General features: G+C 39.4%; 2 protein-coding genes across 2 annotated transcripts in view; one reads left to right on the top strand and one right to left on the bottom strand.

Moving 5' to 3' along the window:
• Positions 1–737: 737 nt before the first annotated feature.
• Positions 738–27160, bottom strand: LOC124971577 (nuclear RNA export factor 2-like). Its single transcript, XM_047535278.1, has 23 exons — positions 26940–27160; positions 26382–26520; positions 23378–23504; positions 11115–11298; positions 10708–10840; positions 9433–9516; positions 9218–9322; positions 9023–9103; positions 8836–8905; positions 8591–8679; positions 8367–8474; positions 8073–8182; positions 6566–6602; positions 6114–6182; positions 5978–6033; positions 5731–5838; positions 5571–5629; positions 5343–5458; positions 5197–5239; positions 4262–4334; positions 3568–3747; positions 915–979; positions 738–782 (listed from the first exon to the last, which is right to left on the bottom strand). The coding sequence occupies exons 1-22, from the start codon at positions 27158–27160 to the stop codon at positions 952–954; spliced, it is 2220 nt and encodes a 739-aa protein (XP_047391234.1). The 3' UTR covers positions 738–782; positions 915–951.
• Positions 27161–66139: 38979 nt separating this feature from the next.
• LOC124971578 (T-complex protein 11 X-linked protein 2-like) overlaps positions 66140–72089 on the top strand; it is a 23335-nt gene continuing 17385 nt past the window's right edge. Inside the window, exons 1-3 of the mRNA XM_047535279.1 lie at positions 66140–66237; positions 69105–69225; positions 70302–70522. Of these exons, the coding sequence (XP_047391235.1) occupies positions 66209–66237; positions 69105–69225; positions 70302–70522 (371 nt within the window). The 5' untranslated portion in view covers positions 66140–66208. The remainder of the gene's footprint in view (positions 66238–69104; positions 69226–70301; positions 70523–72089) is intronic.

Raw genomic sequence — 72089 nt, forward strand, 5'->3', positions numbered from 1 at the left:
CTGACTCTCCTTCCCTCTGCAGGTGACAATGGGAGTCTCCTCCCAGAGCACCATCAGGAAGGGGAGGGGGTGGGAAGATGGGTGGGGAGACAGATGGAAGTATGGGGAAAGCTGTGGTAAGGCAGATTTCCCATTCACCTATGCACAAATCACAAAGCTGAGCATGGTGTGGTTTACAAAAATCCTCAAATGACTAGGAATGAGAAGTAAAATATGTGAGACCTCACCTCCCTATCTATTTTCCATCCTTCTCTCAATCCTTTCCTTCTGCAGCCTCCAATAGCCAGGAGGCATCCCTTGAGAAGAACCTGTTGTGCCAGGGTACATGCCTGCTTCTGTGGGCCTCCTCAAAGAGCATCTCCAAGAGCCTCAATGTCTCCAAAAGCCAATCACTAAAGTAGCATGTGTCCTTTCTCATGAGAATTAAAAACAGCCAGGGATGAACTGGGTGGGATGGTGGTACACATGGCCTTTCAGTCCTGACTCCATTGGCTCATGGCTAGGGGAGGGGGAAAGCAACCCAGGATGCACAAATACAACACGCAGTATCACTCTTTATTGTGATAATAAACAGCCATATTCAGTGGGAAAAAATACTTTGGATAGTTATGTTACCTGGCCTACAAGTTAACTTTGGCTTCTTGATTAGCCAGGCTGCCAACCTCAGCCATAGGCATGGCCCTAAGTTAGTGACAGAGACACAATGATTTGGATAAAAATGAGAATGACATTCAAAGGCTCCTTTCAGGGCATCTGTTTGAAGGCCTCCTCTGGAATCTTGACTTGGAAGGAAGGAAGGAGTTGGGATGTTAGAAGAACCAGGTGCCCTGAGTTCCAGTGCCATCCCCATTCCCAGACCAATACCTTCCCAAAGGTTCAGAGACATCCATTTTTCACCCAATTGATCCCCGCACCTCATCTGCAGCACAGTGAAGACCTGACCACCTCTGGTTAGTCCTCCTTCTTGTCTTCAAGGCACCTGAAAAATAGGCAATCTCTACAACTTCACAGGACATGCACACTGGTCACAAAATGCCACCTCTTAATGCACCTCTTACACTGGGACACACAAGCCAGAATGAACACCATTGTAATGATGAATAAACACCTTGTGAAAACTAAAATATCTGTGACTAACATTCATGCTCATCAGAATTCAAAGCAGAAAATCAGGAGTGTTCAGAAGAATGAAGAATTTTAACACATAATGATATCAAAGATGCTCAAAAAAATAACAAACTGAAATTCAAAAATAAAAACGTTCCAATCACTTTTAAATTCAGGTATATATTATAGTATTTGCCATCTTAAGGTGTATAATTTAGTGGTTTTCTACTCTATTTACAAGGTTGTACAATTATCCAATGCCAAAACATTTTCATCATCTTAACAAAACCAAACACAACTCCTTACCTGTTGGCAGTCACTCCTCATTTCTACCTTTCTCCAGACCTGGGTAACCTTATTCTGCTTTGTGTCCTTATGGATCTGTTCATTTGGGGATTTTTTAATAAATGGACTGATATGATAATTGTAGTCTATCATGACTGGCTATTTCACTTAAGCATAATATTTTCAAGGTTCAACCATGTTATAGAGTATATTATAATTTAATTCTATTGTATTGCTTAATAATATCTCATTATATATATGTGTGTGTGCCTGTGTGTGTGTGTGTGTGTGTAGCTCACATTTATCCATTCATAAACTGATGAACATTTGGGTTGTTTCCACTTTGGGGCTATTACTGATAATGTTGCTATGAACATTTGTGTACAAGTTTTCATGTTAACCTAAGTGTTCATCTGTCTTGGTATAATTGTTTGTTTATATGGCAACCCCATGTTTAACCTTGTGAGGAACTGCCAACCCACACAAGCCTACCATTTTCCATTCTCATTAGCCATGTACGAAGGTTCCAATTAATCCGTATCTTTGCCAACACTTGTTATTTCCATTTAAAAAAAATCACAGTCATTCTGGTGTGAATCAAGTGGTAACTCAGTTTATTTCTGATTTGCATTTCCCAGATGACTAATGATGCTTAGTATATTTCCAAGTACTTTATGTGTATTTGTGTGTCTTTTTTTTGACAAATGTCTATTTAGATCTCTACCCATATTAATTGGGTTACATGTCTTTTTATTATTGTGTTTGAAGAGTTTTTTAAATAGATTCTGGATACAGGTCCCTTATCAGACACAAAATATACAAATACTTTCTCTTATTTTTGGATTGCATTTTCACTTTATAGTGACCTTTAATGCAAAAAAAAAGTTAGAAATTCTGATGAAGTCCACTAAATTTTTCCTTTTTTGCCTGCACTTTTGCTGTCATATGTCAGGTATCATTGTCTAAGTGAACGTTGCAAAGATTTACTCCTGTGATTTCTTCCAAAAATTTTAATGTTTTGGCTTTAACATTTAGGGTTTTGACCCCTTTTTGATTTGCTTTTGTTTCTGGCATGAGAGTGTGGAACAGATTCATTTGTAAGTGGATACCCAGTTGTTCCTAAACCAATTTTTATAAAGGTTATTCTTTACCTCATAACTATTTTGGCACTCTGGTTGAAAAACAACTCACTGTAATGGTTGTTTTTTGTACTTGGACCCTTATTTTATTCTATTCATATACATGTCTATTCTTAGGCCTATACTATCCAGTACAAATTGATTACTCTAAGTTTACAGCAACTTTTTAGTGAATCCTCCAACTTTGTTCTTTTTCAAGATTATTTTACTATTTTAGGTTTCTTGTATTTTCTTGTGAATTTTAGGATTAATTTGTAAATTTCTATAAAGAAGGAAGCTAAATTTTGATATAGGTTGCATTTACACTGAATATGCAATATAAATTTGGGAAGTATTGCCATCTGAACAATATTAAGTCTTCCAGTCCAGGAACATCCATTTATTTAAGTCTTTAATTCATTTCTACAACGTTTTGTTCATTTCAGAGTACATGTTTTATACTTTTTGTTAAATATATTCCTAAATGTGTTACTTTTTTATACTGGGGATTGAACCCAGAGGTGCTTAACCACTGAGATAAATCCTCAGTCCTTTTTATTTTGAGACAAGGTCTCACTTAATTTGCTGAGGCTGGTCTCAAACTCACAATCCTCCTGCCTCACCCTCCTGAAGTGCTGAGATTACAGGCATGTGCCACCATGCCTGGCCTAATATGCTACTTTTCGATGCTATTGGAAATTGAATTTTTTTCTTTATTTTCTGATTGTTCATTACTAGTATATGGCGATATGGTTGAGTTTTGTATATTGATTGTATACCCTGAAACAATGCTAACCTTAACCTTACATATTAATTTTAAGTTTTCAGTGGTTTCCTTAGAATTTGATATATATGAGATCATGCTACCTGATTTAAACATTGCATTGTTTTAAGTTACTTACATTATCACAATAAAATCAATATATATTTTTCCATGAGCCCAACTTTGGAAGCAAAACATAACAAAAATTATTTTTACAAATTAAATGAAAATTTCCATTATTAAATTCCCACTTCTTCCAACTCAAATCTATCCCCAGAGACTCCCAGCACTCACTTCTGAGTGTACTTGAGATTCTGCTCCTCAGACTGGGTGGAGAAAGGCTGTGCTGTTCCCTGCTGCTCTTGGTCAGGCACATAACTGGAGGAAGGTGGGAGCATGGGAATGGAGAAGGCACTCTGGGTCTCTTTGGGGCTGGCATTCCTCACAATCATCTCATCATTCACGATGCACAGACTAGAGGAAAGGTGAGTCCTCAGATAATCAAACAAATGGACAACCACACCCTCACAATGGTGATCCTGTTTCCACTGCTACTTAGCAACCAGATTCCTTTCAAACCCCTACACTGCCCACCTCCTAGCTCCCTTGGCTGGTGCCCTTTCTTTACCCCTGCCACAGAGCCTACTTTGGAGAGATTGTTTACTTCCTTCATTAGATTGTAGATTTAACTCCAATCCATTTACCCTTTATTTAAAAGTGGGCCCTCTTCCCCATTTACAGAGGAAGTCAACTAGCCACAGAAAAGTCTTATAATTTGACAAAGGTCACACAGCTAAGTAATAAGTATGGGGTAAAGAAGAGAATTTATTCTGACTTTAGATTCTATGCTCTTAACTACCATTCTAGACTTCTTGAATCTACCTGTTGGCTTTCCCCAGTGTTGAGAAGACCCCAGGACTACATTAATCACACCATTGGATGGAAGCTTGGATGGTGTTACCACTGCCATCCACAACATAGCGCTTACCTGGAATTGCTGCCAGAAGTTAAGATGAAGGTCCGGGTGAAGGCACGAACAGAACCCTGAGACTTTCCTTCCACTTCAATGACAATAAACAATGATACCCCCTTAGACCTGCATATTCATGTTTACATACTCACAGTGTTCCCCAGTAAAGGTCTTTCCTGATACTCTTGTGCACCCTGAAGGAAGCCAGACTCTAAAAACTTTTTACTGGGAATCAGGAGATTTCAGGGTCTGAGGCAGTTACAGTAGAAATAAATCAACTCCCACTGAAAAGACCCCTAACATGAATTCCTTGAAAAACACAAGCTCGCTTGATTCATTTTTCACAGCTTCCCCAGATGGGTATTATTAGCCCAATTTTTCTTTGTTCTATTTAAAAAAAAATTGTAGATGGAAAGCATGCATTTATTTTATTTTATTTTTTTATTTTTAAGTGGTGCTAAGATCAAACCAAGTGCCTCACAAGTGCTAGGTAAGTGCTCTACCACTGAGCTACAGCCCCAGCCCCCATTTTTCAAACGAGGAAAATGAAGGGTTAAGTAACAGGCTAGAGTTAACACATTAAGAACCTGGAATGAGAGCCATCAAACTCCACAGCCTGTGTTCCTAATGCCTGAGTTGTGCAGGGAAGACAGGCACGGATGTAGAACAGATCAGTATCTTTCATGGGAAAAATAGGTTGGGAAAAAGTGAGTAATGAGGGAAGGGAAAAGAAAGGAAGGAAAGAGGCTGGGGATAGAGCTCAATGGTAAAGTACTTGCCTAGCATGTGTGAGGCCCTGGGTCTGGTCCCCAATAGCAGTAGGGAAAAAAAGAAGGGAAGAAAAAGCAAAAGAAAAGAAGGAAAAGTAAGTAGGCTCAGAGAATCCTGGGGGGGAACCCAGTCAGGAGAAGGGAGTCATGGGGAATCTGGTGAGAGACACTTTAGATACTCACCCTCCTTGAACAACCCATTGACAGAAAAACAGAGCATCATTTCCTGAAAGGGAAGAACAAAACTCTAGGGCTTTCATGATCCTTTGGAAATTTACTACTTACATCGAGAATTCTAGGCCTGCCTGAGGGAGGAAGTAGGTACTCACTGTTTGGACGCATAGGTCTACCACATAGGAGTTAAAGTCATGCTGAGTTTTTGGTAATATACTGATGCAGTTTACAATGTCATATTTTGTGTGCTTCAGCAGCTGCATACGCAGAACTGTATGGGGAAAAAGCAAAGATGGGGACTGCCATACCCTTGCCCCTGTGGTCAGTTATTGAGTCCTTCATACCACTTTTCTCATGCCAAGTTTCTCTAATCACAGACTTACAAGGGTCCTTGTGCTTCTTTATATTTCTATTATCCTTGAAATACTCTTCCAAGCTGTTCCTAAAGAAAAAGAGGAATAGAAGGTGGTGGTCCAACCACTACAGGTATTTCCAGGAGAGAGCTACATGGTCCCAGGTCAGAGTCTGAATTGCAATACTCACGGGTCTGGGTCCTCAGGGTTGAAGGGAATGGTCAGGGAGAAGCAGGCCTCATCGTGGTAAGCATCAAGGAGGCCCTGTCTGTCTCCATAGTCATAGATGAGGTAATACCTGTGGAGAAGCAAAGAGGACAGGCTATCTCTGTGGTCTAGCCCTCAAATGATAGCTCGAAACTCTATGAGCAGACCTGTGCTAAGTTAGCCCAGCCTGTCCCAGCCCTCACCTTCCTCAAGATCCCAGGTAAACTTACTGAAGTAGGAATTGCAATAGTAGACTCTTTAGGTTATCAGATCCTTTATAGCTTTCCTGAAATGAAGACACCTTGAAACTCTGTGATTGACAAAAACTTCCTTTCAACAACTCAAATCTTGATGATCCCTCCTCACCTTACAAGGTCTTATTATTTCAGGTGCTTCGCTGTCAATTACGATTGATACTGGTAAATCCTGGCCATCCTTGAGAAGGGAAGAGGAAGTCAGCAGTGCAGCTCAGGGTGGTGGCACTGCATGGCCAAGGAGATGAATAGGCTCAAGGGGGAACAAGGGCCAGAGGCCAGGTATACAATGGCCCTGGAAATTCCACGGGTGTGACTGCACTGGGTGTCTGCATCATGAGCTCCTGGGAAACTCGACCATTACATGCATCCCGTGGGCGGGTGTGCGTGTGCATGCGCGTGTGTTCTTCCCGGGGAAAATGTCCATGCCAGGGAGAATCCATGTCCTCTACGATGGAGGATTACGTGGTGCACACGTAATCTAGGCGAGACCCACAAGGCTTGGGGGCAGTGGGGGGTCGCGTAAGTGAGGAAGAGGGGACGAGAACAGAGGTAAGCACTTACCAGGCGTAGCAACTTGGGGAAACAATCCTGGATGGCGCTGTGCAAACAAAAAATCTAATGAAGTGATGCGACGGTTGGTTGTGCAGACTCTCTCTCCCTGTTGCTCTCCTCCCTCTCCTTCCCCTGGGTAGCTCCTGCCTACACTGCCTGACCCCCTTGTCCAGGGCCCACGGAAGGCTCTGCAGGGAGCAGGGGATGGGGTGGGGGCCCCGGGCTCTGCTACCATGCTGGGTGTCCAGCATTCTGAGGGGCACGGCCTGGCCAGACCAAGACCAGGTCATCCCCCGCCCCCCAGGATAGGATGCTGGGGCGGGGTGGGGGTTTGGTGAGTGAGGCAGGGAGGGGAAGGCAGGGGTATGGCGACTGAAAGGGAGTCAGGGCAGGGGCGGGAGAGATGGGGAAAGAGGAATCAAAGCAGAGGGAAGGGGAAGATGCTCTACCCTGGTGCGGGAGGTCAAGGCGGCAGTGAGAAGAAACCGGCTCCCCCACCGCAGCCCACTCCTTCACCTGCCCCTGGCTGGCCCTGGGGCCCGAGGCAGGAATGAAAACATGCACCTGCTGGGCTGGGGCCCACTGGATGCGGGTCCAGCCTTTGCCTCCAGTGTGAACACGCCCAGAGCCGGCCAGATATGGGAATAGGAGCCGCCCCCGGGGCAAGAGTCATTCTCAGAACCAGGAGTGAAGGGTCAGGCCCCAGCTCAGCAAGGGAGGGAGGGTCTGTGGCCCCCTCTTATGGTCACCGGGTTCCCTCCTGATGGTCCCTGTGCACCTGTGCCTGTCTGAGTCGGTGCCTTGCCCGAGGAACCATCTTGACTTGGGCTACCCAGGTTCCTCTGAGGGCCCAGGTAGGAAGGTGTGATGTGGAGCGAGGGAGGGAGCCGCAGTGTCCCCGAGAGGCCTGCCCTCCTGCCGCTGCCTCCTCCTCCTCCTCCTCCTCCTCCCCATCCTCCCCCTCCTCCTCTTCTGCCCTGTGCCTTCCCCTCCTGTCTTGGGAAGCCCTCTGCTCGCTGGCAGTGGCCCACTTCTGGCTCCTTGACTCAGGGACCCACATTTCTCCCCAAGGAGAAGACAGTTCCCACCAGTGGCCTAGAGGATCAGATGTCAGGATGGTAGCCACCCAGGGCCTCAGTCCTCAGCACGGGGCATGAAAATCTCCACGTCAGCCTGGGACAGGTGGGGGGACTCCTTGGTGCAAGGGCAGAAGGGCCACTCCTAGGCGAGGGGAGGGAAGCCCAGCCCCATCTTGGGAGGGCTTGCTGAAGGAGGCCAGTGCAGAGGGGCAGGAAACACAGCGCAGTCCAGGAGAAAACGGGGAGCAGATCGGAGGAAGGAAAGCAGACCTGTGGGCAAAGCTGAGGGACAGAGACAGAGGAGAGGGCACGGCCTGTGGTCCTTCCAGAGGACCGGGGCTGCATCCTCCTGCAGACGGGGACATCAGGGGCAGCTCAGGCCCCCGGGGGAAACAGGTACCCTGGAAGGGTGACGGGTGTCACCAGGCATTATCTACCTTACATAGGCAGACTGGTCTGGGAAGGCACTGCACAAGGGGTTCCCTTCTAGCCACAGCTCTTCCAGCTTCAGCCCTTTCAGCTTGTCCAACTCCGTGGAGGTCCTCAGCTGAGAAGATGGGGAGGGAACCAGGTAAGGAGACCCAGGGAGAGAGGGACACCTGGGACCCTGCACCCCAGCCCCTGGGACCTTCACCCACACCCACAGCTGCCTTTGTCTGCCTCTTGCCATCGCCCTGCTGTGCGCTACCAGCCGCCCTCAACCCACATTTCATCTGGCTCTCTCTTCTCACCTCATTTTTAGATAGATTCAGTCTCTTGACTTGGGGGGCTTTCTCTACAATGTCAGACAGTCCATCCAGCCAGTATAGTTTGTTGTTGCACAAGTTCAAGGACAACAGCTTTTGGGAAGGAATGGTTAGACTGATGATTACTATCAAGAGTCTGGAATATAAATCTACTATGCCATCCCTTCAATCCGTTTACCTAAATACCTGTCCTCAGTCTATGGTCTCACCTCAGGGAAATTCCTTTCAATGATCTGCAGGGTGGCAGCCATACACTGTCTTCGGTTTAGGATCATGTCAATGTCATGATCCCTTAACTCTTCAGGAAGCCAAGAGAAGGGAATCAGAAAACTCATAGGGGCCTGTGTGGAGCAGCAGTAGCATGAACCGCTCCCCAATTTTTCATCTCTATGTGCCCCTGCCAGGTAGACCCCTCTGCCCTCACCTGCCCTAGGATTACTGTTGTCAGTCATACCTGGGTCAAAGCGGAGCTTCTGGAGGTCGAGAGCTTGCTGGGAGACATCATATCGTTTGTTCATTGTCAGCTGCAGAGACAGATGGAGAAAGTGGCTCTGAGGCTATGGAAGCTGGTGGTGACAGCGTGGTGGTACAAGATGTGGGTCAGGAAATTTTTCACACAATGTGCCTTAGGTCTATATTACCATTAGCTTCTCCATTTTTTCTGGTGTGAACTTATTCTGCAAAGTATTTGGTTCAGCACAAGGATTGACAAAGATCGATATCTGTGGGAATGAGAGGCAGGGTAAGCACCAGGTCCTCTAATCCCAAAGGTAACCAGCCCCTGTCCAGTCTCCTCCCCAACCCCAACAGAACTAAGGAATGTTCTCATCCCATACCTTTTGTTTTTCCTCATCACAAATCTTATTATTGACATCCTTCAGTGCAGAGGCAATACTAGAATCCTGGACAAAGAACTGGGCCCGATTTCTGATGTAGTGGAACTACAGGGAGTAAAGGCAGAAGCAATGATTTCAGATGCCAATGGTCCCTGCTGAGCCAGACCTCTTCCCCTCCCCTGTGCCCATCAGCTGGCTTCACCATACTCTCTTACATCAATTGGTGTGAAGGGGACACTGCAATGGCTCTGGACTGAATTCATGAGCCAAGTCTTATTATACTTCACCCCATAAGGAATCTAAAGGTAAAAGAAGGGATGAAAGAGAAGAAAGACAACATGGAATTAAAGACAGCTGTCAGACCCAATCAGGTGTTTTATTGTGATGTTCTACTGACTTTTAAGAGTTCTAGCTGGGTTAGGCACAGTGCCACACATCTGTAATCCCAGCAGCTCAGGAGGCTGTGGCAGGAGGAGCCCAGGTTTGAAGCCAGCCTCAGCAATTTAGCAAGGCTGTAAGCAACCTATTGAGACTCTGTCTCAAAATAAAAAAATAAAAGGGCTGGGGATGTGACTCAGTGGCTAATTGCCCCTGGGTTCAGTCCCTGGTACCAAAAAAAAAAAAAAGTTCTAGCTGGACACAGTAGCATATGCCTATGATCCTAGCAGCTCGGGAGGCTGAGGCAGGAGGATCAGAAAGTTGAGGTCAGCCTCAGGAATTTAGTGAGACCCTAAGCAACTTAGTGAGACTTTGTCTTAAAATAAAAAATAAAAGCCAGGGGTGGTAGTGCTGTAATCCCAGCAGCTAGGGAGGCTGAGGTAGGAGGATCCAGAGTTCAAAGCCAGTGTCAGCAAAAGCAAGGTACTAAGCAACTCAGTGAGACCCTGTCTCTAAATAAAATACAAAATAGGGCTGGGGATGTGGCTCAGTGGTCAAGTGCCCCTGAGTTCAATCCCTTGTACCTAAATAAATAAGTAAATAAATAGAAAAAATTAAAAAAGGACTGGGGATGTATCTCAGTAGTAAAGTGACTCTGGGTTAAATCCCTAGTAACCCCCTCAAGAAAAAAAAAAGACTTCTTTTGCTGGAACAATTGGCGTGATACATTTTTTGGTTTTCTTTCTTTTTGTTTTGGTTGCAATACATGGATTTCTTAATTGTACTTTCTCTGTGTTATAATATTGACCTTCCAAATAATAAAATTTGTTTTTCAAAATGGCCTTAATTTATAATATTCCAGGAGATTCTACCTGACCCTCTGACAAATATTTCAGAGACTCACAATCCTACAAAGTAAGGCATCTGGTGGGAATGTATTCCATCTTCCTGGCAGTAGTCCACCTTTGCCTTTAGACAACCTCCCATGCCCTTCCTGAAGTTAGGCTGCTCCCTTTTAATTCATTTTCTGAACCTGTCCTTAGATGGGATCAACCCAATTCCCTCTGACCTACCTCTCCTGTACCTTACCTACATATTAGCAAGACACTCACTGTGATCTTGAACCAGTTCCCCACCGCTTTGTCCTGTGTGTTCCTTTTCATTTCTTTTTCTGGAGGAATTTTATCTTGGCACTCCTTAAGCCATTTTATATTCCCATTGTTAACTTGGAAGGTAGAGGAGTTACTGGGGGAAATCAACAGAAGAAAGTACCCATAAATGTATAGAAATGCAATTTAAAAAGTAAAAAGATTGAAATTTTAAAAATGCATAGAAATGCTACAAATTCTCTTATAAAATCTCAACTCCCTGATTACATGACCTATCATTATGACTGCTCTATATTCTACTCTTATCACTCTTCACTTTTTCAGTGAGAGAAGAAAAAGATAACAGAGAATGAAAGAGTTGCACAGTTCTATGGATTGCTAAATGACAAGCAGGTTGCCTGGTAACTTACTGTCTTACTTCAGGGTCCTCATGGACACCCACCATCTGCCTGTTTCCATCATTCTTCTGGAGGTTGGAAGGTGGAAGCTCTTTTTTATCATCTTCATCATGAAAGTTTCCCTTGTCAGAATTCCCTTGCAAAGAATTCTCATCTTTCTCTTTTCCTTGCAGAGAGCTTTCGTCATCATTGTATTCTGAAATTGGGAACAAAAATACAAGTTTAAAGACACATAAATGGTCCACTTACCATACACTACATCAAGGGCTAACAGTGTGGTAGGGCAAGCAAAATGTCAGTCTACTCCAAGGACCAATCACACAAACCCCCAAATAAACTCCTCTGTCTGTTCAGAAATGAACCCTTTTCTCACTGCTGGTACATTCAGGGGAGGAATCTTGGAAGAGGAAGAAATTAATGATGAAACATTAAAATGTGAAGCAGTATTTATAAAGAACTGAAGGTATAAGAATTCATGGGCTGGAGTGAACATCAGCCATATACCAGAAAGACATCCAAATATTGTCTTCTCTGATGTTTTTGTAACCCAACAACCCTGATAAAACCTCATAGATAATCTCTCTCACACATCTGAAATCTAATCAGCCATCAAACTGATTGCATTAATAATCAGCAGCTGGGTGCAGTGGTGCATGCCTGTAATCCCAGCAACAGAAGGATTGTGAGTTCAAAGCCAGCCTCAGCAACTTATCAAGTCCCTAAGCAATTTAGCAAGACCTTGTCTCCAAATTAAAAAAAAAAAAAAAAAAGGTTGGGGATGTGGCTCAGTGGTTAAGCCAACAACAACAAAAACCACAAAAAACCCTAACATCATACTAAAGAAAGAGAGGTTTTCCTCCAAGATTAGAAACAATACAAAGATACCAGCTTTGACCACATTAATTAAAATCTATACTGGAAATTCTAGCCAGACGATTAGGCGAGAATGGATTAAATGCATAGAAATTGGAAAGATGTGAAACCATTTTTATTCACTGACAACATGATCTAATCTATTAAGGATCCACAAGAACCAGCAGTGGTGGTGCACGCCTGTAATCCCAGTGGCTCAGGAGGCTGACTCACAAGGATCGTGAGTTCAAAGCCAGACTCAGCAAAAGTGAGGTGCTAAAAAAGCAATTCAGTGAGACCCTGTTTCTAAATAAAATACAAAATAGAGCAGGGGATGTGGCTCAGTGATCGAGTGGCCCTGAGTTCAATCCCAGGTACCCCTCCCCCCCAAAAAAATCAGCAAGTTGATCTCCTTTTCCAGTACAAATTTTAATGAAAGAATGGGCTAGTGTGACAACTCCCTAAACTCTCTACGTGCCTGCAGCTTTCCCCTCAATAATATTTTGTTTGAAATACTTGGGGAGAGCTTTCATTTTGTTCAGATTGAAAATGCCTTTCAGTTCAGGAGGCAATACTTCAAACCCTATTCTTCTATAACAATGAAATAATGTATGATAGGAAGTTACATGAAATGATAGTTGTCAACTATAATTTCCAGATATTTAAATATATTTTTCTATGGCAAGACGATACACTGCTTATGATTTCAGTTCTTTTAAATTTCTACAGGTTGGTTTGATGGTCTATAAGTTGGTCTATCTTTGCGAATGTTATAAGACACTTGAAATAAGTATACTCTTATTGCTGAGCAAAATGTTCTGTATTTGTCATGTAGATCTGGTTATTGTCTTAATTATATTATTCAGATTGTCTATATTCCTGTAGATTTCATGTGTAACAATTCTATCAATTTCTGAGAGTAAGATGTCGAGGGCCCCAACTATAAACTGTGGTTTCTCCTTTTAGCTCTATAAATTTTTGTCTCATATATTTTGAGGTTATGTTGTTTGGGTAGTGTAATAGTCAGCTTTGCATCACTGTAACAAAATACCTGAGATAAATGAAATTTTAAGGAAGAAAGTTTTATTTTGGCTCATACTTTCAGAGGTTTCAGTCCATGATCACTTGGCCATGTTTCTTTGGGTCTGTGGTGGCATAGTACATTATGGGCAAACACATGGTGGAGGAGCTTTTCAACACATGGCAGCCAGGAAGCAAAGAAAGAAACAGGAAGGAGGCAGGGTCCCACTCTTCAAGGATATGACCCTAGTGCTAACTTCCAGTAGGCTCCACCTCTTAAAGGTTCCATCACCTCCCAATAGTGTCATCTGCTGAGGACTAAGCCTTTAAAAACACATGGGACTCTGGAGGATCCTTATCCAATTCATACCAAGTGTGTACACACTTAGGATTCTTACATCTTCCTGCTGGACTAATTCTTTTATTATTATGCAATACCTTCTTTGTCTCTACTAATTTTTTTTTAAAAATTTAACTCCAAAGACTACTTTATCTGATATTGCAGCTTCAGGTATACATGTAAAGTGTTTTGCTTGTATATCTGATCATATGCAATCCTAGAAATTTCCTTTTATGTCATGTACACTCTCTTCCAACACACTTCACTATGTGGTTTAAGACCCAGAAGTTTTATTTCTGTCTACAAAAAGATAGCACCAATTGTTTCCCATGACTGTATTCACTAAAGGCATTTTATTTTTGTCACATTCAACTGAAACAATGTTCCAGTAGGTGGTAATAACAGTGTTTTTTTTTTTTTTTTTTTTTTTTTTTTGGAGATAGGGTTTAACACAATTAGATTGTTAGAAACCAGCTTCCTTTTGACCTCTAATGTCTCAGGACACACTTATGCATAATAGTTCATTGACCTGCAGTTAGAGAAGTCCTGTTATTCACAACCTTTGGAACTTTCCCTGTGTGGAGGAAGGCATTGGAAATGAAATTAAATGTGGGCAGAACATTTGATCTATACATTTCACTTGCTCAGCATCAAAAGTGTGGAAATGGCCTGGAGCATGCTTTTTCTCACACTCTACCTCCAACTGATCAGAAAATTCTCTTAGCTCTACTTCAAAATAAACCCAGAGTCTAGCCACTTCTTCTGTCCTCCATTGCTACCACCTTAGGTAGGTCACTAACACCTATCTCCTAGATTAGACTGCTTTCAAAATGGTACTCCTGCTTTTACACTTGCTCCCTTACCATCTACGTTCCACACAGCAGGCAGAGTGATTTTTTTAAGAGCACAAGGCAAATTTTATCACTTTGGCTCAGAATCCTGTTATGGGGTTAAAATCCATCAATGTTTGCAAAGCTAGGAGTATTTAAGGACATCCCAACACAATAACAAAAAGGAACCTTAGTGGAGACATCTGTAGAATGCAAGGAAAACAACTTATTCTTATGAAAATTGAAAACAAAGGGGAAGAATCAAATATTTATTCTGCCTTTGCTATAAAAGCTATAAAGACAGACAAAAATGTTGATGAGAGTTTCTCTTTACAAGAACATTTCAGCTAATACATAAAGAAAACAAGGTAGAATTTTACTATGATCATTTAAAAACTGCTAATTAAAAGATCTCTGTAACTGCCATCAATAACAGGTGAAAATCACATCAGAAAATAGGAAATAACCAAACATCACATGCTTTGTTATATAGGACACGATCTATGAAGTAGTCTCTCCCCCAAATTTAAACCTGCATGTTACTAAGCTTCAGCAGCAATTTAGGTATCATCATCATGGTACTGCACAGAATCAAATGCATGAAAATGATTCCATTTTCACAAATAAATTGAAAGACAAAGGCAGAAGGATGATATACAAATATATTTAGTATTGTATTCTTGCATGCTATTGGATACATTATGCATACATAGAGATATTTTCAAAATGAAATTATACAGTAAAATATGACTTACTGTTTTCATTTAAAATTTTTTATATATTACATGTTCACAAATAATATTTAATTGAGTTTTATCATTTACTAAATTAATATGCTTTTCCTTTAAAGATACTGTGGAAATTAAAGCTAAAATCACTTGTTTACCAGAGCAAGAACTAAAGGTTGACTAACAGTAACCTGGAATCTCAGGAAAGGATAAATATTAATCCAAAATACATACTTTTCCAAATGTCTAAATAACAATTTGACATTAATATAATATATATGTTAGATTATTATTTTAGTTAAAATTTTAGCCAGGTGCGGTGGCACCTGCCTGTAATCCCAGCAACTCAGGAGACTGAGTCAGGAAGATTGAAAGTCAGCCTCAGTACTCTAGGGAGGCTCTAAGCAACTTAGCAAAACCCTGTCTCAAAATAAAAAGGGGTTGGGGATATGACTAAGTGGTTAAATGCCCCTGGGTCAATTTCTGGTACCAAATAATAATAATGATACTAATAATGGTTTCAAACTTTACTAATAAAATTTCAAAGTTTAATAAATCTTTCCAAGTGTTTGTTACTATTAGCAATGCTACTAAGCCCAGGATTATACACACAATCTCTGCACATATTCACAGGTTTCATGCAATACTTCTTTTTTTCCATGTAATACTTCTGTAACTGTATTACTTAAATCAAAACATGCTTTCCATTTTGAGACTTTTTTATAACACTTAAAAAATACATCATACTTATGTGATAATCAAGAGTGAGTGAATATATCTTCAGTGTGTTAATGATTTAAAAGGTCATATAACTCGGAACAATTGTCATTTTTCAAATTCATCTTTTTGAAAAATATCTCTACTGAATGCACACATATATATACATACATATATAACACATATACACTCAATAGAAGCAATATTTTTACGTTTATATAAGTCTGGAGGACTGTAGGGTGAGGAGGATTCATTATCTATTGTTAGGTGGGTGACTAGGATCTATTGTTATGCAGGTGACTGAAATCTCAGAATGGTTGAAGGCTGGAAGAAATGAGTGCCTCATACCAAGAGGCAAATAGTCAAGGGCAGGGGCATAAATGAGAATGAACAACGGAAATGCAATTAAATGAGGAAAAAAAAATCTGTAGTACTAAATCTATGCTAGCCAAATATGTCCATCTGGAAAGTTCCATAGAAGGTTTATTACATCTGTTCTCCGTTTAGAAGACACAATGAATATAGCAAGAATATAACAATTCAGATAATAAAGGGCTATACCAAACTAAGCATTTGAAAAAATAAATTTAGTTTTGCTTCCAGAACAAAACACTAGCTAAGTTAGATCAAATGTTGTGGAATACATCTAGAAAAGTAGAAAAATCATTTGAAATAAAAATTTATTTACACGGGGAGGGAATAGTGGAGGTAAAGGAGATGTATTGGGGAAAAACGACTGACCAAATTATACTGATATTTTGTGCATGTACAAATATGCAACAATGAATCCCACCATTATGTATAATTATAATGCATCAATAAAAAATGGAAAAAATGGGGCAAAGATGGGACGGGAGAAACCTCAAAGTTAATCTCAACAGTTGGGGCTGCTTTTTTTCTAGCAGCTGGTAATTTTTCCTGAGGAGGCTTGTAAAGTGCTAAAATGCTGTGGACTCATGCCAAATTTCCACAGTCATGGGACTAAGAGCATAAAATATGAATTTGGACCTGCCCAGGAGAAGACCCTGGCAAACCATTCTGGCTTAAACAGGAACCTTTAAGAGCTACGTCTTAAAAGTAAATTGGGGTGGGGGGCTGGGGTTGTGGCTCAGTGGTAGAGCACTTGCCTAGCATGTGTGAGGCACTGGGTTCAATTCTCAGCACCACGTACAAATAAATAAATGAATAAAGGTTCATCAACATCTAATAAAATATTTTAAAAAAAAGTAAATTGGGAATAGACCAGCCCTTCAAGGGACAGAAATCCTGATTAGTCATCTCAATCACCAATGACATTAAAGTGATTTTTTCAAATATTCTTATTGGTGCATTAAAATTAGACATAATACTGGGATTCAGAATGCTGTATTTGTACACGCACATAATTTGATCAATCTTATTTCCCAGTACCTTCCGTTTCCCGCCCCTCTTCCCTCCCCCATCTTCTTGTTCTACTCTACAGATCTCTCTTCTATTTTAATTTTAATTAGTACATTATAATTACATATACATATGGGGATTTAAGAAAACAACCTTGATTGTTAAGGAATAAATGTTCAACCTCCTTAGCTGTCAAGATTTTTTGTTTGTTTGTGTGTGTGTTTCTTTTTTTAAAAAATATTTTCAGTCCCAGCCACTGCCCCATCCGCCCGCCCTCTGAGTGTCGGTAGCCACAGAAGCAAAGGCACAGCAAACTAGGTCTAGTGCAGCGCCACTCACGTGGGCCTGGGACGCAGGCTTCCAGGGACCGCGGCATCTCTTGCTGGCTGATTGCAAAGCTTGATCAGGTCCCCCCTCCCCCCGAACGCCTCCAACCCCACCCCCCAACTCCCAGCCGCACCAGCAGAGGCGGAGGTTGCGGCAAGGGCGGGGAGGTTTTTGTTACACTTTAGGAGATTTACAAGAAAAATAAATTTCTTCTCCAGAAAAAGATAAATTCATTCTAGGATCAAAAGAATCTACAGTTAATTATATCATAATTTCCTGAAAAAAATTGTGAAAAAGAGATAAGATGGCATGATTGAAATTAGAAAATAAAAACTAAGCAAAATTGAGATAATTCAGATGACACAATTTTCAACAATATAAAAGATTTAAAAATTCAGCCAAGAATCGCAAAATATGATCAAAGAACAGAATCACTAGAATTAAAAAATTCAGTAACTTAAGTGAACAATTATGTGATTAGCAGCATAACATAACAAACATGTTTGAAGAGAGAATTGGAAATTCGAAAGAAGGTTCTGTAGAAAATATCCAGAATGAAGAATGCAGAGATGAAAAGATGGGTACAGAGCGATATGGGATCAAATGAAAGGAAATACGGTAAATCTAACAATTTATTTCTCCTATAAGGAAGGAGAGAAAATAGTGCAGAAAGAATATTTGAGAAACATTTTAAAAGAAACAAAACATATCAAACTACAGATACACAAAGCAATATGTATTGTTAAGCATGTTAAGTATTAGGAAAACCTAAATCAGGATCATCATAGTAAAGCTGTTGAAAATCCAAGAGGAAATATTTGAAGAAGAGAGAGAGAAAAAAAGACTAATATCTAATTTTAAAACAAATAATGTACCTTGAAGAAAATGAAAGTATATATCCATAGTGCTCAAGTAAAATAACTACACACCTAGAATTTTATGTCTACGAAAATTTATTTTTCAAAAATATGTTAGGCATTTTAATGCAACCAAACCTAGCCAAATTTGTGGTCAATTAAAAACTAAAGAGATACCCTGTAACACTCCACTTTATGCTTTGAATATAGCCCTTGCTGCTCTGCCACCGCAGCTTATTTTTTAGAACAGACATGTTACTTTCTCTTCCTCTCTCCCTGCCCCTCCCTAATCTCTCCCCCTCCCTAATCTCAGGGGAAACAGGATTACCTTTCTTCTCCATCCTAGACAGAGTTATTTGTCCTTGAGTGCAGACCCACCACAGGAACGAAGTAATTTCAGACTTTGGGGATGGCACCAGAAGATCTCAGAAATGACTATCTCCCAAATTAACAAGTGAATTGCAATTGCGAACAGAACACGTGGAATGTAGTTTTTGAATCAACTCTTTAAAAGCTCCCTGCTCCCCCTGATAGAGAGAACCACAACCTCTGGGACAGGAGTTCTCGGTCCTTCTCCTTTGCTAGCAAAACAATAAAACTTTTTTTTCCTTTTTCTCAAAACTGTGTCCTCTTTACTGAATTAGAATTGGAGACAAGGATCAAGCTTTTGGTAACATCCTTAAGTTAAAGAAGTATGATCCCAGACAGAGGCAGGTAAATGTAAGAAAGCAATGAAAAACAATGACAGTGGTAAATATGTAGAAAAATCTGAGCACTCACTGGGCACAATCTAGATAAATTTCTTGGAAGAATTTAAACATATAGATAGCAATAATTAAAATGCACAGAACATTATAAATCTGGAAAGCATGTGTTATCCAAGGAAATGTAAAAGAACATTAGACTGTAATAAAGCAGGAATGTACACTGTAATCTGAAGTCTAAAGACTACAAAAATAACAAGGCAGTTTCACTACTAAGCGAAGTGAGGCAAAATGGAATAATTTAAAATAATAGTAAGTATTACAAAGTAAAGGAGAAATTAGAATAGGAAAACAAATGTAAAGCATATAGAAAGATGGTATATTTAATCCAAATTATATCTGGAATTACATGTAAATGGACTGAAGACTTCAAGTTAAAAGTAAAGATCATGGGCTGGAGGTATAGCTCAAGGCCCTGGGTTTCATACCCAGCAACACACACACACACACAGGCAGAGATCGTGACTAGATTAATAAAAGTTAATTTAATCGAAATGCTCCCTAAAAGGTACACATGTAAAATATAATGGCATAGAAAATTCAGGAAACATAGATGGCAAAACATAGATGACAATTATACTACTGACCAAGTAGTAGCCATTATAATTATTAATTCATTATCAAGAAAAATAATATATACTTTAAATGAATACAGTACAAGAGAAAAGAAGGGATATTTCATATTGATAAAAGGTTCAATTCTACATGAAGGTGCTAGTAAAATAAATATGTACTTTTGTCACAAAGCCGAAATATACAAAAAAAATGATAGAAGAAAATTGAGGAAATATATATGGTAGAAACTCACAGAAGTAAATGGAGAAAGGGATAAATCCATCCTCTCAGTGGGAAATTTCAACACGCCCCATTGAAAACAGTTCAACAACAACAACAACAAAAAAACAGTCAGATAAAGATTTAAATAACCTCAGTAATAAAATTTATCTGACAAAATACCGCATGACAATACACGCAACATTCCAGAATAGGTTAATTTTTGGGCCATCAAGCAATCCTCCTGAAAACTAGCGGGGAACAATTCATCCTGTATTGTTGCTAGGAAAATTCAAGGACACTGGTGTGATCACTACTCCTCATTCACCACTAGTATGAATCCTAGAAATGTTAACTTTCAATATCCCCAGTAAAAGTGATACTCCTCATTACCAAATAATGGGCCTGAGAGGACTAAATGACTCAAATCTTCTTACTAAGTGAGGGGGACATCTCAGCTCAGCCATGACCATAGCCACTGGAGGGAGGTTTTCCATGTGGAGCCAGCATAGATGTGTCAGGGCCCACTATGTATATATCTTCAAGGGTGTGAAAAACAGTCTAGGCCTTTGTGACCTGGGTTCCCAATTTGCTGGGTGTCCTGTGGGTTAGGGTGGGGGAACAGAAAGAATCCCTGTTGCCTTGTGGCGACCTAAAGCCAAAACCTCTTGCTACTAATTCACCATGGTGTGTTCTGAAGAGAGTGACCTGTCACCACTATCTCATAGGGCTCCCTTGAGGGGAATCTCTGTGGTATAGGTTTGGGGGTCTAGGGATCAATGAGGGCTGGTCAGGAAAGCAAGAACAGGCCCCAAACTTACTGTGTTTGGTCCATGCAAACAAGATGGAGTCCTTATAGGAAATTCCTTCTCCAAGAGCATAAGAAGAGAGCGGTGAGGGACCAGAAGAGACTTAACTTCTTGTTCTTACTGACCCTGAGTTTGCAACCAGCCTAATACTCAGGGAACCTTCTGCAACTGAGCCACCCCTGCAAAGGAGATTAGCTACAATTGCAACTCAGGTTCTTGCTACAAACACCTGGGACTCTATGCTGCAGGCTCTGTGTTGACTGAATTACATTGTGTTCCTTTGTGGAACACAAAGAAACTATCCACAGAATTCCCCAGCTGCTTATTGTCCCTGAAGTAGCCAATGCCAGGGAGATGTAGGAGTTAGTATCTGAGGGCAATTCAAATGTTACATGGAGATGCAAACATTGGAACTGAGGTCTATTGAATGGGCATGATTTCACCATGCATAGCTTTAATAAACTCTCCCTACTATATATAGGGTTTACTTAAGTATAAAGTTACAGAAAGGTTTTAAATAATCAAGTGACAGGAAATAACTCCAGCCCATCCCCAGAAGGTCATGATAGGGACTTACCTGAAATGTATAAAGGAAATAACAAGCAGAGTTTGGTAGGGCACTGAACTGAAAGAGGGAGAAAAAAAATCATATAGAAGGATGCCCTCTTGTGGTCAGAGACAGAATTATATCTCTGAAAGTCAGACTTGAAGGTTTTGCAAGAAGAGAGGGGGGCTTTAGCTCTAGTGCATCAACTAGAAGTTTCTAGTATTTTGTACCCTCTGGATGCAGTCCTACACTGGATCTCTGTCCACTGAGAGAGGACATCCAACCCTTAAGTAAACAGAAGAGAAATATCCACATGAGATTGTGAACATTTGGGGTAATCACAAGAGAATATACTTACAAGAACTGCCAAGTAGAGTCGAAATTTTTAACTACTTTTAATGAGAGTACTGCGTGAAAATTTTTCTAAGATGGTAAATGTGTGTGAGCTTTTGCGTCAGTTTGTTATTAGATATTTTTAAGTGTTCAACAAACTTGCCTAATTACAAAATATTAAACACTAGAAAGTATACATTTAAGAAAATGAATTAATGTCCATCTTCCATCCATGTGATCCCTTCAATGTGACAAAAATATACTCACTGTAAATAAATTGGTGTACATTTTAAAGATGTGTAAGGTAAGTATTTACCTTAAGTATTTGGAAGCAACATACATGTGTGTACATACATAAACACATTCTTTTAAAAATTATAGTTATAAAAATATTTTTCTGAAAATTGAATTTTTCACTTATAGTGACATCTCTGAATTTTTATGCCTTTAGCTAATGTGGTTTTGTAACAGTGGTTCACTTTATGCTTTAACTATAGCCCTTGCTGCTCTGCCACTGAAACTTATTTTTAAAGTGGACATGTTTCTTTCTTGCTGTTCCTCCCTAATCTCTCCCCATCCCTAATCTCAGGGGAAACAGAGTTACCTTTTGTCTCCATCCTAGGCAGTTATCTGTCCTTAAGTACACACCCATCATAGGAATTAAGTAATCCAGACTTTGGGGATGCTACCAGAAGATCTCAGAAATGCCTGTCTCCCAAATTAACAAGTGAATTACAATTCCCACAGAGAACAAGTGGAATGTAGCTTTTTAATCCCCTCTTTAAAAGTCCCCTGTTCCTGCTGAATCACAGCCTTTGGGATAGGAGTCCCCTGTGTTTCTCCCTTGCTATCAAAGCAATAAACTTTGTTTTTCCTTTTTCTCAAAATCTTGTCCCTATCAGGGACAAGGATTGAGTTTTTGGCAATAGTTTGTCACTGTGCAGGCATTTTGGAGAATCATTTTGCTTTTTAGGTAAATTAATTGTTAATCTTTGTCACTCTTCCTGTAAGTGCAAAAGGACAGAAAGTAGACCTCCATGGATTCAGAGAAGCCTTCATTCCTTCGCAGATTCGGGTGCCATTTTCTGGATGGGAAAATGGCCATCAGTTACAGAAGGGATTTTGATTTTATAGAGTACAATGATGTAATCATTTGAAGCTGTGTACATGCAGTATTGACAGTCAGGGGCTAGTTGAACAGGTTAAAACTTTAATTTATGAGGGTAGTTTCATAAAGTTTGAAACTTAGTATTGTCTGGGGAGATAAGAGTTCAGATCCCAGAGATGAGTATTCAAATCTTGCCCATTAGTATTTGCTATGCTTCTGTTTAGGACTAATTAGCCATGGGGGAAGGTCATGGTTTAGGGCCCAGCATTCAGTATCTGCCCCTTTCCCCCAGGGTCCGTTGTTCCTTGGCTAGTTTCCCCTCCCTCCTCCTGAGCTGCACCTCTCCATTTTTCTTTGGGAGCTACATTGCAGGGATATTATTTTCCATAACACTTCACTTCTTATTACCAAAAATCTTTATATAAAATCATATTAACATGAAGTCTGCAATGTTGTTTGTAGGTATATTTTTCCAGGTTTTCACATTTTATTTTATTATTATTGTTCTTATTTTGTGGTAATGGAGATTGAACCCAGAGGCACTTTACAACTGACCTACATTGCCAGCCCTTTTAATTTTAAATTTTATTTTTGCTGAGGCTGGCCTGGAACTTGGGATCCTCTTCTCTCAGCCTCCTGAAATGACAAGCATGTGCCACCATGCCCAGATTCTCTTTTTTGTCAGTATAGAAAGTGTTTTCAAATTTTTATTGAATTTATGATTTAGAAATAAGACAGGTCATTCTTTGGGAGTAGAGTGGGAACAGAAGAACACAAGGGGAATAAGGAGAGATGGGAAAGAGATCATAGAAGTTTGGAGAGTTCTGAGAGTGAGCCTAGCCAGGAGAGGAAGCAGTGGGGGTCTCTGGTGAGGGGACTCTACACTTACCTTCCTTGAACATCCTGTTGACAGAAAAGCAGAGCATCATTTTGACATCAGGAGGAAGAAACAAGGCTGGGAGGACAGGGAGATGGGCCCCTGGGTAACTTCCTGGGCAGTAGAGCACAAACAGCACCTGCATATTTAGAAATAAGGAAATGCCTCGAGAAATCAAACGTGTGCTTGAAAGTGAATGGGCAAGCAAATCCTTACTTCTGGCAGAAGGGCTTGCTATCAGTCCTCCTGCTTATATCTCTAACAGTGCAGTGCTGCCCTTCACTCTGATTGGAGGAGTTCAATGTTACAATCTATCTCATTGGTTAATTTTGAACTAGGGCCGGCAAAAGGGAAGGGCTATAGTTGGATCCAATTACAGCTGGATATTCTGAAAATGGACCACCAGAATTTGTTTCTCATAAATGAGGAAGAAATAAGGCTGAGAGTATAATATAAAACTGCTACTCCACCCTTTCTGCTGTAGTCATATCCCAGCCTCCCAACTACTTGTCAGTCTGTGAACATCCTAGCTACCTATTGCTTCATCAGTCAGCTTGCAAGTGTCCTTCTCCGTTATTGGTCCGCTGTTAACCCGGGGGAATTCAACTGCTTAAGGATAGCTTCCCCGCCATCTTTTCTCAAGCTTTCTCTCTCCTACTCTCTTTCTCTCTCCTCCTTGCTTTTCACACTCTCTCTTGTGCGCTCTCTCTCTCTTTTCCTCTCATTTTCTCTCTTACCCTGCAGGGAGACACTCTGTTTGCTTAATAAACCCTCTTATGTCAATTCCCATGTCCGGGGTGGTTTTCTGGGTTCTTACAGAGAGGATAGGAAGTTGACCCCTGGGTAACTTCCTGGGCAATAGAGCACAAACAGCACTTGCGTACATTTGCTAAGAAAATTACAAAAATGCTGTTATTAATCAGGACCTATGTGACTGAGGTCCATGCCTCACTAAAGAAGGAAAAATGCATGATTGATATTTGATTGGACTGAAGGCTGCATGAATACACTGAATGCCTTATCAAGGATTGGGCAAGAGGCTGACTTCATTAAACCTATAGATCTATGTAAACTCCTATGTGGGAAACCAATCTTATTTAGCAGAATCAGCTAGGTTGAACCATGGGACACAGAGGCCTGGCTTCTACGAACTACCAGGAAGCATGTGGTGCTGCAGGGAGTGGTTCCCTGTCTCCCTCTGGAATTTTCCCCTAAGAGAATGGCTTTCCTAACCCCACCCTATCCTGTCCATCACAGAAGAAGCTCCTCCTGGTCCTTGCCCCCTTTACCTGTATGTTATAAATAATGGAGAGTTGGGCAAGTTGTTGTTGTAAGAGGCCAGAGCTGGTATGGCCATGCCTGTCATGCACCCTCTCACATGAAAAGAGTATTGGGGGCTGGGGAGATAGCTCAGCTGGTAGAGTGCTTGCCTTGCAAGCACAAGGCCCTGAGTATTGGCTCTTGTGTGTTCATTGAGTAGATAAGTTTTTTGGGTAATAGATAGAAAAACTGCCAACATTCTCTTCTGGCCCGTTAACCCTTTCCTCCTCCACACAGGATGTGGCGGAGAGGACATTTGGCGCCTGGTCAGAGACTGTTCAAGAGAATTTTAGAAGAAAGAATAATGGTAAGGATGCTTGGCCCCTTTCCAGTGAGAAACGTGTGAATGTGAATAAGTATAGTAGTAAGAAAGGAAATTGTGTGATGTTAAGCCTGGGGAATTCGCTCTCTACAGAGAGAGAAATAAAAATAGATCTATTCAGCTATATTCAGTCCTTAACCAAAGTGAAAATTCAGTGGAAAGATTGCAACTCCTACAGTTCTTGAAATGTAAATGGAGACCTGGTCACTTTGAATACTGCAGACACAATCAGGCAGGTCTACCTTCATTTCTGACTGTATGAGACTGAGAACTAACTTGGCTGAGATAGGTGCAAAAGTTTAGAATCCTAAGAAGAAAATATCCTATTCAGGAATTCAGAGAAAATCTGTAACTCAGTGAGTTTCCTGGTTTAAATATGTGTGTTCCCGCCACAACTTCCAGAAACAGCATGGTTTCTCCTTCCTTCGGCGAAGGATGGAACATGGCTGCTCCCTGCTCAGGCAGAGCCCCTCAGGGCCAAGCCTCTGGATGAGAGGAGAGATAGCATGGGGATTGGAAGCCCAATGGCAGACTATGGGAATTTAGTTTGGACTGTAATAGAAACTTGCTTTTATTTGAACCAAGGTGTTGATTTGTGGTTTTTGGAAGATTTGAGCATGAGTCTTAAAAATGCTATTAAGAGCTTGAGATCTAAGAGTCAGAAATGCTTGTCCTTCAGGACCTCTTTGTCTTCTGGGGAATTGTCAGTTGATGAAAAAGGATTCAGAAACTAGTCCCAAGCCTGTTTCTGTGAACAGAGAATCACCTGATACTTGGGGCAAAATTTCTATTCAGAGAACTGGAAGGCATTCAGATGTAGAAGAGCATGAGCTAGCACGGGACTTCTGTAATTTACATTTGAAATGTCCTACTCTAGTGTCTCGACCTGCCCGGGAGAAGTCAGGAGACCAAGAATTTCAACAGCTGTTAATACAGCAGAGAAAGTATTAAAATTCGGATGTTACTCTATTTTTGAGCAAAACGATTCTCAAAGTTCTTAGGGACCAAAAAGAACTTATGTGTCTATTCCTTTTACAACATTAAGGGAGTTAAAATCTGTATGCTCTATGTATGGAGCAAACACGCCAATTGTATTAAGTCTCTTACAATCCACATATAATGAGGCTTTACCACCTAAGAATTGGCTCTTGATAGTTAGCTCCTGCCTTTCCAAAGGTGAGTATTTAACATGGAAATCCAACTGGATAGAGCATTCTTCCAATCAGGCGGGAATTAATAAACTGAATGGAGTTCAGATTACCTTAGATATACTTACTAACTGACGCGAGCACCCGGCTCGCGTCTTCTTCTTGAAGTGCACCTAGGAACCTTCACCTGAGGTACAGATCAGAGGAAACAAGAATTGACTCTTACCAAGAAGTTGGGTCCAACGTGTAGCTCTTTATTGACGGTTCTCTCATACAGCAAAACAGTCTCGGAGGATGGCGAGGCAATGACCAATGGTGGCTGGTACCGACGGGGCAGTCGTGCTCCGGGAGGCAAGCAAGGAGGACTGCCACCGGTCCAGTTACAACGTTGGGTTTTTATACATTTTTAAAATCAGCAAAAATCACAGCACACACTTTATCACGCTCTAAAACCTTAGGGTTACATAATTTGCATAACTATCTGAGCACACATAGTTTTTGGCACAGCACACATTCCTTATCATACTGTAAAACCTTAGGGTTCACTCATTAGCATATCACTGCACACCTTAGGGTTTCCTAATTAGCATATCAGTATGGCTCACACAGAAAGGAAGGAAGGACAGAGAGAAAAGAAAAATTACACAGTCAGATTGGTCTGGCAGCATGGAGTCACTCATGTCCAATTATATGCTCCAATCAGTTCGTCCCCTGGAGCGGTGGGTTCCCCAAAAGGGGAGTCGCCGCTCCACTGAGGGTAACAAGGTCTCCAACATAACAGTACTTCAGGAGTCTCCGGAGAAGATCTTCGTGTCCGGGCAAATGAAGCACGTATTCAGGAAGTATCTGGTTGTAGTAGTCCATCATGAAGGAGGAGTGAGATGCAGGTGGTTGGAGCAATGTTGGGAGCTTGTTCAGGTCAAAGACTGAGCCATCTATGCAGATGTAAGTAGAATCTGCGCGGCGAGGCCGGCCGATTACATATCGCCGGAAGAGGTGGTCCATAGCCAGAGGTTAGTACATAAAGGCGAAGAAAAACCTAAAGTAGGGAAAAGCAGGAGTCAGAAAAGCTAGGTATACGGTAGTCATGGAGAGAAAGGAGAGGAGGGGCAGTATAGTGTAAATAGACATATTTCCATAAGCGGAATAAATAAGGTTGTAACACAGCCTTCCAGCATAAGAATTCCAAAGTGGGTAGTGTGCGCAGGGTACTGGGGGTAAGGTAATCATGGAGTGAAGAAGGATATAAGAGATCAATGCTTGCAAACCAAGCACAACCATCAACGTGTTTAGTAGTAGGAGATCTAAGAATGGCCGTGAGTAAGCCCAATAAGGCCTGATTATGATATGGGTGTTTGTTGAAAAGATAGTCTTTCATTAAAAAGTTATCAGGGTTCCTATGAGTCCATAAATGTGTCAATAAAGAAGGTAATGAGGGAGGTGTGGGAAATGTGTATGGTTGGAAGCGGACCAGAGATGGCAATGTATATGAACAAATGGTGCAAGGTAATAAACGAGGAGTTAGGGATTTAGCGAGGCAGACCAGGGTATGAAGTGACTCAGGAGTATAAGTGCGAAGGGCCGCAATGATAAAGAAGTCATGTACATGGAAGGAAATGCACAAAGTGCAGAGAGATGCGTGGGAGGTTTCCAGTTGGTCTACTCTGCGTCTAGGACGGAATCTTCTGTGATGAGAGCGTCTACGCCTCTGCTGGGAGGTGGTGCGGTGGGTGGTAGAGTTGTAGCTTGGTAATCTTGGCATGTTGTTCTGCGGAGATACGTCTGCAGGTAAACAGAAGTAGTTTGAGTATGATGAGAGCACCAATAATAAAGACAAGCAGAGAAATAGTCTGTTTTATCCAGTGCCAAGGATTCCATCTGGTAATACAGGTAAAGTTAGCAGCAACCAATCGGCGGAAAAATCCAAAGATGGTGCAATCCTTGTGACTATCCTGGAAAATATGCCTAGGGGTCAACAAAGAATGTTCCACCAGTGCTTGTATGTGAGCGGTGGAATGGCTGAGTTGATTAATGTCCTTGGAGATGGCTTTATCATAAGCCCTGTAAACTTTTTCGTTTTGTGCAAAAAGGTTATTCATGGCCTGAAGAGAAGATTGTACTGTAGCTTCCAATTTATCAGCGTACGCAGGAGTCTTGAAAAAGGCATTAAGTCCAAAGGTGTGGTTGGAGATGTATGCCACGTGGGTGAGCGCAGTTTTGTCCAAAGGTATGTGGCGGACCATCATCACATTGGAGTGTAGGTGACAGCCGGGGTTCAAGTCGACAAAGTCATTGAAGGAAGCATTATGCCAGCGTTGTACCGAATAATTGCCAGAGTGGCAGGTGAGGATCCTATAATTTCCCAAGTCAGATATAGACGAAGTCGGGAGGTGTACCGAGACATCAGTAGTAGGTGGTACGTCCTTAATCAATTCAAAGGAAATGGCTGTATTTTTCCCGAATTTCCACAATGAAGATTCAGGAATAAACCAATTGAGGTTATTGAAGGTAGCCCAATACATAGATTCCAAGGGCATCAACCATGTACCATCAACGTAGCGTGGGGTTGGTTTGGTTTTGTAAGCCACGATAGCCTGGGAGGTAGATATTTCCCAAAGGTGTAGAGAACATTTTCCATTGTCACAATAACTCTCGTGGGTAGGATCTAAAATAGTGACCATAGAGCTGGTCTCCTGGCCAATGCCTGTAAGGAACAAAGACCTTAAATCCATAAAGGATGCACGAAGAAGGGCTTCAACATGATGGCACTCTTGCTGAGTTTGTAGATGGCTAACGGCAGAGGTGAGCATATTAGTGGTGACAGCGTATGATTGTTGTAAGGAGCGCAGTTCAGAGTGAAGGATGTGGTATTCAGCTTGTAACTTATCGAGTAAGGCACTCATAGTATGTAGGTTTCTGGAAACACCATGCAAAATCCTGGAGTGCTGATCTACCAAGGATTTGACAGAGGTGAGTTCAGCTCTGAGTTCCGCTGTCATAGCGCCAGCGATGAGAGAGCCTATTGTGGTTCCTGCCAGGAAGGCACCAGTAGCCATGGCCTGTAGCGGGCGGCGCATAGATTTAGTTCCCTGGAGGTTGTAATAGAGATCAGGGAGGACAGCAGGAGTAGAGAGTGCGCAGGGGTCCAGATTAGATGAGATCTCCGCTAGGTCCAAAACAAGATGGATGGGAGTAACGACGGGTTGCATAAGAACACGTATGGGGGCATAAGTAAGAGGCATATACATAGGAGCAGTCTGTGAGATCATAGGATTCCAAGGTGGGAAGATAACGGAGCGAGGGAAGTGAGCAGTGATCCAGGAATAGGAGGAGTTAAAACCTCCTCTGTGGATCAAGCAAGGTTCTAAGCCTAGAGATCTATAGCACATTTTATGATCCAATTTTACTTCATAGACATCAGAGTATCTGAAATTATCTACTAAGTCAGTGTTGTTCTTGAGGATAGTATGGGACACCATGTCATAAACATACCAACGGTTATTCTTTCCGGGTGCCAGCATGTAAAAGTAGTAAGGAAGGTAGCCAATTTTACGGGGTCGCGGCCAGCGGGAGAAATCCATGCCAGCCGTGAGCCACCAGGATACCGAATGGTTGTCAGCGGCCTCAACATTATACCTAACAATAGAGTCAGTGATTGATTTATTGGAGCACCCATAGTGGGGGTACATATATGGTGTATTAGGGAAAGGATTTTGATCAATATGTAAAGTAATCTCCTGGATAGCAGGATAAGCATAATTGATGATAGTGACCGCAGGGTCAAGCCTGCTTAGAGTGGAGCATTCTGGATAGTAAGTAGAGTTTATAACAGAAGCATTGTATATATTCATGGGTACATCATAAACAGAGTGGTTATAATATATAGACCTATGAGTGGCATAACGATTTTTCTGACCAATGGGGGACCAATGGCAGCGGTAAAGACCAGTTTTAGGGATAAAGGGGAATCCCAAGGTATCGTTATAAGCATTGGCATGTATCGGGGGCAAGCAGGGCAGGTGTAGCCTATGAATATTATCAGAGATATAAGGATCAGAGAGGTTGAGGACAGGAAAGAACTCAGGGAAAGGTCTAGATTCAGATCCACCAGTTTGTGCACCTCTGAGGCTAGGTCTCATATAGGCATCGGGTCTATATAGGGAAACATTGAGTTTGGAAGAATAATCAGTGAGGATAAAAACTGGGACAGTAGGGCTAGAATAATAAGGGGATAGTGCCTGTGCAGGGTTTGAAGCGTTATAGTTGGAACTATTAAAGAGGTAAATATGGGTTAAGTTCCAAATGGGCATAGCATTAGGTAAAGGTTCAGAGCCGTTCCTCCATTCCCATATCATGCGTCTAAGAAAAAAAGGGGTAGAAACATTCTGTTCTGTAGGAGAAGAAAAATACGAGAAGTGGTCAGGTTGTGCATGTCTGGTTCTATTGTATATGTGAAGGTCAGTATATTCAGCAAACAAAACCACATTATTGGTGTTGTTGCCAGCGTATACTATGCCAGTGAAGTTGAAGAGCCTTTGGACATAGCGAGAAGATGGTACGACTATGTCCAACAATTTAAACTTGTCTTTCAAACCTTGGATATAGACAGAAGCAGAACCTTTAGGTAATGGGGGAATGCGGAAGCAGAACCAGCCCATTTCGGCCGTTCCGTTTGAGGCGAAAATCATAGTGGCAAAGACGGAGCGCAAGCAAGTTACTTGAAACGGTGAAAGTCCCCTAGGGAAAGAAGTTGCCTGAGGGGCAGAGTTCAATAAATTTGCAAAAGGTTGGGGAACAGGATCAGTGATGACCAGGGGATATCTCCATGTTTGTGTGCCTAGGGCCATTATGTCCCACCATTTATCAATAGGGGGAAAAGAAATATTCTTTACTACGTAAGGGCTGAAAGCATTAAGTGTTTCAAATCTACCAAAGATGGGCAAGTTAGGGAAGTCAGCTACACAAGTGACTTTAGCCTTGTTGGTTTTGTCTTTAAGAAGGTTGACATCATGGGAGGCATTATAAGGTAAATTGAGTTTCTCAAAGAGAGCAGAGATGTTAATTGGACAAACAGTACCAAAAGGTTCGGGTATAAGAGGGGGCCATCGAAAGGAAGGTTTGCAATATTGGACTCTAGTTCCTGTCTTACATAGATTATAAGGTTTTGTGTTGGCAGTGGTTGTGGTGAGCTGGGAAATGGTAGGAGATACTGCCGTAGTTGCAGGAGTAGGTTCCGTACTCTCATATTCATCGTCATACGCATTTGCATAGTCATCATACCAAGGGGAATAATCAGTTATTGGACCTTCCTCCTCCCACAGGGAAAACATACGTGCTATCAAAGACAATCGGGTAGCATCCCTGCAGGTGAAGGGGGGTTCGTTATCGAAAGCATATTGGATAGTTATATTAGATTCCTCAAACCTAACCGAAATAGGGAAATATTGTAAACCTAATTGTTGAAAATGGTAGATATAATGAGGAGAGTGGGCCCAAGTAGTTCTAACAAGCTCCATACGATGACAGCGAAGGGGATTCCCTTCAAGGATGTTAGAGTCATCCCAACCTGTGTCAGTATCAGTGGCATGCCAGACAGGGCTAAAAAGACCTGTAACATTAGCCTTATAGTATTCCTCACATGGTAACACGAAGTCCTGAGTAATGTGTCTAAGTCTGTTATTACAAAAGGCATATTTAGTCCAGAATAGTTGTTGGGCGGCGGTATAGTTATTTAAAAAGGGTTGAGAGAGCCAGAAGTGAGGTACGATAGAAGAATTAGAATGGAGATTAAGATAGGAAGAGACTAGATGTCTGAAATGTTGGGCATGGGTAATGTTCCAGGATTTGATATCCCTAAGGTACCATCGGGTAGTGGGAGGGTTGCTAGTAGCACTGACAGGAGAGCCAGGGGTGGAATTTAGAGGGTCACTATTAGCATCGGAGGTATCGTAGAGGCAAAGGCAAAGTAGAATATAGGTGAGTACATACGGATTACGGCAAAACGCAGAAGGTAAGGTTGACGATTGCCAAACAAGACCAATAGCGTACATGATCATCGCAAGTGGTGTTGTCGTGGGCGCAATTGCGGCTGCTACAAAAAGTGAAGTGTCCAGCAAGGGCGAGTATGGTGTATCCACAAGCGAGGAAGATGAACAACTGGATCACTCGCAGCAAGACCAGATGAGGCTGCATTCCACAGGAGTAATGTCCCTGGCCTTTACCAGGGAGAGTTCTCCTTTAGATCCAGAAGTCCAATAGGAATTTCCAGGTCCAGAAGCAACAATGTCCCGTACCTTTAGAGAGGAGTCTTTTCGGTCCTTGTGAACAACCTTAGAAGGTATGGCCGGGGCGGTTGAAGGTTCGCTGGGGTAGGAAGAAAAGTCTTTGGTGAATACTTCCGCAAACGGGGAGTTTCTATGTAGTCTACATCTGTTGTTAAGTTCATATAAAGCTATGCGGATGGCAATATGGAAAGGATAATCTTTAAGGGCTTCCAGCTTTTGTTTTAATAAGCCATTAAAACATTCCACAAAGCCCGACGCGGTGGGGTTATAGGAGAGGTGGAAGTTCCATTGTATGTCTAATTCCAAAGCTAGTTTTTGTACCTGTGCGCCAGTGAAGTGGGTGCCTTGATCAGACTCAATGATAATGGGAGTGCCAAAATGGCTTACCCAGTTCCATAGTGCGAAAATGGTGGCGCCTTGGTTAGCTTTAGCAGCCTCAATAGCTGTCCCCAGGCCAGTAGAAGTATCAACCATAGTACATACAAAGTGTTTGTTATGTAAGGGTCCAATAAAATCAATTTGGACCGTATGGTTGAAGTGGTTTGGGGTACTCGTAGATGCTGGGGGGTTGCGCCTGAAGCGTTGAAGCATATTGGGGCAGGAAGTGCAGCGCCTAATCGCGTGCTTGCATGCCTGCCAAGAGGCTTTAATGTTACGGGTGGAGCACCATCGGTAAAGGGCATGAGTGCCTGTGTGGCCAAGTGCCACATGTAACTTAGTTAATTCGGTAGGCGAAACTGGCAGGGTAGTTGTTTTAGGGGAAACACATGTCCAATTAGGTTTCCTCTTAATTTTTACTTTGAGGTCTCCTGTACTTTCAGAAGTCCAGGGGGCCGTATTAACCAATTTCAAAGTCATGGTTTTAGCTAGCTTATCAACAACCTCATTCATAGAGGAGTGCACATCGGTTTTACCCGTATGTGCATCCACATGGGTCACCAGGATAGTCATATGAGAGTTGGCAAGTTCCTTCCACCATTCTTGTCCCCAAACAGGTTTTCCGTTGATACAAAAATCAGTCAACATCCATTTGGCAGACTATATGGCTATGCCATTGCAAACTGACCAAGAATCGGAAAATATATGAATTACCTTATGTCCTTCAGCAGTGCAGTGCCTAACTGCAAGAAGTACAGCACATAATTCAGCTATTTGAGCGGAGCTATCCGTCCCCTGGTCCGAGGGGACGCAGCCATCAGAGGGGCGGTAAGCGGCGGCCTTCCAAAAGGTAGTGCCATTGCGGACGGTAGCAGAACCGTCTGTGTACCATACGTTAGTTGTGGAGGGAGTGGAAGCACCCCAACGACCAATGGGCTTTAAAGAACGCTCCGGAGGCAAATTCGGGGGGGCGGCCATAGGAGAAGTGGCCAGCAGCTCTGTGAGTCTGCCAGCAGACTGAGAACTACGGGTGGTGGAATCAGCTAACAGATTTTGGAGGAACCATTTCCATGTAAGGACTTTAGGTTCCATAGGTAAACCTTGTAACGTAGTGTCGGGCATCTTGATCCAGTCCAAAATGGGAACAGGAGTACGTATTAAGATGTCCCTGTGATGAAGTTCGAAGGTAAAATGTTGTAAGGCCACCGTCAGAGTCCAAACATATTTTTCAAAAAGAGAATATTTGTTAGGGGAGAAGGGGAATCGTTTGCAATAGAAGCCAACAGGTCTGGTTACACCGGTGGATTTAGCATACACGCCCCATGAGCCATATCCATTTAGAAATAGTATGTCTAAGACAATGGTATCCCCCTGTTGTGGGACAAACAATTGAGAGTACAAAGAGATGTATTCCTTAGCTTGGTCAAAGGCAGTCTTTTGGGGAATATCCCAACAAAAGTCAGAGGCTTTCCTAGTAACCTTATAAATTGGCTGCAGGATGACTTGTAAATAAGGGATATGATGTCTCCAGTACCCAAACATTCCAATCAAGTGTTGGGCTTCGGATTTGTTGGTAGGGGCCGGTAAAGCTAATAATTTGTCTAAGACAGGAGGGGGCACTGTGGGACCAGTGGTTGACCATAAAACACCTAGGAACTTAACTTGTTCAGCAGGGCCATGGACCTTATCAGTATTAACAGCCCAGCCAGCCGACTGCAAGGCTTTGATAAGGGTCTCCTTGGCAGTGGAGGTGTCTGCTGCAGAGTGAGCACAAAGCAAAATATCATCAACATAAGAAAACAACTTAACATTCGTAGGGAGAGAAGACCAAGGAATGCAAGTTTGAAGGGCATTGTGTGCTATAATAGGACTATTCCTATAACCCTGGGGTAATCGAGTAAACCTGTACTGCTGGGCGTCCCATGTGAAAGTGGTAATATCCCTGGATTCTTCAGCCAATGGAATAGCAAAGAACATATCCGTCAGATCAATGGTGACAAAGATAGTGGGGGCAAATTCTCTAATAGAGTTAAAAATAGCTTCCACGTCCGGCAATTGTCCTGGCATAGGTGGGGAGAGTTTGTTGATATTTCTATAATCTACCGTAAAACGCCAGGAGCCGTTAGGTTTCCTAACAGGCCAGATAGGGCTGTTATAGTTAAATGAAGAAGTTCTTTCTATGATGCCACGTTCTATTAAGGTTTGTAAGGTTGCCGTGACTTCTTCATGGCCCCCCTTTAAAGGATATTGAGCCGTGAAGGAGGGAGGGATAGGGGGCAGCACTACGGGTTCAATAGTTACAGAAGGCATAATGGAGGAAGCCAAACATTTGACATTTTTTAAAGGCAAATAGGCACCAAAAAGGGTAGGTAAAGCATCCATACCAAGAATATTAGCTGGTGAGTCAAAGGTAAGTACCTGGCAAGGTACGGGGGTCTCATAGCAAAGGAAGGTTACATCTATGACCATTGCTTTCACCTGGGCACCAGAGATGCCTTGAATTAACATAAAGGCGTCTGAGCGGGCGGAGGGAAGAAGAGCATGGTCAACAATAGTAACTTGACTTCCTGTGTCAATAAGGAAGGAGGCAGCAAATGAGATGCTGTTATAATAGCCCTGCAAATATATGTAAGGGCGATTATCTGGTTCTAAGAGCGGGGTTGCAACTGGTTGCGTTGCAAAGGTGAATTTTGCTGAGGTCGCGGCCCTGGTAAGGGCCACCGCTTCCTCCCATTCCTGTTGGGAGGGCGTGCAGTCTGGGCAAAGTGGGGGTTGGGGCGCCGCTCCTGGCCAGGGATCGGCGCCCTTGGCCCGTTTTTTGCCAGACGGATATCCACAAAGGGTCTACGGTTTCTTATAGCAGTAAGATTTCTGAATTGAAATCTTTTTCTGGGTGGAAAGCGTCTTTGATCATACCTGGGACATTGGTTATACCTGGGACGTTGAAAATGAGGAGTGTCCCTAAGGAGGTGTCCCTGGCTTCGGCGGTTAAAGGGCCGCAGGGGTCCTGGTCTAGAGAGAACTGGAAAAGACAATTTAGGTTGGGTGTGCAAGTCTCTGCAATCTTTAAGGTATTGATAAAGGTCAAATAGAGTCTGGTAGCTTGGCATAGAGGTCTGGAGTATAAATTGTAGTGAGCTTGGGGCCCCCTTCAAAATTAACCTTCTCACACTGTTAGTCAGGGGAGTTTTTAGAGGGTGATCTGTGTGCTCATCATATATGCACTGTAATACCCCAAGTTTCTTTAGAATTTTGATCCCTTCCTCTGGGTTCCTCCAGGTTGTACCCCCCTCAAATTGAGAGTAGTCCAGAAAAGGGAATGCATATCTCCAAGCCATAGCCACCCAGGACCATACAGAGTAAGTCCCCACAACGCTTTCCAATACTACAGTAAGAGCTTCGTGCAGGGCTGGGTTTTCTAGGGTTAAAGCCACTGCCTGCATTTCTTGGTTAGTGAGATGTAAGTGCCGTCCACCATTAAAATATAGGTGGAACATGTATTCCGCATCTGATCTCCCCCCTTGGGAGAAGTCAGCACGGGCTTGGGTTATTTCTTGTCTGTTGAGGTCGCGAGTCTCAACAGTTTCTTGGCCCACCCAGGAACGGTTAGGGGTGCTTGTTTTGGTTACCGATACCGGGTGGGCTACTTTTGTTAGCTGCTCAAGCAAAGCGGGGTTTTTTGCATTCTGTATTGCCTCTTTCACTAGCCTCTTTCCTTTCATTCTATCACTATGTATATCATCTATAACCTTACACAAGATTCCCGGGATTTCTTTCCTATCTGCCCGAGCCAATATGGGCTCCAGAGTCTCTGGATTACTTAGTGGGACGGCTACGTCCGTTCCCTTCTTATATTTGGGAAATTTCCCTTGTATAATCCTTTCACATGTTCTCCATGGAGATTGGGGTTTTAAACCTGCAGGCTCTGTATCTGTCACCTTCAATTTCTTAAATTTACTAATTAGACTGACCATGGCCATGGTTCACAATCTTAGAGTCAAAATTAACAATACAACTTCTTGACGATTTTTGCAAGTACGCGTACCCTAAAACACCTTATTCTCCAGACGATATACGAATCCTTCCCTATGCTAGTATATACTTTATCTAATTCCTGAAAATACAGTCTAAGTAAGTGGTCTCGGAGCATAGCTCAATAAAAGCCAGCGGATTCAGTTTCGTACCATTCAATGTCAATTCGAGCTAAGTTTAAATTAAATTATCAGCTTAATTCGAATCGGTTTAAGTTATCAATTATTTAGCATTAGCTTATACTGACATATACTCTTGTTGCCTTGCCGTCCGCTACCTTGGGGTTACTGTGGGATCATCCGCTACCTTTGCCAGCGCCCTCTCAGTATCCGCTACCGTGGGTAACGCGGGTGTCACGTTCCCTTGCCGGTCTTAAGCCAGACAAGCCGGCCGTGCCTTTCGGAGTTTCAACTGAGGTTTGCTGACCATGCCGGTCTTAGACCATAGGGTCGTGCCTTTTGGAGTTTCAGATACAACCACAGCAAATTCCCTTGCCGGTCTTAGACCAGGCAAGCCGGTCGTGCCTTTTGGAGTTTCAGGCCAAGGCGGTGAGCAATGTCAGTATTCAGGCTTGAATATCTGAATCTGACCGATTAGATGAATTAACAAGAGCTACTTTGGTCTGACATCGACTGGCTTCCATTTTACAACTCTCCACCTTTTTCAATTTTTACAATTATTCTCTAGCTAATATAAGCAAGCACTAATGCAAGCAAGCAAAACCCAGAGCACATCACCGGTACCAGTCTCTCACCATATAGTCCAGTAGATGCGTGGTTCTTACTTCACACTGTCCATTGAGTTTCCGCAGAGGTGTTGAAATATGGATCCTGCCGACTACGCCAACTGACGCGAGCACCCGGCTCGCGTCTTCTTCTTGAAGTGCACCTAGGAACCTTCACCTGAGGTACAGATCAGAGGAAACAAGAATTGACTCTTACCAAGAAGTTGGGTCCAACGTGTAGCTCTTTATTGACGGTTCTCTCATACAGCAAAACAGTCTCGGAGGATGGCGAGGCAATGACCAATGGTGGCTGGTACCGACGGGGCAGTCGTGCTCCGGGAGGCAAGCAAGGAGGACTGCCACCGGTCCAGTTACAACGTTGGGTTTTTATACATTTTTAAAATCAGCAAAAATCACAGCACACACTTTATCACGCTCTAAAACCTTAGGGTTACATAATTTGCATAACTATCTGAGCACACATAGTTTTTGGCACAGCACACATTCCTTATCATACTGTAAAACCTTAGGGTTCACTCATTAGCATATCACTGCACACCTTAGGGTTTCCTAATTAGCATATCAGTATGGCTCACACAGAAAGGAAGGAAGGACAGAGAGAAAAGAAAAATTACACAGTCAGATTGGTCTGGCAGCATGGAGTCACTCATGTCCAATTATATGCTCCAATCACTAGCTCAGGACAATTTGCTGATTTGGGACAACGATTGATTTATGACTTACAAACTTATGCTCAAATAAGTGCATGTGGACAAAGATCATGGAGGGAATTACCTGGCCAGGGAGAAAAAGCTCTAAACTCCAGCCAAATTTGGCAGGGGCCAGAGGAAAATTTTTCAGACTTTGTAACAACTAACCTGGACAGTGTTGCTCAAGGATTTGGAGATAGCCCTCACCTGTTGGGATAAACTCTAGCTAAGGACTTAACAAAATTCAGAGATAAAACATTTGTAATTGTTTTCCAATATGTAGATTACATCTTTTATGTGCTACCACACCGGAGGAATATCAAGGCCATTACAGAGGCTTCCTAGGGATAACTGGGTACTGCAGGCCTTGGATTCCTGGGTATAGGGAATTAGCTAAGCCTCTTTACAGCCTCCTAAAAAAACAAAAACAAACAAACAAACAAAAAAACCTCTACACCAAGGAGCATAGTAGCTTCATTCTCAAAAGTAATAGAAAAGAAGGTCTCATAATTTTCTTTGACACCCAAACCTGTTCTAAAAATAAGAAATGGTTAAAATGCCCTTGGCATCAAGTTTTGCCGAAACCAATAATCTTTCTTTTAGTTTCTTACAGGTCTCAGTGAAGCTTACATTGAAATGTAAATGAAGAAGTCTACAGGCTGACTAGGAAACCACTCAGAACAAAGGAGGGGGGAAAAAAGGAAAATTCTTTTTTTCTGAAGTTGATAAAAGATGTTCTAATTGTGCTTTTTGTTCGATTAATCTTTTACCTTTTAGAGGTGATTTTAAAGGTGAATAACAATCATCAGGACAAAAGCAGGCAACCCAAATTATTCAGAAGTTTTTCTTTTATACCTTAAATTCTTAGACAAATTAAATCAATGTTTAATGCATGTTTGTTCATTGCTATGCAGCTTCACTTACAGTAAATTAAAAAAACTTCCTTTTTTGACTGATCTATAAATGTGTGCACACAAAGACTATTTACATGACTTCAAAACTTACATACAGTTCAATGAGCATACTCACATTTTAAAATTAAAATTAAAATGTATCCATATAATTTTAATTCACGTGCATTAATGAAATTTAATACATATTGGGTAAACAACTAAAAATAAAAGAAGTCTTCTTTATACTTATTAACTCATATTTTTCCAGGTAAAAAGATTTTTTAATTAATTCACATTTTTCCAGGTAGTCAAATAAATAATAAAATTGCTAAATTCTATAATATTTAAGATCTACACCCCTTGTTTCTAATGATTTTTGAAACAGGAAAGAAATTATTAATATTGTTATTTACATTTGTTTGATATTGTGACTTTTGCAATTAAGAATAAATAAACTTAATTTGAGATAAATAAAATTAATTATCTGTTTTTATTACAGGAGATACTTAATTGATTTACAAGCATGGGATGCTAAAAGATCATCAATTGGAACATTGTCTACTAAATATGAAAACATAAGATATTCAACTAAAATATATTTAAACATTAACCATATTTGTAATTTGGTTAACATAAAGAAGGTCTTGTAATGTATAAAGCTGCTCCCCCGCCCATCAGGTGCAGCCATTTTCCCCGCCTCCCAACCACTTGTCAGTCTGTGAACATCCTAGCTAGCTATTGGTTCATCAGTCAGCTTGCAAGTATCCTTCTCCAATATTGGTCCCCTGTTAGCCCAGTGGAATTCAACTGTTTTACTGTAGCTTCCCCGCCATCTTTTTCCATTCTTCTTCTGTCTGTCCTACACTCTTTTCTCTATCCTCCTGGCTTTCCACTCTCTCTAGTGCATGCCCTTTCTCATTCTCTTTCTTTTCCTCTCATTTTCTCTCTTACCCCGCAGGGAGACACCGTTTGCTTAATAAATTCCCTTATGTGATTTCCCTTGTTCAGCATGGTTTCGTGAGATTTCCTTACAGGTCTAAAATTCCTTTATTCTCTATCTTGAAAACCAAGATACCAGTACTTAAACTGTCAGGTATGATATGTAAGTGCCTAAAGTTTTTTTTCACCTGATAAAATAGAAGACTATAACATGTTGAGTAAATTAAAACAAAATTTGTACAAAATGATTTTCAAAAGATTTACAAGTAATTAAATTGGCTATATATAATTAAATTGGCTATATATAATTAATCCAATCAGCTAAGGTTATTAAAAGTTTTTATTCTTTAAATTCTACTAAGTTTCTATCATAAAGGCTATTTATAAATTTAGATAAGATCTTTTCAAAAACCCCTATTAATTGGACCTTCTAACTAAAGGATAGAAGAAAAAGAAAATACTTAAGACATTACTTTCTCATTCTAATAAAATAATTTCTTATGCCTGTTGAATTTCTATTTTTAAAAAGTCTAAAAAAGACATTATGAAAGACATTATGGTTTATACAATTTGGTTTAAAAATAACTTATTTTAAAATACCACCTTGCATTCCAGATTTCAAATTTCTCTTTAAAAGTCAAATCTGATTAATATACAAACATCAATGGCTATATTTTAATTAACCATGGTAATTAGTACTTATTACATTAATTATATTCTTGTTTTCCAGATATAGAAATCTTTAAAATATTAGATTTACAGGGACATGTTATTAAGCTGATGCTCCCAAACTAAAACTTTTTCAATAATTGTCTCTTGCAAACTTCTATAATAATAACAAATTAATTAACAAATTAATTATATCATTTAAGATTTTAAATAAATATGTTATGAACTTTTTATATCACTCTCTGTAGTAAGAAGTAAACAGTTATATTTTTAGAGGACATTCAGGAGATACTGGTGAATTTAAAGGCTAACAATATGGGATATGGAAGTATTTTTACACCTTCCCCAAAGAGGGGATGGATGATCTTGGCTTACTCTGGAAAGCAGTATGGAGATTCCTCAAAAAACTTGGAATGGACTCACCATTTGACCCAGCTATCCCACTCCTTGTTTTATACCCAGAGGACTTAAAATCAGCATACCACAGTGATGCAGCCACATCAATGTTCATAACTCCTCAAATCACAATAGCTAGATTGTGGAACCAAACAAGATGCCCTTCAATTGATGAATGGATAAAGAAACCGTGGTATATATACACAATGGAATATTACTCAGCCATAAAGAATAATAAAATTATGGCATTTGCTGGTAAATGGATGGAATTGGAAAATATCATACTAAGTGGAGTAGGTCAAGCCCAAAAAAACCAAAGACCAAATGTTTTCTCTGATAAGTGGATGACGACACATAAAGAGGGGGAGTGGCGGGGGGGCAGAGAAGAATGAATTAACTTTGGATGGTGTAGAGGAAAATGGGGCGGGAGGGGGTGGGGGAAGGAAAGATAGTAGAATGAGACAGTATTACCCTATGTACATGTATGATTACATGAATGGTGTGAATCTACATTGTGCACAACCATAGAAAGGAAAAGTTGTACCCCATTTGTGTACAATGAATTAAAATGTAGTCTGTAAAAATAAAAATTTAAATAAAAAAAGAAATCTCTTGGCTTGTCTGTTTCCTGTTTCAGATTATGCTACTTAATTTATATTAATCCAAAGAATTATATATGGAAGTTTTATAAAATAATACTCAGATAAAGAGGCGAAAGATGGTTTCAAGATTGAGTTACTTTCCCTACATTTTTTCAAGAGGCCTACTTAAGAAAAATTAAGTATACATAAAAATTTTTTTGAGGTTATAACAACTATTATTAACATTTACTAAATCATCTAAACTGCTTTCCATACATAAACTCAGAGATATACATATTTTGTACATACATAATCATATTGTTTATTTAAAGCTTATAACATTAGTTTAGATTGCACATAATTATTATTCTTTTACAATATTACTTTTAATGCCAGATATTTATCATATAGTTTATTTATCCAAAACCCTATGTTGGACATTTGGTTTATTTTTACTACTTTCAAAACAGAGTTATTAAAGATATTCATACAACTATACCTTATACATAAAGATTATCTTTCCATAGATTCCTTTAAATATAATTCCTAGATCAATGACAAAAATTTTAAGATTTTTAACTAAATTATTAAATTACTATCCTGACAGATACTACCAATTCTAACATAATAGCTTAAGTTAATTAAAAATAATAAGGCCATTACCTATAAAACAAACATGTCATGACTAATTTACAGTGTGTGTACTGACTGCATTTTATAGCTTTTTAACTCAGCCCACTATTAGAGACAAAATCAAATCCTATATTTGGTGGAAACAGGGCCTTTCTTCTACTATTGTAATGCCCTTTTCAACTTAACATTGACTTTAACAATATGTAACTTTTATTATTCTTCCTGGCCAAATAGAAATATTTATTAAGTTACTTCTTATGGTTTAAATATTTGTACAATGCTCTAGGCCATTGTCTACATTTTAAGGTTAAAAATGTCCCATTTTGGGGCTGGGGAGATAGCTCAGTTAGTAGACTGCTTGCCTGTCAAGCACAAGACCCTGGGTTCAATCCCCAGCACTGCAAAAAAGAAAAAAAATGTTCCAGTTTATAGCAATCTTTTTCTATAATTTAAAAAAATAAAAAGGGGGAAACAGATCCCTATGTAAACCTACTTAATTTAAAAAAATATTGTCTAAAAATTATGATATTAGGAGTTTCACTGCTGCTGAGTGACATATGGAGAAATAGAATGCACCAGATTTTATAATAAGGAGAACTTAAATCTCCAACCACAATATTTCTATGCTAGCTCTATTGAGCTCTCAGGTAAGTGAAATATATGGGAAATCTGTTGAATCCATTTCCCAGATCTACCTTTAATATATCCAACAATGTGGACTGGAGAATCAATCCCAATATGAAGTCCTATTCCACATTGAGTTTTTTTTGTAGAAATTTTTGCAAATATTCTGTTATAAAGCTTTCTGAGAAGAAGAGGAACTTATATGTTACAAATATGGTGGGGGTTTCTGCTTAATTATGGTAAGGGTCTTCTCGGTAGGGATCTCTGGTCTGCTTCATAAAGAGGAGTAACAGGTAAAAGGAATGTGCCTTTAGCATCTTGTACTAAGTTTTGCAATATTGGTGAACAGGAAATGTGTCTTCCTGATCCAGTGTTTACTAACCTTTACCCATCCTGTGGTAAAGAATGATATGCAGTGTTCTATGAATTTTAATTGTAGTTTTAACAAAAATTCATAGGCTTAATTGAGAGGATGGCATTTAAAAATTAAAGGAGGCAAGATTTAGCTAAGTAATTAATGCAGAGAGAGAGAGAGAGAGAGAGAGAGAGAGAGAGAGAAGGGATGTTCCTGACATATTTGAGTATTAACAAGAAGTGTGATTGGCTCCAATCAGAAGGGGGAGAGCCATAGAAGATGAGGTCAGGGAACGGGGTCAAATTGTATAGGAGTTGGTAGGCCAGGAGAAGGACTTTAGCTTTTGTTCTTGTTAGGTAGGAGTTCAGCGACACCAAGATGGCAGAGGTAGGGTGTACGAAGTATGCTGCTGGAGGACAAGACAGGGATTTGAATCTGTAATGTATAAAGCCGCTCCCACCTTACTGAAAAGCCCCACATTACCTGAGATAAGGCTCTGCCTCACCACCCTGCTACACATTACAATGGCTCCAAAGTAAGCCTGACTTTAACTCATTTAAAGTTGTGTTCAAATGTCTGATGTTTGTTGTACTGTGATCTCAAACGGGAACTCAGCCAAAATTCAAGATAGCTATTGCACAAACTGAATGTTTTACTGTTGATGATTCCATTTTGTATTTTCCTTGTAAACTCTACTTGTTGCCTGATCAATATTTTGCAGAAGTACTGCTTCAAGAGCGAACATCATAAATTAACTTGGAATAGTAAGCTATCACCTATAGAACAGATAATGTAAACCCCAATTAGATAAAAGGGGGTAAATAACTGTAAAGTTATAGACATTAAAGCTAAAGCCCAGTACTCTTACTTTATGACTGGTGAGACTGACTTGCTTGATGGTTAAGATCAAACTTAGAGATTGAGATTAAATACAGAGGTCAAGAAAACTCCATATTTGGATCTTGCCCTCAAAGTCAGCTTGAACACAGGGAACAAGAGGACTTCTCCAAGGAGTTTGCAACTCTGGGTCACACAACCTCCTGATCAAGGAGATTGATGAGGCCACTAGAGGAAAAGCCACTCAGTGCACCTGCTGCAGAGGAGGGTCATGGAAAAAGGGAGACATCCCTAATGCTTCCAAGGAGAGCCACCTCATCGAGAAGACCCTGCCTAACCAAATGGCACTACTGGAGCTAAGAAGCTGCTCTTAAGTTCTCTATGAGTGACCCCTGTGGGAACTCAGCTGACTCTTTAACAGACAGGAACAGGTCGCTTTGACCAGCTTGATCTTAAACACCTAGCAAAGCAGTTAAAACCAAAATATAGCCATTCTTAGGCATTTAAAAATAATAATAACTATCAAGAGAAATTGCCAGAATCAGAAGTTTTTAGTCAGTTTAAGGCCTACAGATACAGGTAGGCTTAATCTATGTTTGCTAGTTTCTCTACTAAATGTTGTGTTTACATTCCTGATAACCTAGACAATATTAAAGTTCCCAAATAAAGGCCTGTCCTCTCCAGCCTTTGCTTGTTATGGGAACAACTTCTCAGTTCTTCCACCACCCTGGTGAGGAATTATTGACTTCTGTCATCTTTATAATATGCATTAGCATGTTCCAGATTCTGCAACATTTATATTGTATCAATCTCATTTTAGTACTCATGTCTTTTTGTTCTTCTCTCATAGAAGCACCCATCCCCAGATGCCTTTACAGCCTGCTCTTCCCCAACTGGACTTCTACCTTGGACCCCTCAGTTGACCCGATTTCTAAAAAGGGAACTCCAAACTGCTTGCCCCACGCTGCCCACTTCCAGCTCGAAGAAGCCAGATCGGTCATTACTCCTTTTTCCTACAGCAGTGAAGGAGTTCCTAGTATTAGAGGGGTGAATGAAGTCAGAATTGGGGACAGGCAGTTAGTGTAGAAATAGGGGATCAGTCAAATCGAGGAAATGAAGTCCATGAAAATCATCTGCCTTTGGAAGTCTGGAAGGAGAATGAACTTTTTACATCTCACCTGCAAAACCAACCCCAGTCACCTAGGCAGGAAGGAGAGAGAAGGCTTCAAAAAGAACTGGAGAGCAAGATTTTTTTTTATAAAAAAAGAAATGGGGGAATGTAATGTAGAAAGCCGCTCCCCCGCCCACCAGGTACAGCCATTTTGCCCGCCTCCCAACCGCTTGTCAATCTGCAGTCCGTCCGCCTCTTCTGTTACAGGAATTTCTGGTCTCCCCATCACCTGTCAATCTGTGCTCTGCCCCCCTCTTACGTTACAGGAATTCCTGGTTTACGCTGTTGCCATTTTCTTGCTTCCCACGTTACATCCTAACATGCTATTGGTTCATCAGTCAGCTTGCAAGAATTCTCCTCTGCTATTGGTTCCTCCCAGCCCGCAAGATTCCAATATCTGGGAGAAGCCACAGGCCATCTTTCTCTTTTGCCCCTTCTTTTCACCCTGAGAGGACGTGATAATCGCCCACATAAATAAAGTCTCTTGCGTGAGACCTCGTGTCTGCGGAGCATTTTTTCTGGGACCTATTGGCGAGCCACAACTGAGCCACGCAAGTGAGTGGCAGTTCAGCGGGATCGCGCGGCGGCTGCCTTACATCTCAGGAGCACACAGCGGTGGCTACCGCCACGGCGGCCCAAGTTGAGCTGCATTTTTTCCCCTTACAGAATCATGTCCCTGTTTATGGTAACTCCCATTACCATGACAACTCCTACCACTGAGGACTTATCACCATGACAACTCCTGCCACAGGTTCAGTATTTTAAAATGACCAAGTGGGCAGTATTCTAATTAGGTTTTCTAAAGTAACCAATGGGAGAAAATTTGGACAATATTCTAATCAGGTATCATAAGGTAACCAATGGGGGGAAATGGGGTAAAGTTTTCAATCATGTTGATATAGGGAAAAGAATGTCTCACAGCTCAACATAGAAGACACTCATTTCAAGACATTGGGACCTTGAGTTCCTCCTTCCCTGCCCACTCTGCTTTAGCTAATGGAGTGCTACTACCACCTTCACCTTCAATATATCTGTACTTGGTCTGTTACTTGTGTGTGTCTTACTCAATTCTTTGGGACACCAAGGACCTGGAACCCTTTGGGACACCAAGGACCTGGAACCCAACTGGACACCCTGACAGTAACATTCTGATTGAAACATGGAGCTATGGCTTCTTTTCTATCCATTCTCTTTTCTATTTGAATTCATTCTCTGCCTGAGGCACATCTATATAAACCAAAGCAATATATTCACTTTTCCCTTTTACTTCTGGTCTGGTCAGTCAATGAAAAGCCCCAGAAAGAGATAGTGGGAGGAAGAAGAATAAAGTACAGTTATTAATTAATTAATTACTAAGGTCCTTCATTACAGGCTTGCTTCCTGTTGGTTGAATGCCTCTACTGAATTGCACAACTCCTGTCAAGATGGTCTTCTCCATATAAACCCTCTCCTTTTGGGTCCCTGTAGAGGTTCCTTCTCCTATAGCTTTCATGTTAGGGACATAACAACTAGCCATTGCTTGAAGCATTGTTACCATCTTTGGTGCTTTGCCTACACCAGAGGCAAATCTGGTGAGATCTTTGTAAAGAACGTTTTAAAATTGAACATTCTTCAAGCAGTTCAAACAATCTAAAGACATATAGAATTCACATTACCAATGGCAGTAGTGTACCTATAGTGCTCAAATAACTGAGTGTTTTACTTGTCACATAATGGTAGGAGCCCCATGACTGCAGTATTCACATGATGGATAGTATTAGGAACCTGTAATGTTCATTTGTCTGGAAAGGTTGTTTCTGCCTTTATTTTTTAGTGACAGTAGAATCCTAATGATCTGAATGGTTCAGGGATCCATCCTATTCACAAGACCTGGAGATCTTAGATTGCTCATGGTTCACATTACTGCAATTCCTAGTGTTGGTGGTGCCTCCTGGTGACCTTTGACAGCACATAAACTTGTACTTTAGCTCTCCCATCATCCCATCTCCTTTTTGTGGTGTTGGGGATTAAATCCAGGGCCTTGTACATGGTAGGCAAGGACTCTACCACTGAGCTACATTCCAGTTCCCCCATCCCTTTTTAATATGAAAATTTTTTGTGTTTTTTCTTATGAATCTTAAATTTAATGTATAGAAAAGTTGAGTCAATAGTAAAACAGTTTCTTAATAAAACTACAACTACAAAACAGGAAGTATTGCAGGAACATAAGAAGTTGGTATATAAAAGTATTATATGCAGGTTTAATTAATTATATGCAGGTTTAGAGGAAATTAAAGCAGACCTAATAAGTCAGTTTTAAATTATTATTTTGAAAAAAGCGTATAATGGTTGCTATGTATCAGGCACTTAAAAATGTTAGCTCATTTAATTGTGTTAATTTTAGATTATATTATTCCAATTTTACAGATGAGAAATTTGAATCATAGGGATGTTAGGTCACTTGGCTAAGAGGTCACCAAACTTATGTAAAATGAAATAAAGATTTGTCTCCAGCTGGCCTGACACCACACTCTGTCTTAATCATCCAATAAGTATCCAAAAGTGAATTTATATTAATTCATCTTTACTAGTTCAAACTAATGGGAAAGTCAGTCCCAGTTTCTAAAAATTTGAAATCATACAAAATCTCTTTGAAATGACATTTAAATAACTGTATCAGTAATTTGATCAAAGTTGAATCTAATTAAGAATTATGGAAAATATGTTTTCATGTTCAGATAAAAATATGTCATCACCATATGAAATATTTGTATATAAAAGGGGATATAAAATGCTTGATTATTAGTTAAAACAATTCTTTGTTATAAATAAACACTAAAACCAGAAATAGTGCAAAGTTTAAAAGGAATACCTCATTCTCACAATTGCAAAAATGTATAAGGAATGGAATTTAAATTAATTAGATTTTACTGTATTTATTTTCTATTTATACCACTCCAGAAAGAACAGAAAAGGAGAATGAATATTCACTGCAGATTTTTTAAAGCTGAAATTTTAGCAATGCCTCTTTTACTGGTTTGCTTGGGAAGTTGCAGCATTGTCTCTAAATTCAAAGTAAAGTTAATGTGATCTTTCTGATTTGTTTCACTGGAATGCTGTACAACTGATGGGATTATTTTGTTAGATTCCTAAAATGTGGGATAGCTGCATAAATAACTGCAGAAAACTTAAAAAAAAAAACCCAACCAAACAAATAAAACAGTTTAGTACAGACCACTTTCAGTATACTACTAGGGACAACAGACTATGTTTATTGTTTAAAATCTACTGAAGAGAAAATCTTAAAGGTTGTTGAAATAAAACTTGGGAGATAAGATGTTATTTTAAAATCTGTGAGACTCAGATAATTTTGGAACATTACATAAGGAATCAATATAAATACAAGTCACAAAAATGTAGTCACATTTACAATAGAACCTGTTATGAAACTTTAGTTTGGATTTAAGATGTATCTACATATAGTCATATGATGGAATTTGATGTCCTATGTATCTAAAACTTATTTCTATAATTACATGCACATGGACATATCAACAGTGAAAGATGCAGAATTATATCTGGGACACTGATGCCCATGTGAGACTTAAAGAATATTGATGGTGATTGGGATTAACTTTCTAAATTGAGAAATTATTCACATATGATTAAATTCATCATATAAGAATGTTTGGTTTGGTGGTTTTTAGCATATTCACAGTTTTTATATTTGTTCCAATTAGTTACACATGATAGCAGAATGCATTTCGACTCATTGTACACACGTGGAGTGCAACTTTTCATTTCTCTGGCTATACATGATGCAGAGTCACACCATTTGTGTAATCTTATATGTGCATGGGGAAATAATGTCCCTCTCATTCCACCATCTTTCTCATCACCATTTCCCTTCCTTCTCCTCCCCTCTGCAAATTCATCAATTGAAGGACATCTAGGTTGGTTCCACAGTCTGGCTATTGTGATTTGAGCACCTATGAACATTGACGTGGCTGCATCAATGTAGTATGCTGATTTTAAGTTCTTTGGGTATAAACTGAGGAGTGGGATAGCTGAGTCAAATGGTAGTTCCATTCCAAGTTTTCTGAGAAATCTCCATACTGCTTTCCAGAGTGGCTGAACAAATTTGCAACTACACCAGCAATGTAATAGTGTGCCTTTTCCCCCACATCCTTGCCAACACTTATTGCTTGTGTTTTTGATAATAGTCATTCTAATTGGAATTAGATGAAATCTTAAGGTGGCTTATTTTGCATTTCTCTAATTACTAGAGATGATGAGCCCTTTTTTATATATTTGTTGATCACCTGTATATCTTCTTCTGTAAAGTGTCTGCCCAGTTCCTTAGCCTATTCATTGATTGGGTTCTTTCTATTTTTGGTTTAAAGTTTTTTAAGTTCTTTATAGATTCTAGAGATGAGTGCTCTGTGTGAAGTGTGTGTGGAAAAGATTTTCTCCCACTCTGTAGGCTCTCTTTTCACATTATTGATTGTTTCCTTTCCTGGGGAGAAGCTTTTTAGTTTGAATCCATCTCATTTATTGATTTTTGCTTTTATTTCTTGTGCTATGGGGGTCTTGTTAAGGAAGTCTGGACCTAAGTCAACATGGTGAAGATTCAGGCCTACATTTCTTCTTTTTGGTGAAGGGTCTCTGGTCTAATTCCTAGATCCTTGATTCATTTTGAGTTGAGTTTTGTACAGGGTGAGAGATGGGGTTTACTTTCATTTTACTGCATATGGATTTCCAGTTTTGCTAGCACCATTTGTTGAAGAGGCTATCTTATCTCCATTTTAGGTTTTTGACAACTTTGTCTAGTATGAGGTAACTGTTACTTATGTGGGTTTGTCTCTGTGTCTTCTATTCTGTAACTTTGGTCTACCTGTCTGTTTTGGTGCCATTACCATGCGGTTTTTGTTACTATTGCTCTATAGTAGAGTTTAAGGTCTGGTATTGTGATACCTACTGCACCACTCTACCTGACCAGGATTGCTTTGGTTATTCTGGGTCTTTTACTCTTCCAGATGAATTTCATGATTGCTTCTCTATTTCTATGAGGGATGTCATTGGAATTTTAATTGGAGTTGCATTAAATCTGTATAGCATCTTTGGAAGTATGACCATTATGATAATATTAATTCTGCCTATCCAAGTACATGAGAGATCTTTCCATCTTCTAAGACCTTCCTCAATTTCCTTTAATGTTCTGTAGTTTTTATTGTAGAGGTCTTTCACCTCTTTTGTTAGATTGATTCCCAAGTATTTTTTTGAGGCTGCTGTGAACGGAGTTGTTTTCCTCATTTCTCTTTCAGATGATTCATCACTTCTGAACAGAAATGCATTAGATTTATGTGTGTTGATTTTATATCCTGCTATTTTGCTGAATTCATTTATTAGGTCTAGAAGTTTTCTGGTGGAGGTTTTTGGATCCTCTAAATATAGAATCATGTCATTGGCAAATAGTGACAGCTTGAGTTCTTCTTTTCCTATTCATATCCCTTTAATTTCTTTTGTCTGTGTAATTTCTATGGCTAGTATTTCAAGTACCATGTTGAATAGAAGTGGTGAAGAGGGCATCCCTGTCTTGTTACAGTTTTTAAAGGGAATGTTTTCAGTTTTTCTCCTTTTAGAATGATGTTGGCCATGGGCTAAGCATAGATAGCCTTTACAATGTCGAGGTATGTTCCTATTATCCCTAGTTTTTCTAGTGTTTAAGGCATGAAGGGTTGCTGTATTTTATCAAATGCTTTCTCAGCATCTATTGAAATAATCATATGATTTTTAACTTTAAGTTTATTGATGTGATGAATTACATTTATTGATTTCCTGATGTTGAAACATCCTTGCATCCCTGGGATAAACCCCACTTGATCATAGTGCACTATCTTTTTAATATTTTTTTGTATGCAATTTGCCAGAATTTTGTTAAGGATTTTGCATCTATGTTCATCAGGGTTATTGGTCTAAAGTTTTCTTTACTCGATGTGTCTTTGTCTAGTTTTGGTATCAGAGTGATACTAGCTTCATAGAATGAATTTGCAAGGGTTCCCTCCTTTTCTATTTCATAAACTACTTTGAGGAGTATTGCTGTAAGTTCTTCTTTGAAGGTCTTGTAGAACTCAGCTGAGAATCCATCTGATCCCATGCTTTTCTTGATTGGTAGGCTTTTGATGGCTTCTTCTATTTCATTGCTTGAAATTGATTTGTTTAAATTGCGTATGTTCTCCTGGTTCAGTTTGGGAGGATCATATGTCTCTAGAAATTTGTCAATGTCTTCGGTATTTTCTATTTTGTTGGAGTATAGATTTTCAAAGTAGCTTCTCATTATGTTATGTATTTCAGCGGTGTCTGTCGTGATATTTCCTTTTCATCATGAATTTTAGTAATTTGAGTTTTCTCTCTCCTCTTTGTTAGTGTGACTAAGGGTTTATCTTTTTTGTTTACTTTTTCAAAGAATGAACTTTTTCAATTTCATTTGAAATTGAAATTTTTTTGTCAATTTTTTGACTGTTTCTTTTGTTTCAATTTCATTTATTTCAGTTCTGATTTTAATGATTTCCTGTCTTCTACTACTTTAGGTATTGTTCTGTTCTTCTTTGTCTAGGACTTTGAGATATAATATTAGGTCGTTTAGTTGTTGACATTTTATTCTTTCCTTGAGTGTGCTCCATGCAATGAATTTTCCTCTTAATACTGCTTTTATAGTGTCCCAGAGATTTTGATATGTTGTATCATCATCCTTATTTACCTCTAAGAAATTTTTTATCTCCTCCCTGATGTTTTCTGTTATATGTGCTTCATTCAATATTGTATTATTTAGTCTCCAGGTGTTGGAGTAGTTTCTGCTTTTTATTTTGTCACCGATTTCTATTCGTTCCATTATCATTTGATAGAATACAAAGTAGTATCTCTATTTTTTTGCATTTACTAAAGTTTGCTTTGTGGCATAACATATGGTCTATTTTAGAGAAGGATCCATGTGCTGCTGAGAAGAAAGTGTATTCACTCCTTGATAGATGGAATATTCCATATATGTCTGTTAAATCTAAGTTATTGATTGTATTATTGAGTTCTATGGTTTCTTTATTCAGTTTTTGTTTGGAAGATCTATCCAGTGGTGACAGCCGTGTGTTAAAGTCCCCCACTATTACTGTGTTGTGGTCTATTTGATTCCTGAAATTGAAAAGGATTTGTTTGATGTACATGGATGCACCTTTGTTTGGGGAATAAATATTTCTGATCAGTATGTCTTCTTTGTTTATGGTTCCCTTAAGCTGTGTGAAATGTCTTTATCCCTTCTAACTTTGACTTGAACTTCACTTTATCTGATATAAGGATGGAAACCCCTGCTTCTTTACTGATTCTGTGTGCATGGTATGTTTCACCCTTTGCCTTTAGTCTGTGGATACTTTTGCTATGAGTCTCTTGAAGGCATTGTATTGTTGGGTCTTTCTTTTTAATCCAATCTGTCAGTCTATGTCTTCTGATTGATGAATTTAAGTCATTAATGTCCATGGTTATTATTGAGATAAGATTTATATTTCCAGTCATTTTGGCTTATTTTTGGTTTTTAACTTGACTTGGTTTCTCCTTTGATTGACTTTTTGTTAAGGTAGTCCCCTTGCTGACCTACATTGTTATTTTTCATTTCTTACTTAAGTAATATTTTGCTGAGAATGTTCTGTAGTGCAGGCTTTCTATTTGTAAATTCTTTTAACTTTTGTTTGTCATGGAAGGATTTTATTTCATCTTCAAATCTGAAGGTTAGTTTTGCTGGGTGTAAGATTCTTGGTTGACAACCATGTTCTTTCAGAGTTTGAAATATGTCATTCCAGGTCCTTCTAGCTTTTAGGGTCTGGGCTGAGAAATCTGCTGATCTCTGTTTTGGTTTCCCCCATATGTAATCTGATGCTTTTCTCTCACAGCCTTTAAAATTCTATCTTTATCTTGGATGTTAGGCACTTTCATTATAATGTGCCTTGGTGGGGGGGGTGATCTGTTGTAATCTTGTGCAACTGGTGTTCTGTAAGCCTCTTGTACTTGATTTTCCATTTCATTCTTCAGGTTTGGGAAATTTTCTGATATTATTTCATTGAATAAGTTGTTCATTCCTTTGGTTTGTATCTCTGTGCCTTCCTCAATCCCAATAATTCTTAAATTTGGTCTTTTCATGATTTCCCATAATTCTTGGAGTTTCCATTCATGATTTCTTACCATCTTCTCTGGTCAACTTTATTTTCAAGATTAAATATTCTGTCTTCATTATCTGAGGTTTTGTCTTCCATGTGTCTTCCCTTCCATTCAGCCCTCATGAATGGGATTAATGACCATGTAAGAAGAGACATAAGGGCTTACTCTTTGTTCTCTACTGTGTGAAGTTACAATAAGTTGATAGTTTGCAACCTACAAGAGGACCTTTTCCAGAACTTGACCATGCTTGGCACCAAAGACACTGTTTGTGATGTAGCTCTTGGTAGAACTCTTAAAATCAGTCTTAGTGACTTTGGGTGGAGATTGCCTATAGCACCAACTTGCAAGCAGGCAAGCTAGGAGTGATAAAGAGGAAATGAAAGAATGATAGTGAGAGATCACTTACTCAAGACCAGGAGACCCTCTGGAGTGCTTCTGGGGTACTGATGCCCTTTGATGCCACTTCTGAAGCTTCTAGTAAAAACTCTATGTCAGAGGACCTAAAGTGTCCTTTGTCTTCCCCAGCCCATACTTTATTCTTTGTCAACTTAAAAGACTCTTGCTGGTGTGGAAATAAATGAAGACTAATCAAATGACAATGAGCCAAGTGTATTTATTCAGAGATTGCTATAGCAAGGAATCATTCACCATCACTTGTGTTCTGGCAGGTAGAAGAGTGGGAGTGTATCATAGTGGGTAAAAAGGGAAGGCAACAGGTGTGAACAACTGGAAACTGTTGGTATGGGGAAGCATGGGATAACTAGAAGAGGAAATCCTATGTTATTGCTTAGGAAGCTGATATTTGGTTTTCTTGGGGTCCCCAGATTAGGGCATCTGTCAGTGATTGTTTTAAGCAGCTTTTTCATTGTTGTGACCAAATGACCTCATGTGGAGAGCAGATGAGCCTCTGGTCATCAGCTGATCCTGCATTTTCAGCAAAAACCAAGCCTGAGAAATATTCTTTGTCAAAATGTGAGGATGTTAACAGCCTTGACACTTGGCCCTGATGCTAACTGTTATCAGACATTCCAGTACAAAGGATTTCCTGGTGCAGCAAGGTAATAGCAGGATGTTCCTAGCACTGCAACAGTAGGATGACTGCAAAAATGTTTCTAGCTCTGTAACATTTTAGGGCACAAGAAGCCTCTTGATAACTCACAAGCCTTGAACAATTTAAAATGCCCAAGGCTTAACTTTTTGATAATGAGATCCTATATAATAAACTGACAGAGCTAGTTCTGGGTCACTCTTCCTCCATCAGAGGGCAGTAGTGTTCCACTTTGCCCCAGCTTGCTTAAAAATGTCTCTGTGTATCCTTTGTGTTTTTTTTCCACTTGCTGTCACCCCTTCTTAAGATCTTTTGTTGGTCCTGTGCAGGTCAGTGCAACTGAAAAAGAACAATTTTAGAGGAGGAAAAGTTTATTTGACACACCAGGTTTCAGAGCTCTCAAGTTTATAAACAGTTGACTCCATTACTCTGGGCCCAAGGGTGAGGCAGAACATCATGGAAGAAAGGTGTGGAGGAAGATAGAAGTTCAGGATATGGTAAACAGGAAGCAGAGAGAGACTAAACTTGGCTCACCAGTGACAAAATATATTCCCCAAAAGCACATGCCTAGGGACCCATATACATCCTACCTACCTACAGTTATCACTCAATTGATCTATTTAAGTGGACTAATGTACTGATTACATTAAGGTTTCTATAACTCAATTGTTTCACCTTTAAACTTTCTTGCATTTTTCTCTCACATGAGCTTTTGGGAGGACACCTTACATCTAAATCATAACAGTATTTAATTAAGTCCTAACTGTTGGGGTCCAACTGTTAAAGAAGTTATATTTAGTTTCTTGGATTGTTAGTAGAGATAGCAATATGACTTTCTGCACATATGTTTTATAGCAGGCTAGTTTCCTGGTTGGTTAATTGTAGATAAGGGAATCGGTTTCCAGGCTTCTTGTGGATCGGAGTTCTACTTTTATGTGGGTGTTTCTTAATTTATGATGGTATTACATTCAATAAACCCATCATGAGTTGAAAATCTAGTAAGTAATAAAAGCATTTTATCCCTAAATTATTGAATCTTGTTGCTTGATCTAGCCTACTTTAAATTTGTTCAGAATTCTTGCATCAGCCTATAGCTGAGCAAAATCATCTAACACAAAGTCTGTTTTATAATAAAGTATTGAATATCTCATATGATTTATTGAATACTATATTAGTCAGGGTTCTCTAGAGGAACAGAATCAACAGGAAGTAGAATTATAAAAGGGGGTTTATTAGATTGGCTTATATGACCAGAAGCTGGATAGTCCACAATGGCTGTCTGCAGCAGGAGAGCTGGAAGAAACAGGAGCTGAGCAGTCCAAGATGCAGAAGCCCCAGAACAAGAGGGATCAACAATGCTACCCTAGTTGGAGACCAAGGCTTCTGGAAACTACCTAGAGAATCACTGGCAGAGTCTGCTTTGGAAGAGTGAAGAAGCGAGAGTCCAATATCCTCAGAGAATCGAAGCAGCAATCAAGAACCCGTTCAAGAAGAGCCGAGCTTACACCTGCATCTGCTTCTTTGTTCTTCCAGCTTTTAGTTCATCTGCCCACACTTAGGAAGGGGACCCTCTTCAGTTCACTATCCCACATTCCGATCATTCGTAGACATGCCCTCATTGACACACCCAGAAGCCTCTTAATCATGGGCATCTCTTAATCCAATCAAGTTGACAAGTCAAATTAACCAATACAAATACTGAACCAAAAGTTAACAAACATAGAATGGCTGTATGGGTACACTTTTGAACCATTATAAAATTGAAAAAATTTGTAAGTCAAACCATCATAATTCAGGGACTGTCTGTATGTGGTTTGGACATTATTCATTTGTATTTTCGGTGTCTCACTGAAACTCAAGAACTGAGAGAGAGACATGGAATATTGGGAATGTTTCTGAGATAAAGAGTGAAAAATTGATTCTGGTACATAAAATGGTTCAACAGCACTGACAAGGGAGGGGATCTCATTTTGTCTAATTATTCCAACACTGCTGTTTTCCTGGGGAGTTAAGGCATTTATGCATATTCATTCATTCCACAAGTAATGTATTGAGTTATCTAGTATATTCTAGGCACAGTGAAGAAAAAAAAACCATATCACCCTTACCTTCAGAAAGCTTAATCTCATAGCATAATTCAATATTCAATAAATGTTATTTATGCAAATAAATATATAACTGCCAACTCTGGTAATTCCTGTTTTTAAAAGTACAAAATGTTAAGAGAGATACTAACAGAAAAGAACTTGTTTATTATGGAGGGCCATAGGAGGTTCTATGAAGATTTAGAAGCTGCCACTTGAACAATGGAGAGTTAGTCCAGAGAAAGGGGGCTAAGAAAGCTAGAAAGAATTTCGGGGAGAACAAACAGCATGTTTAAAAACCTGTGGTAGGAAGGTACAAGACCTGTTCAGGAACAACGACAAAAATCCAGTATTTATGGGAAAGAATAGAGTGAGACATGAATAGAGAGGTAGATACTCTGTGCTGTTCCAAGAAGCTTTATCTTTCATTGCTTCAAAATTCCTTTCTTTAAAGATCTGTCATGGCTTCTCTACCCATCATGCCTCACTTTTAGCTTGAAAAGTTTACTTATGGGTTTCACCAGAGTACCTGGAACCTTTTGATAATTCTCTTGGATTCTGTGAATTAAGTGCATAGACTAAAATTAAAAAAGGGAAAGATGTTAATGTATAGTTCTGTACTATAAAGGAGACTGAAATGAAATAAAATATGTTTTGCTTTAAATCTTGGGTTTATTTGAGGGTACCACCCTGTGTTTACATGTCCCCATCACTTTAATTAGCTGTTTATCTTCCACTACACTATACTATTGTGGTATTTGCTCTTATGTAATTTTACCTATTATAGGTTTTCATATCATACCTATCAGTCACATTTTTTTAAGAAAATGTAAATGCTTAGTAAAATTATTAGTTTTTTTGCCCTTGCATGACTCCATTTTGGAAAAACACTCTGAGACATTAATTCTAGCCTGTGGGAAGTCGTCATTATTTAGCAGAATCAGACTAGGTAGAACCATGGGACACAGAGGCCTGGCTTCTAGGAACTGCCAGGAAGCATGTGCTGCGTGGGAGTGGTTCCCTGTCTCCTTTTGGAATTTTCCCCTAAGAGAATGGCTTTCCTAATCCCACCCTATCCTGTCCATCACAGAAGAGGTTCCTCCCAGTCCTTGCCCCCTTTACCTATATATTATAAATAAAGGAGAGTTGGGTAAGTTGTTGTAAGAGGCCAGAGCTGGTATGGCCATGCCTGTCATGCTTCCTCTCATATGAAAAGAGTATTAGCTCTTGTGTGTTCATTGAATAGATAAGTTTTTTGGGTAATAGATAGAAAAACCACCAACATCCTCCTCCCGCAGTTAACCCTTTTCTCCTCCACTAGGACGTGGCAAAGAGGATCCTCACACTAACCCTGACTTTTTGTTAAACTGGTTGTTGCCTTAGATAAGCCATTTAAGATCTCTGAGCCTCAAATGCTTCTTTGTAAAGTGAAATATTTAATTTGTATGTGTTAACTATGTTTTCCTTATCCAGTATTCCTCCCAAGTTTTGTGTCCCTTAGAGCCTCTGTAACTATTCTCTTTTAATTAGGCCTCCTTTATGTCCTTGTGGATGAGATCAACTCTAGATAATTTTCTTTTTTGGAGTGGTATACATAAGACGGCATTTAAGATATGATAATATATTGCAGTATTAGGCCTGGGTCAGAACATAATTGATGGGTAAAAATTTCATGCTATAAGCCTGAAATTCTCTAAAATGGCCTTATAAACTGCAGTATGTGTACCCAGAGTGGGAAACCAGAAGAGTGCCAAGGAGGAAAGAAAACCAATGAATATATATGCTTATTTCTCCTTAAGCAAAACATTTACTCAAGGATTTGGAGTTGGCTTTATATTTTTAAAAAGTCCACTAGTAGGGCTGGAGTTGTAGCTCAGTGGTAGAGCACTTGACAAGTACGTGTGTGGCACTGGGTTTGATTCTCAGCACCACATATAAATAAATAAAATAAAGCTAATGTGTACATCTACAACTAAAAAAAACACCACAAGTATATTATTAATAGTTAACAAAGGTCATATGATATATTATAAAATATTATCTACAAAGGAAATATTTGGACCCAACTTTAGGGATTTTTCATCTGCTTTTGGGATAGATTGAAAATATTTGCCTTTTGGATAATAAGCACTTTAACAGAGTATTATTTTACCAAGAAGGGGAAGTCCTGCTAAATGATGAAGTATGTCTGTTAAATACTATATCATCCATTATGAAGGTTTAGAGAGACAGATGCTCCATCTTGAAAGTCCAGGTTATCTTGCATAATCTTGTTTAGAGCTTAGGCTTTAAAGGCTGGGTTAATACTCAATTTCAAACATTTGAACCACCTATCACTCTTCCTGACTACCTATCACTTTCTATTATATAACCCACTTCTGACACTTACCACAACAATGCAAATTGTATTCTTTAAAATTAGGGTATACAGGTTCTTGACCACAGAGGTAATAAATATTATAAATATATATATACATATGTATGTAGAAAGAGGCAATATATTTTATATATAATAAATACTACCTCTATGGCTGAGAATATATATATGTGTGTATATATATGTATATATGTTGCATTTATGGCTGAGAATATATATATTTGCATATATTATATGTACATATATTCTATTAGTGATAATGTGGGTACATACATATCCATGTATATATATATATAGAGAGAGAAGAAGATGACAACTTGTATTCAATATATTCAAGACTTATTTCCCTTGCTTGCTTTGTGATATTTAGCAATTTACCTAATTTCTCTTATCCCCAATTTGTTTGCTTATTAAATGAGTATGAAATAACATCCATCTTACCTACTGTTCAGGTAGTATTCTGTGTAGAATATACAGATAAGGAATGTAAAAGAGTGTTGCCGCCCATGGCAACAATTGCGCGGGTATTTATCAGAGGTGGACTGGAAATAAACTACTTTTCCTATATTCACTAATTTATAGAGGAAGAGAGACTTTGAGAGAAAGATAGGCTTTACTTAGAGGAAGAGAAACTTTGCTTATCAGGAAGAGAGACTTTGCTTAGAGGAAGAGAAACTTCGCTTAGAGGAAGAGAATTGCTTAGAGGAAGTTTTAGAGAAAGAGAGGCTTCTATGCTGATCAGAGATCTATTTCTTCTTAGAGTTGCATCCCACATCCTGGTTGAACTAGGTGCTATCTATCTGAGGCCTAGAGGTGTGTTCTCAGTTCTCCGCTCTATGATCTGCCTTCTGCCGCTGCCTACTGCTTCTCTCTGCTAGCTGCTTCTTCTCTGCTAGCTGCTTCTGCTTCTCTGCTAGCTGCTTCTTCTTACTGCTAGCTGCTTCTGCTTACTGCTGCTTCTCGCCTTCTACCTACTGCCCACTTATATTCCCTCCAGGAGGTGGAGGGCGGGGCCATGCCAGTTAAGATCAGGCAAGGAGCAGCTGCCCAATCACGAGCAGGTGCGAGCAGGAGCACTCGGGAACACCTGTGCACGCCTACCCCCGATGTGATCAAAACAACCCCTGGCTGGCCGCCAGGCGCCATCATGGCACAGCCCACATGGCACAGCCCCCAACAAAAGAGTAATGTATATAGGTACATAAAATCAGTTATTATTAACTAAGACTTAGAGGGAAGGAGTGCATCTTTCTGTTTCTCTCAATTTATAATTTTTGTCTAATTGGTTCTTGAAAACTGCTTATGATACCAATTATTAAACACACCATCTGGGTCAACCCTAGGCAAAATGTAATTTGCCATTATCCTCTATTTCTCCTCCTTTATTGCTCCCACTCTCATTTTTCACAATTTTCTCTCCCAGACAATTCTGATATCCAGATGCTTAAAGTGACTGTTTAGCTTATTTGAATTTAATACCAATACAATTTTAGGAATCTTTGGGGATAGTCACAATGCAATTTTGTGAGTAAGTGAATTGATGCTATTCTGGGAATGTTTTCTTAGAGACCAAATTTAATTCTGATATTTTTAAAATGAGAAATCAACTTTTGTTATAGTGAAAGATACACCATATGGGATATAGAATTTGATATCCAAACCAAATAAAATATATTTAAACATTTCTCCTGGGTTTGGTTTGAGAGCATTTTTTAAATGTTTAATACCAAGAGTATGTGAGGAGGGGATTCATATTTAATATTTATTAATATGATACAGTCTCCACTAACATTACCAATCAGTTTCCCTCATATTCCCTTATGCCTGGAGGGTAGCATGAACTTTCTTTAGACTGGAAAATTCTTGAAACTATTTTCCATAACTTCTTCAAAATCCACATGTTGTGCAATAATATATTTACACTATTGTCACTAACAAGTGACTGAGATGAGAATTTGGTCAAAGCATAGACTCATTTTATGAAAAAAAAATTAATGTGTTCAGAAATCAAGTTAGGGCAAAAGAGAGGGATGGAATAGTGTAGTGTGGTAACATATTTTTTACAAACATATTTTCCCCAAAACTGTAAACAAACCAATTAAGTTTCTTCACATCAGTATGGTAACAAGCAAGTGGAATGACAATAAAGACTAAAAGTAAAAAGTAAGAAAAAAGTAAGAAACAAGACCCTAAGGCTCTTCTATTCCAGCACCCTGAGATTACAATCAGTTTCTATGTTGACAATTGGATTGTAATGGAGAACATGCCAGGCATTCAGCTGGAAGAACCCAAACCAAAATTTAGGTTCTCACTCAGACTTAGGGTTTTGACCTTTCACTACATAAATTCTATAACCAGCCCTTTTAAATGATTTTTAGATTCTATATTTATAAAAGGAGAGTTATATCACTTCACCTTTCTCACCTTGTGTGGATCTGCTTACCTAAATGAAAAAAAGACATGAAACAGAATTCTAGAATTTCATAATCATGATGGCACTTCACTCTTAGTGACTATGGTGAGCTGAGAGAGAGGGACTTCATAAACAGCATAAAGTGGAACAAACAAAAATGTTATGTTCCTTTTACTTCTTAGGTATGTAAATGGTATTTTGGTGGGGTGCGGGGGAAGGGATAAAAGCTTTGAACATTTCCTCTCGTATGGGAAGAGAAGGGTTTGGGAAGAATAATTCCAAGCTCCTGAAGGGCTTCCAGCATTCGAGGGAGGGTATGAGTCTGAAATCTCTGATAGCGTAACCTCTGCTTGCCTCCTCTATCACCTAGTGGTCTTACCCTGCTTGCCTTTCTGACTTTCTTGGTTCCCAAGCCTGGAGGCACTGCTCCCCAGGCAACCTACCATCCTTTGTTTCATATTATGGACTCTCTTATCTAGCATCATGGGTAGGGGTGTGCTTCATGTTGACCTCATCATCTTCATGGTTCTGTCCCAGCTCTCCCTGATTATCTTCCCCCTCTGTCAGGACACCATGGTATATCCCAAGATCAAACAGGGAATACAGAGGGGTCTCACAGTCCAGATGCAGCCACTGGGCCAGCTGGTCAAGGACTGTGAAGAGGTGAGGGACCAGGATACTGGGGGATGTGGGAGATGGGGAGAAGTGTTCTGTTGCCTGAGTTCAGATCACTAGCTCTCTTCAGGCAGATCTGATGTGGAATTTCTCAAGGAAGGAGTGTTATGGGAATAATTAAAGGTAGCCAGAGTTGAGGAAGATCTCTTTCATAGCCTGCAGTGTGTCTTCCTTCCAGGGAGGCATTGTCTATTTCTGGACCTTGACTTACCTTCTGCTGGTGAAATGCTAGATTTTCAGTAGAGGCAATCCCACTAGTCCCAAATTCCTCTTCTCGAGGCATGTTTGAAGACCCTAATTGTTCCTCTTAGAGGCCCTTGAAGCACTTTTCCCCTCAACTTAGAGCACCAGGGCATACAATAGCACTTGCAGAACCCTTTAGTTCCTTGTCCCTGGGTCAGAGTCAGATTTTATTTAACTTACTTCTTTTCTTCTTGATTCCAGATAACATCAAGATGCCAAAACTTGAAAAAGCTGTGCTCCAGAATGACCCTAGTGAAACAGAGAGTGGGGCTCATAAGTCTAAAACACCAGAAAAGAACCTGGAAGACATCTTATATTTAGGTGACCACTCTCTAGGTAGGTCTAGAATAATGTTATCATCACTTCCTTAGGTGCTGCTTCATAGCAGTTAGGTTAAAGGAATAGGCAACTCACTGCTTATGTGCCTTCAAAGGATACAGAGGGTTTCTGCAATATTGTATTTTTCTTCCTCATTTTTCTGCTAGTCCTTTTTTTGATTATTATTTTCCTTGTCTTTTTGCCCCTTCTATCTTTATGGATAGGATTTAGTCCTGTGATTTGACAAGTAAAATTAAAAGTTTTGACTCCAGAGAAAGAGACCAACAAAGCATAATTATTTGTGTTTGATAAGACTTAAGAGTGAATCAGTTTTTTAGGTGTATAATAGCAGTGTTTTCATGTAAATATTGGAACATGAGGTCTTTTTATGTCTTGTTAGGCATTTGAGGTTTTGGTTTGATAGCTCAACCTCCCAAGAACTCAAATCGTAATCCTTTAATAATTTCAGTGAACCTAACTGAACATTAATGAGCGGGTCTGTCCAAAGGTAACAACTTGGTCTAAATTCTTGAAGATTGAAATGAGGAAAAAGTAGAGTTGGAGGTCATGATGCTATTATGTGGAAACGTTTCTTTGGTGAGCACTTAAGTTCTCTGCTATTAAACAGAATAGTGGAGTAGCATAATTCTTATTTCAAAATGCCTCTTAAATATCTAAATGAATTGATTAGATGGTATATTTTAACACATGTAGCTTTTTAGTTGTTAGGGTAGAAAGGAAATGTAAGTGGATGAGACTTATGTTGAAGAACTTTTTGTTTGTTTGTTTTGGTACCAGGGATTGAATCCAGGGGTATTTACCACTCAGACACATCCGCAGCCCTTTTTTGTTTTTTATTTTCAGAAAGGGTCTCGCTAAGTTGCTCAGGGGCTTACCAAGTTGCTGAGATGGGCTTGAACTTACAATCCTCCTCCCTCAGCCTCCCAAGTTTCTGGGATTGTAGGCATGTGCTACCATGCCTTGCTAAAGGCTTTAATTGAATGAAAATTAAATGTACATAAACAGACCATATTGGAGGCATTTTAGAATTTTTTTCGGTGGGGAGGGGTCCCGGGGATTGAACTCAGGGGCACCCGACCACTGAGTCACATCCCGTGCCCTGTTTTGTATATTATTTAGAGACAGAGTCTCACTGAGTTATTTAGTGCCTCACTTTTGCTGAGGGTGGCCTTTGAACTTGCGATCTTCCTGTCTCAGCCTCTGGAGGCTCTGGATTACAGGCATGTGCCATCGCGCCTGGCATTTTAGGATCCTTATATGTGAGTTTTATTATATCTTGGAGGCAAATAGTTTCTCTGAACAAGTTATGAATCTACATTGAAAGTGAATGAGAAAATAGTTTTACTTTATATACGAGTAATAATTGTAACTACTGTATTTGTTTGTTGTTTATTATTGCTGTAAGAAAATAGTTTGTAGAATAAACCTAGAAACTTGGCCTCCCTAATTTCAATTTGGTCTGTGGCAGAGTTACTACCATATTGAATGAAATAAGACAATAAAGATGCTGTAATGAATTTAAAAAATAATGTTAAATTGATTCAATTTAAAGACTATTTTAAGACTGATTTTATTTTCTTTGTGCTTTTTGGGATATTAAAATATACTTTATATGAAATGATTGTTTTGTTGATGGTAGGTTTAGTTTTTTTAATAAAGGAATTTTATTGTTGCATATTACTTGTCTAGAATAATGGGTTTCATGATGGCCTATTGATACAAGCATGTATAATGTTATCTGATCAGTTTCATTCTTCAGTGACCTCCTTACCTTCCTCCTGCTGCCTCTCCCTTATCTTCTTTCTCTACACTCTTGATTTCTCTTCTACCTTTATGATGTCCTTTTATCTCCTGTAGTGCCCACATATGAGGGAAAACATGCAATACTTTTGTTTCTGAGTCTGGATTATTTTGTTTAACATGATCATCTCCCATGTTACACCCATGGTGTAAATGGTAAAAATGAGTTACACCCATTTTCCTGCAGTGACTTAATTTTGTTCTTTATGGGTGTATAATACTCCCTTGTGTATATATAGCACATTTTCTTCATCCATTCATCTATTCACAGACACACCTAGGGTATTGTGAATTGTGCTGAAATAAACATGGGTATACATGTATCTGTAAAGTATCCTGACTTTCAGATAAACACTGAGAAGTAGAAGATAGATCATATGGTAGTTCTATTTTTAGTTTTTTGAGGAACCTCAATAATGATTTCCATAGTGGCTGTACTGATTTACATTCTATCAACAGTGTATTTGAGTTCTTTTCTCCTCCACATCCTTCCAGCATTTATTGTTATTTGTATTTTTGTTGATTGCTGTCTGACAGGCACAAGATGGAATCTCAGCGTAGTTTGGATTTGTATTTCCTCAACGGCTAAGGATGAATGAACACTTTTTTTCATACAATTTTTGACCATATTTACTACTTCTTTTGAGAATTGTGTTTTTGGTTCATTTGACCATTTATTGAATGTGTGGAATTTTTTAAGTTCTTTATATACTCTGGTCATCAGTCCCCTGTCAGAAGAATAGCTGTAGGCTCTTTCTTCATTCTGTTAATTGTTTCCTTTGCTTTGCAGAAGATCTTTATTTCTTGCTACTACTTCCTGAGCTATAGAAGTCCTCTTCAGGAAATTGTTGCCTGTGCTTTTATGTTAAAGTGTTTCCCCTATGTTTTCTTCTAGAAGTTGCAAAGTTTCTAGATTCATACTTAGGTTTTTTGACCCATTTTAAATTGAATTTTGTACAGGGTGAGAGATGGGGGTAGAGTGTTTTTTTGTTTTGTTTGAATATCAATATATGGGGAAAAAATGGACAAGTCTTTACTCATTTATTTATTTATTTTGGAAATTTTATTCCACTGCTGAATCCTCAGATTTGAAACTACTATCTTAAAAGCATGATTCAGCTTTAGAACCATCTATGAAGAACTACAGTATTATCTATAGGGAGACTTTAACTTCATCTTGTGGGTAGCTTCAGAGGTAGGAAAGGGATAGTGGGAAAACTATAAATTTAAAAAAATTTTTATTTTACAAGCAACAATGCATTCATTATCCATTTGCAAAATTTTGCTTACTTTGACGTTTCAAATGGAAGGTTTTGAAGGCAGTTTCACTTTCCGTTTTTCATAAACTAACTTCTTCTCATGCCTGATTTCTCTTGAGTTTTCAATGCTGTTAAAAGGCAGAACTCAAAAAACCCCCAATACTGAAGTGATTGAGTTAATCTGTGTAAGATTCAGTTGATGAATCTAAATTTGAAGGCTTTCCTTACTTGTCTTAATGAATCTCTTAATAAAGTACAAATTCTCCTTTGTGTGGATTCCCTTTTGATGACTGCTATACTTTTTTTCTAGAGAGTCAACCAGAAGCACTTTTTGTCACTCCTCTTACGGAGACAGGTAAAGTTTCCAACCTGAGCATTGTTCATGATGTGGTGAACAAAGATATCTACATGGAAGATAAAAATTTACCTTCAAACAGGTACAGACTCTAATTTTTCTGTTTCATATTTCCTGGCATAGGTACATAGCACAAAGGTTTTTGAACATTTTTGAAGCATTTTATGAATGACTTTAATGTTTGTTTATGTCTTAAGTAGTATCAACAAATGAAACAGCAGATCAATCAGTGTAATTATTAGTTTAAAAGGGCTAAAGTAGATATGTAGGAAATAAACCAGTGCAATTACCATCAAAATGTTCACTCCAGACTCTCAGTTAATAATAAAGAAATATAGAATATATAATAAAGAAATATAGAATGAATTTCAGATCATTTTAGAGAGACTTGAAAGGTATAGCTTCTAGTAGTCTTTCTTTCAGTTGTCTGTAGATTAAACAGGTACATATGAATAATTGTTTTTCCAATAGTGGTATTCTCTACTCTTCATGTGATAAGAGAATTTATGGAACATTTCTCCTTCATAACTGATTTAATAAAGATATAAGTGAATCAGATTCAGAACCCCATTGATAGATAATACCCTTCTAAAATTAGGCTTTGGGACTGAGGATATGACTCACAGTGATAGAGTGCTTGCCTGGCATGGTGAAGCTCTTGATTCAATTCCTGGCACCATAAAACAAAATGAAATAAAAATAAATAAGATAAAATAAACTTAGGCCTTTTTTTGTTTCTTTTAATTATTTTGAAATTTCAATATGGATAAGAGTTATTCAGCAAATCTGAACTGAATGCCTCTAATGGATTATTAATATATGGGTAGAATCTTCATAAGAATCTATATTGTGTAAAAGTTATAATTTACCACTTTAAATGCTTTTGTTATGTTTCTATTTTAGGGACTCTCTTACTGAAGCACCTTGCTCTGTCAGTGGTTCTCTTTATCTTCACACATCTTAGATTTGTCTTGCCAGTTTCCAGCGGTGACCCAGGCCAAGAAATTTCCCTGAAAGAACTTTTCACCAAAACATAGATCTCCTAGCATCATCTTCATTGCATTCATAGTCCCTGGAGTCTGAATTAGACTAGCACAAAAAAGCAAAAGTAGGAAAGTGAAGATTTGTTAAGTGGTTAGGGCCTGTGGTGTTGGTGAGGTGTAAACACATGATGCAGGTGGAATAACGATATCTAGAGCTTGAATTTCATTATTTTGTTACTAACAGCCTTTTTCAAATATAGTAATGCACAAGGTATACTAGAAAAGAGGCTGAAATAGAGTTTGGAGTCATCTATTATCTATAGATATTGACAACTGATTTTACTTTGGGGCTTATAAGACAATACTAATTACAATGATAGGCTCTTTGTATTCTTTTTTTTAAATTTGTATGTGTTCTTTATAACTATACATGACAGTAGAATCTATTTTGATATATTTATACAATAATAGGCTCTTAAGGGAACCTGCATTGTCATACATTTGTTTAACAAACATTTATTAAATACTTATTAGGTGGAAGGCAGTTTTTGGATGCTGGGTACATACAGATGGGTAAGATGCTGTCTTTGCCATCAAGAAGCTTCTATAGGGGAGATAGTAAATTAGTTATTTTGCAAAGTGATAAATTCTCTCATATTTAGTTATGGAGTTTTATGTTAAGTGCTCAGTTGCCTAGAGAATGTCAGAGAACACTTTTCTGGTAACAATATTTGAATTTAATCCTGGGTTATGAATAGGTACTTTTTAGATGATCTAGGGAGAAGGACTCTTTTAAGAGGAAATGTCTCTGTAGAGGCATAGAATGGTAGAAAACAGTTATGTATTCCTTGTTAGTAGATTGTTACTATTGGAGCACAAAATGTTAGAAGAGGTGGCAGAATAGGATTATGAAGGTTATTAGAGACCACGTGTTCTGCTGGTGGTAGAGAGCTCCTGAAGGACTTTAAAGGAGCATGCCATCACAGTCAGATTCATATCTGGGGAAAATTATTGAGTTTGGCATTGTATGGTGGGAGTAAGACTGTGTGTGGCAGTGTAGCTATACAGAGGACTGTTGCAATAGTCCAGGTAGAAGATTGTAGTAGGGTGGGATGGATTTCAGGGATACTTAAGGAGCAGAATCTCTGGAATTTGGTGACTAAGTGGGTAAAAGGGATGAGGGGAAAGGAATTAAGGACTCCAGTATATACCAGACAGATAATAGTTGATGACAAATTAGATTGGCATGTTAAAGGATGAATTTTGATATTTTATTTCATTTATTTTTGTATTGTTGTATTTTTTTAAACAAAACCATTATTTTTTATTTAAAAAGTATTTTTGGGCTGGGGAGATAGCTCAGCTGGTAGAGTGCTTGCCTCACAAGCACAAGGCCCTGAGTTCGATCCCCGGTACTGCAAAAAAAAAAAAAAAAGTATTTTTGTCAGGGAAAAAGCTAAGCTTTCTGGTTTTCAGGACCAAATATAAATGAAGGATAGTTTTGAAGCAAGAAAATAATGAGCTCTTTTTGGGGCTGACTGAGTTTGAAGTATCTGAAAGAGTTTTCAGTATCATAAAGAAGGAAAACCTTTCCCCACATTTCAGGCCTAAAGGAAAAAGATCACCTAGTTCAAAGGTGTAAGTATGTGGAAATAGAAATGTCCCGCATCTAGGTTAGATGCAGAACTAGGGTCAGAACTCAGGATCTCAGCCCCTAGTTCATAGTTGCTCCTATTGCAGAAAGAGTGCATCTCTGGAACTATGAGTTGCCCTTGTGAGAGGATTTGACCATGTTTGCATATGAGACTAACTTAAATTTATTCAACCCTTCTCCAGTCTAAACATAGCTCCTCCTGGCCTGTTGATTTAATGGTTTTTTGTGATTTTTAAATGCTGTTTGGGAAATTATTATCCTATTTTATTTTTCTAAATAAAGAGGAATTTGAATATTTAACCTTCTTCATAGTCTGGAAAGCAGGTTTGTGGAGACAATGTACAATGCTTTTTGGGACCATCTACGTAAGCAGTTATCAAGTACTCCTCCTGACTTCTCTTGTGCTCTTGAACTTCTAAAAAATATTAAGGAGGTGAGTAATCAATCTTCCTTTCATTACATTTTTTTTTGTTTGTTTTTGTTTGTTTGTTTGCACTGGAGTTTGAACCTGGGGGTAGCTTTACCACTATACTCTATCCCCAGTTCACTTTATTTTTCATTCTGAGACAGTGTTTTGGTATATTTCCCAGGCTGGCCTTACAATCTTCCTATCTCAGCCTCCCCAGTATCTGGGATTACAGGTATGTACCACTGTGTCTGGTTCCTTCCATTAGATGACTTAAAGTTCCTGGGCATCCTAGACCCTTAGATTGTCAATGGCTACTAATATCCTAAGCAGCATACTTTCTGAACATGGATAGTACAGAGTGACCTCCTTTTATGTGTACAAAATGAATCTGGACAGTTAGGATATTGCTGTAAAAACATCGTATATCTTTCAATGAAATAAATTGTTACTGAACTCTTACTATGTTTTATGTGCTTCAGAAACACAGAGATGAATAAGAATGTCCTTGTTCACCAGGAACTTGTACTTTTGAGTTATTCTATCCTTGCATTTTAGAATAAAACAACTTAAAATGTCATTATCCTTTGTTGTGGTGTGAATTTTGTATTTCTCATGTCCTTCACTTCCTTTTTATCACACCCTTGCTTTTGTTCATATCTTTATCTCATTCTGCCTTGAAAATAATTAATACTATAAATGACCCAATGAAGCCTTGCATTGTAATTATACCCTAAGCAGAAAGAAACAATACTAAGAAATTTAGAGATCCACTTTACTGACCCCCTAAAAAATATGGTCAAGCCAGGTGCGATGGCACACACTTATAATCACAGTGGCTCAGGAGGCTGAGGCAGGAGGATTGGGAGTTCAAAGCCACCTCAGCAAAAGTGAGGCACTAAGCAACTCAGTGAGACCCTGTCTCTAAATAAAATACAAAATAGGGCTGGGGATGTGGCTCAGTAGTTGAGTGCCCCTGAGTTCAATCCCCAGTACCAAAAAAACAATATATGGTCAAACCTTTGGCCTAAAAGTTTTGTTCACTGAAGAGAGCTCATGATTTTAAAGGGAATTTGATTTCTTTGATTTTCTTTTCTGGGCAGATCTTGCTATCACTGCTATTACCACGCCAGAATCGTTTAAGAAATGAGATTGAAGAAGCTCTGGACATGGATCTCCTCAAACAGGAAGCAGAGCATGGAGCCCTGAATGTTTATCATCTTTCCAACTACATTCTCAATTTGATGAGCCTGCTATGTGCACCAGTTCGAGATGAAGTAGTGCAGAAACTAAAGAGCATAACAGATTCAGTACAATTGCTTAGGTGGGAATTCAGACATGCTGTCTCAATCTGTTTTCTGTAACTATTGTGTGCAATACCACAGACTGGATAATTTACAAAGAAAATAATTTTATTTTGCCTCATGCTTGGAGGTCCAATGTTAATGGGCTACATATGGTTATGGCCTTTTTGGCAGAGACAAAAATTGGTGTAAGTACCACATGATGAGCAAGAGATTATGTGCCCTTGCCTTTCTTTCTTTCCTTTTTTTTTGGGGGGGGTGGGTACTGAGGATTGAACTCAGGGGCACTAAAACACTAAACCACATTCCCAGCCCTATTTTGTATTTTACTTAAGAGACAGGATCTCACTGAGTTGCTTAGTGGGAGGCTGGTTTTGAGCTCGCAATTCACCTGCCTCAGCTTCCTGAGTCACTGGGATAATAGACATGTGCCACTGAGCCTGACTGTTTTTCCTTACAAAACCACTAATAGTCAAATATTGGGGCTTCACTCAGATAAACTTATATAATCTTAATCACCTCCAAAGACCTTACTTATAAACACTATAATTGGATTAAGTTTCCACCCTCTTAAACCTCACAATGAAATTAAATTTTCACATGAGTTTTAGAGGCAAACCATACACAAATCATAACATGTACTGTTCCTGAAATCTGGACAACATGCTAGAAAACTCTCAATCAGGTACTATGATATAACTCCCATCTTGTTTAGCTTTTCTGTACTGAAGACCTGACTAACATCTCTTTTCTTCTTAGACTGTTGAATTTTATTTTCCAAGGATAGTGTCTCATGGTTCCTTTCATGATCATTAGAACATTTATGGCCCCATTTATGACATGACAACTTATTATGATACTGTCAAGACATTAAAGTACAGTAATTCTTATTTCTATAAATTTCAAACCACCCTTTCCCAGATGTTCTGCTCTTTGTCCAAATCAAACTCTATAAGGGAACAGAAATGAAGGTTATCCCTGTTTCTTAGCTAGAAGAACCAAAACCCACAAAAGCAAACTGATTTTCCCATTGGGTTAGAAATTCAACAACCTATATTCCAACTACCCACATATAGTTGTTAGTATATTGGTGATATTCTTTCTCCTGATTACCCTTTTTCTAAAACGACAAAGTAACTACAGTTCAATGAACTCTGGCCTGGTATCTAGGAGGTCAAATGTATCTGTTCTTATCCCTGCCACCAATTCAGTCTGTGACCTTGGGTCCCTGACCAGTGCCTTTGTGTCTTAGTCTGTTTTATGCTGCTGTAATAGAATACCTGAAGTTGGGTAGTTTATAAAGAACAGATATTTATTTCTTACAGTGCTGGAGGCTAGGAAGTCTATGATTGAGGGATTGTATCAGCTGATGGTATTCTTTCTGTATTATACCATGGTACAAGACATCAAATGGCCAGAGAGAAACAGAGATCAAACTCACAGCCGCAAGCCCTTTTACAATCAGTGTTAATCCATTCATGACAGTGAAGTCCTCATGAGCAAAACACCTTCCATTAGGCCCCATCTCCAACACTGTTGCACTGAGGATTTAGTTTTCAACACATGCTTTTTGGGGGACACACTCAA

Source organism: Sciurus carolinensis, chromosome X, assembly GCF_902686445.1.
Source record: "Sciurus carolinensis chromosome X, mSciCar1.2, whole genome shotgun sequence".
Classification (NCBI taxonomy): Eukaryota; Metazoa; Chordata; class Mammalia; order Rodentia; family Sciuridae; genus Sciurus; species Sciurus carolinensis.

Excerpts from the sequence above, each read along its gene's own strand:
- LOC124971577 (XM_047535278.1), bottom strand. The coding sequence starts at position 27,160 with ATGGACCACCTCTTCCGGCGATATGTAATCGGCCGGCCTCGCCGCGCA. Across the intron at positions 8,680-8,835 it reads GAAGCTCCGCTTTGACCCAG|AGTTAAGGGATCATGACATT; the intron begins GTATGACTGACA and ends GGCTTCCTGAAG. Across the intron at positions 3,748-4,261 it reads ACTTCTGGCAGCAATTCCAG|TCTGTGCATCGTGAATGATG; the intron begins GTAAGCGCTATG and ends CCTTTCCTCTAG.